We start from the raw sequence: 72,089 nt of genomic DNA, 5'->3' as shown, positions 1-72,089 counted from the left end.
GCCTTATAACTAGGTGAAATTATATAACTGCCAAACATATTATTAATATCTTTAGATTCTGTTATCTGGTCCAATAGTACGTACTACCCATACCACTAGCACCTGTCAATGAATTACAGACTCGTATTGGAAGTAGTGAGGCTTATTATACATTATTCTGCTCCCATGGTTCAATCTCAAGGTTCTTTCTTCCATGTTCTCTTTGGTGCTGCAGCCATGCTGTCATTTTGCACGTCAGGCATGCATGAAAGGGGATGTTTGCCCTTTTGATCACCAGCTCTCCAAATATCCATGTAACAATTATGTCTCGAATGGTTTTTGCAACAGAGGTGATAAGTGTCTGTTTTCACACAAGGCAAGTATTGACCTCTCTACAGCCCCTATTAATGTGGAGCTATTTATGTTTTGTAATTTTTTACTTCCTCTTTAGTCAGGCCTAATTGTAGATTGAGTGTGTTCAGTTGATTCAGTTGATTATTTTCATTTCAGATACCATTCCAGGAAGGTTTCCCAACTGCTTCAAATTTCTCCAAATCCGATGTGAAGTCATCCCCATTGGGTAATTCAAATTCTAAAAAGCAGCTGAATGCTAATGGTTCCTCATATCAGAATGTCAATGCTTACTCCAGTGGAATTTTCCCCCAGAAGAACGGGGAACAGAATGTGGCAGAAAGGGTCCTAAAATTGCCTGGGCAGACGCCTGAAGGAAAAAAATCTCTCACATTTGGGAAACCACCATCAGGTTATTCCTGTAAGATGAAAGAAGCTGGTGCATCTCCGAAGAGGGATGATGGTCTCACAGTTGGCAATCAGACAAACAAAAGTGCATCAGAAATATTTCTTGACTTGATTCCAAAGGGAGCTTCTCCTGCTGTGGCACCAAAGGGAATCAACTTTCTATCGTTTGGAAAAGCTTCACTGATGAATTCTTGTAAGATGCAACCGAGCAAGCCTCCACAAAAAGGCAAAGGTATTGAACCATCACCAGCAGATGATTCTAGTAAATGTAAAAAAGGTGACTTGTCTGTAAGGAGGGGAGATAGTGCCGAAGTTGGCTATCAGGCCAACCGAGGTGAGTTGGACTTGGTTCAGAGCTTGAAAGGTAGTACAAATAGAGCTACCAGTTTAGCAATACCGCCGGGAATAAGCTTTCCTTCATTTGGCAAAGCTCCATTGGATGATTCCAGTTGCAAGAAACAAGCTAGCTTGCCTTCCATAATGGATGGTAAAATTGGAACTTCCATTCAAAACACACTAAATGCATCTGATGAACCTCACATCCCAAGCGAAATGCCATTGAGGCTGGCAGCTTCTCCACTGATATCTGGAAACTCTTCAGGTCTGTCGGCAGATTGGCATAATAAAAGCAAATCAAGCTTATCTCAAAAGGCCCTCTTGACGACATTGGCATTTGCAGCAAAGTATGAATCTGAAGTTAAGATGGATCAGTCCATTCATGCCCCGGCTGTCAGTACTGAGGTCAACAAGGAATCTGGAGACAGTAGCATCAGTGGAAGTTCTCAAAATGGATCAATGAAGGCTTCAAAAATATTGGATTTCTTATATGGCATCAGAAGCAAAACCAAGAAGTAGCACCTCGGCGTCTTGCTGCATGTCTGCCAACTGCAAAACGATATATCAGTTCCATTATTTATTTCCAGCAGCAATGAGCCGGGTGGGTTTGCTCCTGTATCTTGTCCATCTATTTTATACACGTGGAAAGGAAATTCTAACAATTGTGTCTACTTTTTGTTTATTAAAATCTCTTTATCTATTGTATATGCAGGCCATCAAACATACATGATGCATGTGTAAGATGTTTTTATTTGATTTATCAACAAAAGTAATTAATTCTTTATTTTTAAAATTTAATCTATTTTTTAAATAATTTTATTAAATTCTTTTTCTACATTTGTGAGCACTACTTTAAGATGTTAAAAAGTAAAGACAAAAAAAGGAGTTATAAGCTATTACAAATTAATTGTTTGTTACATATAACTAGTTATTGATTTATAAGATACTTAGAATTTTTTTTATATTGTCATTAATTTTCTATTCTATTTCACTAATATTTTGTTAAGAGCATTTAGGAAAACAAAAAGAAGACACTGAAGTGGAAAATCTCTTCCAGATACACACATGATGCATTTGTTGTATATTTTTTCAATGAAATCAATTAATTTTATATTTCATTTTTTGTTTATTTTTATAATTAAATTATATATTCTTTGTGTCTATATCTATATTATTGTATGATGATGGACAAAATAGGCTAATTAATAATAATTTTTTTTTATTGAAATTTAAAATTTGTATGTGAAGAGAAATAAAAGAATTATAACATATTAGTTATGAGTTAGTTATAAACTTATAAATCATTTATTTGCAAGGTTGTCTTATTCATATGCCTCCAAAGTTGAATCCATTTTTCTCATAATTTTGAATTTCTAAATTATATAACTAATTTCTAATTAGTTGATTTTTTAACTCTTGAATTCCTATTAATCGTTTATTTACTTTAAGCGGAACAAGTACTTTCTTATAAATATGGTTTAAAATTGTTAAATGTTCCCATGATCACTGAACTATTAAGTAAAAAGATAGTCACTAATTTTTTTTTTGCGCTAAGGTTAATTACAAAATTGTTGCAAAATCCTTTTTTCTGTCTAATTTAAATGACTCTCGATCACGTATGTTAAGGTAGAAAACTTTTTTCCTAAATGGCAGTTTGTGTCCCACCTTGGCACACACTTTCCCTAAAAAAAAAAAAAAGTCAGGTGACTCCATTTTTGTAACTTCTCTTTCTCCTGTAACACCTTCTTGCGCTACTTTTAGGGTTTCTAATGGTGGAGAAGGAAGCCAAATTTGTTGATTTATAGTTCTATAATCATCGGTTATGTCCATTTTTAGCTCATATGCTAGCGTTCCTTCCTAACGTTGCAACTAAGGAGTACAAATGAGGACATCATGCATGGAAGCTAGTCTAAGGAGATTCTTTGATTGTCAAAAGTATGGCGTAAGATTACGTCTTACTTATAATGTCCTTGCAATTTTCTCATCGACTAAAGATTCAATTTTGATTACCTTTATTTTCTTTCTTAGAAGTTAAGCACATGTGAAATTTTCTAGTGGGAAGACCCCTCCTTTACGAGGTTGTTCTCAACGTGTGATTAATAGATTGCTTCAGAAACATAAAAGGCTGGAGAGGGGTTCGAGGCTAATGGGGTTTTGAATTGTCTGTTGTTATGGATATCTTGTATTGAATTAATTTTCATAGTTTGTGGGTGTTTTGTGCTCGGGTGATAGTTCCCTTAGTAAGATATTAGCAATTGCTAAATGTGTTTTTGTATTCTGTTCTTGTCTTCAATCTTATACTCATGCCTAGTTGAATGATTGAAATATCTTCAATCTTATGCCTTTGCCTGATTGAATTAATGAAATACCTCATGTTTAGTATATTTTGACAATGAATTTCATTTCAACTTGCTATGGTGATTGCACATGATTCAGAAAAAGAGTAGAGTGTTAAGAAATAAATTAAGAACACAAGTTATTACAAAATAAGTGAATCAAATAAAACTTTTCATTTGAACATGGTCATTTGACAATGTTCATATATATAGTCTCATTTTACCTTCATACTTCACTCACAGAATGTATTCTACAATTGGCTTTATATACTTCACTTGCACTTATATTTCACTTACAAACTCCATTTGTAATCAAACCAAAAATTAAGTGTCCCAAAAATAAAACAAAACCATTACGAATCTATGGCACAAATGACAACAATGTTTGTCAGACCACCAATTTCTTTATTAATTACACAGTTGTCCAATATAAAAAGTTTCCCTTAGTACAACTGTCAAATCACTTCATCGCTCCACGTTGCTTTCTTGTATATCTTGAGGATAGTGACTTACCTATGGTTTCATGCTACCTTCCTATGGAAGTGTTTTTCCTTAAGCTTCTGTGTTCCCTCTTTTCCTTGTGTTCCATTTGTTCTATGCCTTCTATGCTACTGCTTTCTTGCTTGATGCCAGCTAGACGAGTTCTAGAAGTCGTTGATATTACATATGTGGTGCCTTCAAATGTAATTGTTTGACTATTACCTTGTATTGTTAACATTGCAATGCAATTAGTCATGTTTAATCAGAAATTAAAAAGAAGAAAATAGAATAAATACTCATATCTAACATCTACTTAACAGTTGTTACAGTAGGTACCCCTTATTTTGTATGTTGTGATTGTCTTTTTGCCTATACACAATTAAAAAGAACATTTAAAACATGTACAAAGTAGTGGAGGTTTTTAGACGTAAAAAATGTACTTATAGGTAGCTTAGGTCTTTGCCTTTGTTCCCTGTTATCCCTCTGCTCCCTATTCTCCTCACGTGCCTTTTCTTTCCTCTATTGCCTTTTCTCTCTTTGTTGTTCCTGTGCAGGCTGCCCTCTTTATTGTTCTTTTGGACTTTGTGTGCTCTGCTGTTCTAATGTGGCTCTTTCACTTGCTTCTCCATGGTGGGATCTCTTGTTGTGCCATTCTTTCCACAAACAATGCATGTCATTTTTGTTAAAGCTTGATATACATTGTTGGCCCACAACCTAATTGTTAGGTTGTGGGCCAACAATGTATATCAATTTTTAACACTCCCCCACACGTGCAGCTTGACAACACGTGGAGAGATAATCGCGCAATAAATTTTTAAATACCACAAAGTAAATGTTGGCGATGAGACTATTTAACCTTTTAGGTAAAGTGGTAATCTAACATGGTATCAAAACTCGGTTATTAGGAGGTTCTGGGTTCTAGTCTTGTCGTCCGCCTTTATTCTGTGGTATTATTTATCATTTGTTTATCTCTCCACATGCTCTCGGGCTGCACGTGCGGGGGAGTGTTAAAGCTTGATATACATTGTTGGTCCACGATCTAATAGCTTAAGCTTTTAAGTAAAGTGGTAATCTAACAATTATTATCCCATGCTTGGTAATCTTTTTTGGATTTTCCAATTCTTCTAGATTTTTCTCTAAACTGCCTTCTGGTTTTTTGCAAGTTTGGGGATGTGGGGACTGCACTTGGGCCAAAGTTGTGGTTGGCCACAACCTTGGCCCACTAATTGTTTATCTCATGTCCATATATCCTCGTGAACATGTCTACCCTGTAGCAGTCATCAGCAAATGATTCAGGTTGCATGCTTAGATAATCCATGCAAGTGCTAGCATGAAGACAAGGGGTTCCCACTGAGGTCTTACCTCCTACAGCTGCATATGTTGCACTTCAAGTCAACAAAAAACTCTCATTAGAGAAGATGCCTAAAACTGATCTCCACTTGATCATTCTGGAATACAGCTCATAAATAATCTTTTAAGTAGGATTTGACCCATCTCCAACAAAGTTCCCCTGCATAAAAAATACACTTATTGAAGCATTTAGAAATGTTGTTAAGCAACATGTCATATTTAGGTCAACATGAGGAGCGTGACCTTAACTACTGGTTTGGTAGCCTTTTATAGAGCTAGTCATGTGACTTTGGAGAAACCTTCTTTGTCTCCTCGATCCAGTGTTCCTGCATATATCTACTCACCACATACCACAAAAAATCTTTCAATGTTTTTCCACTAGAAGAGTTCTTGAAATTTGTATACATATGTTGAATATGATGTCTATGTTCAATATTTGGAAACAAATTCTTGATGGTCTAAATAAGACCCTGCAATAAAGGCAACAAAATTTACAGTTACATGATTAGTTAGACACGAAAGGAAGTATAATATTAAAGCAACCAAGAAAAAGAGTATGATACCTTCTATCTATCAGACATGTCCAATGGTAGTTGTTCTTAATCTGAATGTTCTCCCTCAAAATGTTTAGAAACCATGTCCAACTACTTCTATTCTCTCTCCACCATAGCATGTGTAAATGGAAACATATGGTCATCTGCATCAATTCTTGAGGCAGCTAACAGCTCTCCACTGCATATTCCTTTTAGAAAACAAACATGTAGACCTATCATACGTTGGCAACCCAACATAAACCCTTTCTTCAAAGCATCCATGTAAACATACAATCTTTTAAAAATCCCACCATATAATTGAATCTGGATCGTACTCACTTATTTGTCTTTCTAGCTTTAGCTGCATACCTTAGGAGCATCCTCAAAGCTAATCCTCTCGCCTTTGATGACTAATACTTTGAAATATCAACATGAAAGTCAACTTTGACAATTTTTTAGAGCTCAGCGAATGACCACTTACGGTCTCCCATGAACCTCACAACATATTACCTGGCCAGCCAAGCTGAGAAGACATGCAAACTCTTGAAGGATTTACTACAACTATGTGTGAGCTTAGCAGATTTTGTCTGCATTGTCTCCTCCATCTTAATCACAAAGACTTACAGTCTCCATTGGCAACGCTTCTAGCAAAGACTTGGCAATCTTTTCCTTTTGGTGACTAGGAATCTCAGAGCAACCGTGTTACATATTGAATAATTTTTGCAAACCTTCCTGATCTGCTCCATGAACTTGAACATCCCCATTCTGAAATTTGGTTTCTTCATATCATGCTCATGAAACCCAGGGTAGTGCAACCTGCCCTTATCTGATTCAAATTCATTGTGCAACTCACTTGAGGGAGCACTATCTAAGTCTCTCCCTTTAGTTACACTTGCATTAATATTCTCCTAGACATACTCATTAATATATTTCTTAATGAATGCCTCTATTGGTACTTACTCTACCTCATCATCTCCAAAGTCATTCCTATCATTGACATGATTAGAATCAGAGTTATCATCATTCTCAACTCCAACCCTACTTTCTTCCAATGAGTACCACCAGCGACATTCTGAGCCCTTTCTTCCCTACTCTCAGCCCTCTCAACCCTATTGTCAACCCTTTCAACCCTCTTTGCCCCATTTTGTGCCCTGTAATTGGTGCCAACCTTTTTATCTCATCCCCACTCTCTACACCTTGAGTACCACCAACCCTCTCTGCCGCTTTTGATCTCTCAACCCCACTTTGTGCCCTATAATTGGTGTCAGCCCTCTCCCTTCCTCTTCTAGTAGTTCAATTACCACATTAGATTTGCAATTTGAACTAACATTGCACAAGGACTCTTTAAGCTACTTCAACATTGGTCCTCTGATGCACGTATATTGTTACGACTTTACTTGCTCAAATTTGTTGCACCATATCTAATACATCTTTATGAGACTCCACTTTTCTCAGTCCATCATTTAATCAATTGCATTCTTCAATCCAAATAGTAGGATATAAAGCCCACTACACCCGAAATTCTTTACCATGTCATTTATATCTAGAATACACTATCAACATTAAATCAATTGAAGTGGTCAACCTCCAACCTATAATATATCTTTTTACCCTCAAATTCAGTAATGCATCCCTCATGTGGTACTCAATGTAGAAGAATTCTTTTTTGTCCACCCTTGACATTTAGAAAAATACATATAATATAATTAAAATAACTTAAATAAAATAAAGTAACCAATCATACATACAAACTCATAAATAACTATGGTAATAAATAATAGTATTTGAGCAGTCATCACCCAAAAAAATGAAGTATCCAAACATTCAATTACAAAGTCGATGGACTCACTCATATATAAGAAAATAGTTAAAATTAGTTGCAGTCGTATGCTTATATCCAAAGCATGTATACTTAAATAAAAAATGGGGGCTAAAAACATTTTAAAAAATAAAATAAAATTGGTCACTACTTAACAAACTGACCAATAACTAAGCTTTATTCCATTCTTCATTTTGGAAAAACGACGGAACAAGCATGGGGGTAGATGCACCCCTTAGATATACACATTATAAAGAAACATCAACTGCACTGAAAACCTAAATTTAATTTTAGTAATCAAAAACTTGAAGTTTTTAAACTATAGTTATAGTGGATCATCGTCACCCTTCACTTTCTTATTCTTTAGTAGTGTTGCGGAATAAAAAGTAGAAGGATCTTCGATGAATCTTTCGATTTCGATCACCTGAAAAAGAAAGAAATGAGTGGCTTGGAGGATCTGGGGTGTATTCCGAGAGATCATTCCGATGCCTAAGTAAGGGACTGCTCTTGAGAGGTTGTAGGTAACAGTAAATTTGGGTTAAAATTAGATACCTTTACCTCTATGCAATGCCCCCTCTTATATTGGTGAGGTTTGACGAGGTTTGACCCTTAGGTGATTTGCCATTATGGCGCTTGGCATGGATCGCTCTTGTCACTACAATGCTGGCGTAGATCACTCCAAGTTGTTATAGCGCCAGTGTGGATCACTGTGATCATTATAGGACTGATGCCAATCACTCGATCCGAGCAATTGACTTGGGTAGTAACTGCACTCATCAATGCTGGGTTTCAGTCTCCTTTTGACTCTTGGTGATTGATATATTTAGGGTATCAAGTAGAAAATTCTAGCCCAGTGAGAGGGTATCCTTACGGAGGAGAGAGCCTTTTTTATTCATCTTTTTCTTCACTATCAGAAGAAACACAAAGCAAATTAATGGTGGTAGTTGTGGTGCATACGTATACGTGCTTATAATTGGAGGGAAATGAATAGAGGTGCGTTAGGGTGGAACCTAAGTTGTCACAGAGGCCAGAAACGACTTTCATCTCAGCGTATTTGAAGAAGAATTGTTTAAATTAAACAAAAAGAGAGTTTTTGCAATAATTTTGTAGTTGAATGACCTTAGTGCACCAAAAAAGAAAAAGAAAAAAAGTTAACTGACCATGATCTTTTAAGTCAATAGTTCAATGACTATGGGAGTGCATTTAACTCCTATAAATACATATATTGTCAAAAGCACAAATCACATATTATTCATAATTATTCTCTCGCTCAAATCTCTAAAGTCTCATATATGTACTCTCTTAGTCATCATTTCTTATCTTTTATGAAAGTGATTTCTCCTCCATGTTTTTTTTTTCATTGTTTTTCATTCTCTCCATGTAATTATCATAAATCATATGCCCCAAAGATGGGTTGTTGTGATTCCATCAAATGGGTTTTCTACTTTTTGAAATTAGTTTCTAGATTTTGATCATAAATACATAACATATATAATTTATCAATGATTCAATACTCAAAATAAGAGTTTTGAATATCAATTTTTGGGTTTTTATCCTACCCACAATGATTCAATACTCAAAATAAGAGTTTTGAATATCAATTTTTGGGTTTTTATCATACCCACAATGATCATGCCCATAATTCCCATTTTTTTTGTCATGGTTGATCAAAACAAGTTAAAATATTCTTTTTTTAATTGCTCTTATAATATTATTATTTATTGTTGTTAATTAACTAACGACTTTTATTTATAAATCATTGACTCACTCGAAAAATGAGCAGTTCGAAAGTTATCCCAAGTATAGGAATTCAGTCGTGTAATAATTAGCTCAAGGGTCAGATCGTCTCCTTAGAGAATGCAGTTTAATTCCAAATTTCGTGTGATTCCAATCGAAAATAAGAAACAAATGTTTACTGAATACAGTTTAGATTCAGGTTTTTTGCAATGTTTGAGATTTTTTGACAAATTAAAATAACGTGCAATTTAAATTATGAATCCTAACACGCACTAAATTTAACAGTGAGAAACGATCCTATGTTTAATCAACCAAGCAAGAATTAAATCTCACGTTAGACTTCGGACAAAAAACCTAAAGACGATTACTTTACTACGTAATTTAAGCATACAATTCTAACAACCTCAGTCAAACACAAATTCAAACAAAAACTAAATTTTAACGCAATCATGAACGCAAACCAAAATTAACTCTTTAACAACTTTAACAGTAAATTAAAACACAATAAAAATTCAGACTTTAATTAAACCGAACTTAAATTAAATAGAACCTAACAAAATTTAAATCCTAAAAAAGAATTTTTTAAAATTTTTGTATTTAAGAGATCAAATCAAACTTTAACAATGAAAAATAAATCAAGCAAAAATTAACTCTAATAATAATATTAATTAAGAAGAGAAAGAAAATAAATTAACTTTAATGATAATAACCCAACAAAGAATTAAAAGTTTAAAACTTTAAGTGAAATTCAACTGACAATTAACAATATTCAATCAAGTATTTAATTGCAAGAAAAAAAAAATTAAAGAAGAAGAGAAGAGAGAGAGAAGTATTGCTGGTCGTGGAGAATGAGAGAGCAGCAGCAACCTTTACACGGCAAGGGGAGAAGGGGTCTCGGGTTGGCCTTTGGCAGCAAGGCAGCACATGACACTGGACAGCAAGAAGTAGCCTCTCGGTTTTTCTTGGATGACAGCAGCATAGCAGGGTAGAAGGGAGTGGCCTCGGGTCCAGCAGGAGCAACGCAGCAAAACAGAGCAGCAGCCCCTCGGGTCCTCGGGTTGCAGTAGTAGACACACAGCAAAGAGGCACGACAGGAGGGATCCGAGAAGGAGAGTTAGAGAAAAGAGAAAAGAATGGCTGGGGAAGGGAAGAGAGGGAGGGAAGATAAGCAAAGAGAAAAAGAGAGAGATAGAGAGGAAAACTGAGAGGGAGAGATAGAGAAGAGGGAAAAGGGACAGTGAGAAGAGGCAGAGAAGGGAGAAGATGGGGCGAGAGTGAGGCGATGCTCCTGCGCTAAAAAAAAAAAAAAAAAAAAAGACTTTTAAATACCCCCCAAAGAACCCGAGTTTTTTCTCATTTTATTATTAAAAATAAATAAAATATTAAATAATACTCTGATTGGGAAAAATTTTTCCAAACTAATGCTTACGTAATCTCGCAGCTTGATGCTGCGAGATTTAAACTAATGGGCCGCTGAAAAATTGACACGTGGCACGGAATAGAGCAAATCTCGCAGCTCCAAGCTGTGAGATTTAAAGGAAGCAGGGATTGAAGCAAATCTCGCAGCTTGAAACTGCGAGATTTGCATGACAACTTGTCACTATGTATCGATTTTCTCTGTTTTCTTTATTCCTCTGTTTTGAAACTCAACTTTTTCTTCAGATCTGTCAAGGTAGATGGCAAAAAATAAATTTATTTCTCTCACACAAAATTCAACTGGGATAACACTTATCCATCCCTCTCTTCTCATCTCCCTTCTTTGCTCTGGCTTTCTTTTTCTTTAATTAACTTAAAAAATAAACATGAACCAGTGGTCCTCCTTTGTTTACTGTATAGCGTGTCTATTGATCCAGAAAAAAAATTGTCCAGTGTCTTCGATTAATGCAATAATTAAACAATGTAATGTAAAATTATTCAATTTGATTTGGGTATGGAGAAATTTGTTTCAAGTTGTTCATTTTTAATTTGTGAATGCAGTCCGTGCCACTGTACCTCTCTGAGATGGCTCCATACGGATATGGAGGAGCTCTCAACCATGGCTTCCAATTGTCTATCACTATAGCCATTGTGGTTGTAAACGTGTGGGTAGAGAGGGGGAGCTGGTTGCAATTGATTCTGCTACAATTTATTCATCTATGTCGACGTCCCAAGACTACCACCATCAAGGCATCTTCACTACTTTCTCAAATGGGTTCGACAGATCTGCCATGGCCGCACATCAAGAACAGCAGCAGTAGCGGCAACACCACGTTGCCCAGCAGATCCGGCAGGATAAACTAAGAGTGCAATCAAGGGGGTTCGAACCGCCGCCGCCGCCGCCGCTTATGGCTTTGGAAGAAGAGTAGACTGGGGGGCTTCCCGCTGTGTACGAGACCGGTGGAATGCTGTCTGAGATGTTCAATATTCCTCCTGGTGCATCCCCGGTACTGCCACCGGCGGCCAACGACTGGGACGGAAACCGGCAAGGGATGGTGGGTGGGTTCAGAGAGCCACTTCATCGACGCTTCACATGCTGCTTCCGATGCAAATATGCAACCACTTGTGCCTTCCGCTGCTGCTGCCGCTCCCTGCAAATCTCGCAGCTCCAAGCTGCGAGATTTACTCCAGCCCTGCCACGCGCCGCTTTCTTGTTGGCTACTTCCTTTAAATCTCGCAGCTTGGAGCTGCGAGATTTGCTCTACTCCGTGCCACACGTCAATTTTTCAATGGTCCATTAGTTTAAATCTCGTAGCACCAAGCTGCGAGATTACGTGAGCATTAGTTTGGGAAAATTTTTCCCAATCAGAGTATTATTTAATATTTTATTTATTTTTAATAATAAAACGGGAAAAAACTCCAAAGAACCCTACATGGGCATTAGCCCAGACACGCACGCACTGCCTGACTGCATTGTCAGGTCACGTCAACTCCGCTCGAAATATATATATATATATATATTTATTTACATATTTTTCTTCTTTTTTTTTTTTTTATTTCCTAGCGCACAAGCCCAATTTTGATCTTCCTACAGCTTGTAACTCTAAAAACTCCGAACACAAAGTTGTAGAGAATTTCCTCGGCTTTCCAGAGCATTTTGGATCATTTTGATCAGAGTTTGGATGAGAAAGTTACACTCATATTACGAATAATGTTGACTTTAATGTCCAATAGTTGCCTTGCAATAATAAAATACCTAAAATTTATAAATTATTCAATAAAACTCAAATATTATAAATAGAATGCAATGTTAAACTATTAAGCATAATTAAGTATTTAATTAAAAATATAATTCTTAATGCATGAATTTAAATACCTAATTACGCAATTTATGAGCGTAATCGCACCCCCTAACTAACGTTTTGCTAGTCTCTAGCAAATAACATGAACGAAATTCAGGGCAGTATCCACAAATACTAATTTCAACAAACATGAAATGAATACACATATAATACAACCATACCATTTCATCTACAAGAATATAATCTGAAAACAAAGGTGTAGTCCTAAAAGGGGGGGGGGGGAATTGGGTTTTAAAATTTTCTTTTAATTCCGTTAATGAAAACTTAACCTTTTGTTGATAATGCACAACAACTTAATTCTTTTTATTCAATCCACAACCACACAAACATACAATCAAACAAATTAACCAAACCAATCAATCATAAAACATTCAATTAAGATATACTTTGCAACTTAATGGAAATTCTTAGTTTTTTAAACTTGTGTGCAGCTCTGTTTATATAAATTTGAATCAAGCCCTGTATATATGAAATTTGTTTCTCAATTTGATATCCAATACAACATCCAATCACTCTTTCCAAATACTTAGACCTTAAATAAACTTTAAGTTAAAGAGTCTTGGGGTGTTGAATCAATCAACGTACTACTTTACAATTTCTGCAAAAGATTGATCAACTAACGCACTCCCTTTTGGTTTCTGAAATCCCAAAAATAAATTAAGGTTAAGTTTATTTAATATCTAATCTACGTATTGTATATGATTTGGATATTTAAAACATCCACGCAGTAATGTGCTGAAAATAAATAGAGTACGGGAAAGAGGGAGCGAGACCATGGCTTTTACAAGGTTTGGCTTATACCCAGCCTATGTCCTCGCCTTTGGCAAACCACCAAAGGATTCACTAAAACGAGTTCCTTTTTTGGGCGGAACAACACTATTTACACAACACTCCTTTGATTAGGCTAGAGCCCGCCTCTCCAAACGATATACCCTTGTTCGGTCACTCCTTTAATTAGGCTAGAACCCGTCTCTCTAAACGATATCCCCACGCTTAGCCAACGATCCAAATAACCTTGAACCATCAATATCTACAAGATACAAATCAAATAGATGTACAAAGAATGCTCTCAAATAGAGCTGATTAGTACAACATTTCAGTACTATAATATACTTCAAAGTAAATAACAATATGGAATTTAACTTTCTTAGAGACTGGTGAAAAAGTCTCTTTATAATCAATACCATTTTTCTGAGTAAAGACTTTAGCAACAAGTCTGGTCTTATAACGTTCAAGGTTACCACGAGAATCGCGTTGGGTTTTAAAAACCTATTTACATCCAACCCTCTTTCAACCTTCTGGCAATTCTACAAGATCCCAAACTTCATTTTGTTCCATAGACTTTATGTGATGACCCAAAAAAAAAAAAAAAATATATATATATATATATATATAATTAAAGTACAATAATAATAAAATAATAAAAATGGTCATTAAGTTAATATCAATACTGAAGTGTTTTTCTGTAGGATCCTTGATTCCATGTTTGATGCCTAAGAAAGACCTTGTCTAAGCGAGTACTCAGAGACCATTGCGGCTCAGTCGCTCCCTGGAGGTCGGCCTGATCAAAATGGAATTTCATAGGATAAACAGGATAGACACTGTTTGTACACGTAAATAAATATATATAAATAAAATGGTGTTTTGACAGACATAATTTGTAAAAATACATAATAAGATGATAATAATATAGGTATCATATGTGGGGCTCACAAGACTATGTGGGGTCCGCATGAGTCCCGGAGCCACAAGATACTGTTTATATACGTAAATAAGTACATAAAATAATGTTTTGACTAATATAATTTGTAGAAATATATGATAAAATAATAATAATATAGGTATCCTATGCGGGGCCCACAAGACTGTGTGGGGCCCACATGAGTCTCGAAGCCGTATGGAGGTTTACACGAGTCTCAAAGTTATGTAGGATGCATAAAATCGTATAAAAATTATTCGAGTTACATAGGATTCATTCGGGTCTCGAAGTTGTGTGGGGCCCACAAGACCATGTGGGGTCCACATGAGTTTTCAAAATTCAAATTTAATTCTTATTTAAAAACAAATAATAAAATAAATAAATACTAAAAATAGTTTAAAAGTAAAAACAATGATAATAATAATGATAATAATGATTAAGAAAAATAATAAAATAATAAAATAATTAATTAACTAATTGACTAATTGATTAGGTAAGTGATTAATTAAAAATTTATTTAATGGGAATGATGGCAAGCACTCCCACATGGCCTTTATCTCCATCTCATACTCAACCCATACCTTGCCCATCCCTGCTCATTCTTTAATTTTTAAAAAAATATAATTTCACCCATCTCCCCACACTTTTATAAATTCCATTTCTTCCCCAAAATTTTCCTATAAATAGGAAGCTCTCAACCTTCATTTTTCACAACAATTTTCCAAGGAAGAGAAGGATTAATGAGTGAAAGAATTTGTGGTGGAGAGAGAATTTTTGAATAAGTTCTCAATCACCCACTCTTTCCAATCTCATTTCTTAGAGATAGTCACAGTGTTCGTAAGGAAGAAGGTAAGTAAATTTTGATTATGTTAGTTTTTTTTTATTTAAAATTCATATCCGAGTTTATTTTATAAGTAAATTTCAATTATGTTAATTAGTTCCATAAAATTTTCATGAGTTTATTTTTACGTGTATTTGATTATACCAGTTCTATCTTTAATATACTTGCATCTATTTTTGGGTTAAGAAATGTTCTAATCCCCTCGGGTAAATTTTCAGCATTTCTTTCTATTCAAAAATAAAATTATATATATTTTTAACACAAAAATTATGTGGCATGAATTTATTTCTACGTTGCATTTTTATGAAAATATGAGTAAAGATGAGATTTTTACGATATTATTTTAAATTGTATAAATTATAATAAGATGATTTTAAAACCCCTTATGACAACGAAAGTTTAAAGTTACAGATGCTCGGTACCCCAGTTTAAAGTTTATACGGATCAGAGTGCACCCACACTGTTTACAGAGTGGTTATTTATGTTAGTGGATTTCTCCTGAGTGCACACCTAGTTCTGGATCAGGATTTAATAAGGAAAATCTCACTTAAAGTTTACGTACGTTGATTTAGTTTTGTTGGCCAGCCAGCTAAGTCCAGTCTTCGGACCGCACAACCCAATCATGGGGGTAAACATGACTTACGACAAACATGCTTAAGAGTAGTTTTTACAATATATATTTATGCATAGTTAATTACGTGTACAAAGTTATTGATGATTTTGAAGGAAAAGTGTAAGTTTACATGAAAATGATCATTCTATTGCTTAAATGACGATCTAAAGAAAAAGTATAAAGAAAAGTATATGTATATTTATCATTAAATATTTATACAGTTTTAAAGTTAAAAGTTTAATTTAACAGTTATAGTATAGGATTATAAAATTTTAATGTTATAGTTGATGGTAAAAGTTTTATGCAGAAATTTTTAAATTTATATTTATTCTAGAGACAATTTTGAAGTTATAATATTAAATATTGTTTTACGAAATTTTTAAAAAGCTCATTTTGGCCACACATTAATAATAATCTTATTTACTTACTGAGCGTCGTCTCACTCCAATCATATTTCTATTTCAGATAACTCTGAAGAGCATGTTGGAAATCAGGCTTAGCAAGCATGCAGGTGGGGGTAGAAAAATAAAGATTTTTTTTTAGAAATATTAGTATGATGTTAGATATTTATGCTTATGTAATTTTTTTTCTTTTGAAATAAATGATTGTAATATGGATAATTAGTGCTCTGGTTTAATAATAAAATTGAGTTTATTTGCTTCCGCTGTAAATCAATAGTAAAAAGTTAATATTCCAGACCCCTCGGGGTCAGGGTGTTACACTTTAACTCTTCTTTCATGACATCCATCCATTTATCAGAATTATCATAGCTAATGGCCTGTGAAAACGAAACTAGATGATCATCTTCAATTCCTATGTCAAAATTTGACTCTTGAAGATAAACCACATAATCATCCGAGATAGTAGATTTCTTTTCTCTTTGAGATCGTCTTAACGCAACCTCTTGTGATTTTTCTATAATTGATTTACTTTGAATAGCAGGAGTTGTAATTTTCTTAATTTCCACATTTAATGGAATCATACTCCCTCTAGTTCATCATTCTCAATGAACCTAGCATTTCCAGTCTCAACTATTCTTGTGACATGATTAGGACAATAAATTATATACCCTTTCGATTTTTCTGGATAACCAATGAAATTGCCACTGATTGTTCTTGCATCCAACTTCTTTTCTTGTGGATTATAAACTTTAATTTCTGCCTTACAATCCCAAAGTCGTAAACTTGGTTTCCTGCCAGTCCAAAGCTCAAATGGTGTCTTTGGAACTGTCTTACTAGGAACACGATTTAATACGTACATGGCAGTTTTTAAAGCATACACCCACCATGAATTCGATAAAGACTTTCTATTTATCATGCTCCTAACCATATCCATCAAAGTTCTATTACGCCTTTTTGATACACCATTCTGTTCTGGTGTACCTGGCATTGTGTATTAAGCACAAAGACCACGCTTTTCAAGGAATTTAGCAAATGGATCAGGTAGTTAACCAGTTTCTTTATACCTTCCATAATATTCACCTCCTCTATCGGATATAACAATTTTCACATTTCTGTCTAATTGCCTTTCAACTTCATTTACATAAATCTCCAAAGCATTTACCGCTTCAGATTTATCTTGTAGCAAGTAGACTTATCTGTAACGTGAAAAATCATCGATAAAGGTGATGAAATATCTATCATTACTGAATGTATTTACGTCAAAGGGTCCACATATATCAGTGTGCATAATTTCTAGAAGCTGAGTGCTCCTTGTGGCTCCTTTCTTTGTGTGTCTTGTCAGCTTTCCTTTAATACAATCGACACAAATGTCAAGGTCACTAAAATCCAAATCTGGAAGTATTTTACTCTTTAATAATCTTTCCAGTCTTTCTTTGGAAATATGACCTAACCGTTTATGCCACAAGTAAGCAAATCGTTCATTCACTAAACTTCGTTTAGTGCCAATACTATGATGCGAGGTTAAAAGTATTTCAACATAATAATTATCAAGTTTTAACTTATATAATCCATCACAAAGCATACCACAACCAACCATATAGGTATCCTTAAATAAACTGAAACATCCTTTATTAAAATTACAAGTGTATCCAGAAAAATCCAATTTAGATAATGAAACTAATTTCCTAGAAATACTAGGAACATAAAAAGTCTCATATAAATCTAAACAATAACCAGTGTCTAGGATTAAATGATAATTTCCGACAGCTTCAATTGACACTTTTATTCTATTCCCCATGAAGATAAACTTCTCATTTGGGTTTATGTTCTAGATTGTAAGAAATCCCTGCATCATGTTAGAAACATGAGTCGTACATCCAGAATCAATCCACCAAGTATTATAAGGAACTTCGGCTAAATTTGATTCGAAACATACATAAGCACTAGACTTACCCTTCCTTTCGAACCATGCTTCCGTTTCAAGCAGTACTTCTAATAATGTCCAGGTTTCCCACAGAAATGACACTTGTCCTTACTTGATACCTTCTTATGGATATGAGAAGAGGATTCATTATCCTTTAAAGATCCTTTCCCGTTTCGATGCTTCTTTACTTTCTTTTTAGCTCCTTAATCGTTCACATAATGAATAGAGTGAATTCCTTTACTGTTCAGTCGTGTTTCCTCTTAAACTAGCATACTGTGCAACTCATGCACAATCCATTTATCTTTCATGGTGTTATAATTCATTTGAAACGGTCCATAATCAGTCGATAACAAGTTTAAAATGAACTGAAGAAGGAAATTATCATTCACATTCATTTCCAAAATCTTAAGTTTTCCTGTAATACTTGTCATTTCAACAACATGTTCATGCATAGTACGTGAACCATCAAACTTCATGGTGGTTAACGTACCCATTAATGTCCCAGCAAGAGACTTATTTGCTGTTTGGGAACTCTCCCCTAGAAACCTTAAAAACTCTTTAGCACTTTCAGTTTTGGGAATAGTTGTCTTGATGTTATTTGCAACACTCATTTGCATAAACATCAAACTTAACCTGTTTGATCTTTCCAAATTATTATAATAAGTTATTTCTTCAGCACTGCTAGAATCAGTGATAGTAGCAGATTGATCACTTAAGAGTGCCAAATCAAGATTTAATACACGGAGGTGAAATTGAACTTGTTCACTCCAATTAGTAAAATTCAACCAATTAAACATTGGAACAAATAAAGCATACAAGTGTAACGATCCAGACACAGAATTAACTATACTTAATGCTTTGAATAAAACATTTATAAGATCACAAATATAAATATATTAATATTTTCCTTTAGGAAAACCACTAATGTAAATAGCTTTAAAATGATGCTAATAAAATTTTAAATTTTAACATTACTTTGGTAACATTATATCTACTCATTATAAGTATCTATTATCTTGGGATAAATAGATAAAATAATAATACATAATAGTACCAAAACATTATCCTTATATTATAAGAACAATTAATCAACTTTTGGGCGATTCTTGATGTCTTATAATAATTTTATATCATTCTAACATCAAACATATGACTACTTTACTTAATGATTTAGTCACTCTGGTGATTAAAATCAAAATCCTTTATAACATCACAATGTTAAAATATTTGGGAGTAACGTAAATATGTTGACAAAATACTTGTAGATTCATATTAGCATACATTATCATTATATATATATTTATTATCACATCAAACATTCTGCACCATCATTATTATTACATAGATTTTAAAAAGTATCACGATAGAACATAATTAAACACAGTGTACATAAAATAAGTTTGGAGACGTATTGTATTGTCAACTTTTATTAACCAAGATGTACCATACTTACACCATTATGCCTTAAAAAAAAAATAAAAAATAGAAGGTTATTGTGCCTTGATTCATAAACTAACATTTAACGAAAAATGAATCTTTAATCATAATCGAAAATCATTAGTTTCTACAACTTGACTCTGATACCACATGTAAGTTTAAACATGATAAATATTATTCATACATCATAATTTTAAGACATTCAAAACTCATAATTTTACAATAATTAACGTTAAAATAAAACATACCTTGATCCATAGCCTCCATATATATATATATATTTCAGACTGTGTTTCTATCTTACAACTCTTACTCTTTTTTATGTTTCAACTTAATTTGATAGATATATTTAGCATAAGTATCATAGGTTGAGATAAGACCAGCTCCTAACCTCTCTTTTATAATCACTTCCATCAAGTGATTATAGACTTATCATATTCCGAGAAGTCATTATAGTTTTACAAAATTCTGAAATCATTAATCAGAAAACATAATTACAATTATGATAACAATATTTTATTTAAAGACCTTTCATATTACCTCAACAAATATAATTATAATTTCATTTAAGGCAATTAATGTCTTAAATACCTCACCGGATTTGGACCCAAAATCGTTACAAAAATGCAGTTGATTGAAGGAAATAAAATAGGGATTCTTTCAAGCATTTGAAATAAACTACAGAAAGTCACAACAATACCTTTTCTAGCATGGTAGATACAATTGCTTGGAGCAAATAAAATAGGACTCATTCATGCATTTAACACAAACATTGTTATATGTGAATTAATCAAACACAGTCAAAGCAAATAAAATAGGGATTCATTTAGGCATTTTAAACGAACGTGTTATAGACAAATTAATCAAGCTGTTTGCAGGCATCAAGAACTGCCTGTTCAACAAACTAAAATCAAGAAAAAAAAAGTATTATGTAAAACAAATTAAAATTTGAGATAACAAATTGAGATTCAGAAAAATAAACTAAAATCAAAACTAGAAAGCATCATAATTGCCTAACTAAAAGAACGAGAGACATTGGGTTATCTGAGGATAAAGGTAAGGCTAGGGAGATTTTACTTTAGAGTTTCTTTGATAAATTTGAAAAGTGAATTATTAGGATTTGGAGAGCCTGTGGGTGGACTTGATATATAGAGGCGAGCACCATCTTAATCTAAAAACTTGAGTTTATTAGATTTTGGACCCAACCATCTTAGTCAGCACCCATCTTCCACTATATATATATAAATATATATATATATATATATATATATATATATATATATATATATATATATTTAAACGTGTGACAAACTCACAAGTGAAATATAAACAATCTCCCCTACACTTGTAAGTTCCAACCACTCCCCATTGAACGAAAGTTATTAGTTGTCATGTAACTAATTAGGAATCATTACTCAATCATAAGAAAGAGCACAAAACCATGGGAGTCCACTTATCATCGCTTCTCTTCTACGTGTTTTCATCCACAAGAATACATGCATGAACACTCAAGCCCAATTCAAACCCCCCTGCCCTTAAGTGAAAATTGTCTCTCTTGTGGGAGCAACTCCAATTCTTTAACAGTTGCTCAAAGGCCCCTCCAATCTAACGTGCTTGGGATTGCTTTCTAGGTGTTTCCAAGCTAATCCTATCTCTCACATTTTGATCCTATATTATCCATCTACTAGGCCTAGATGATCCTTATCGATCTCGATTACACACCGGGTCCTCCAACTGATAGTTTATGAAGATAATTAATTTCACTCCTTGATTTTTACGATGTCATTTGAACAGATTACGAACTGTCAACTCTGATACCACTTATTAAAATTTGAAGAATTCATGAGTGAACTTGATACAAATAAGTGAGCACTAGTTTGATCTAAAAACTTAAGCCTATTGAGTTTTGGTCCTTATCATACATATATAAACATCCATCTTCCACTATATATTTTTTAGTGTGAGACGAACTCAAAAGTGAAATTCTTAAGATGAATGATAGGTTGATTCTTGATTGTGAGAGATATTTGGTGAGAGAGATTTGCATGAGAGATAATGAGATACATACAAATGATTCTTGGTTGAGAGAGAAATTTGGCAAGATAAGACATCTATCTGTAAGAGAAGAGAGAGAGAGAGAGAGAGAGAGAGAGGAGATCCATGTTATTTTGGAGCAAGGGGTTGGAATGAGAATTGTGAGTAATTTTTTAGAGGGACAAATATGTGTCTTTTACTTAATTTTTAAAATTAATTTTATTAATAAATTACCAATAAAATTCATAAATATAGAATTATAATCAATTAAAATTCATATTAAAATTTTGTGAGAGATTTATTGTCGAGAGCTGTAATAAACCTTGTGAGAGAGATTTTTGAGAGGGAGGGATAGGGGAAAAGTAAGAGAAGCGTTGGATTTATTTTTTTTAATGCCAAATTTAAAATATAATTTAATAATAATAGGATAATAAAACTGTAGAATTTAAAATTTTAATTAATTAATAATTAATAATTAATCCATCTACTAGGCCCGAATGATCTTTATTGATCTAGAGTACACACTTGGTCCTCCAACTGATAGTATATGAAGATAATTAACTTCACACCTCGATTTTTACGATGTCATTTGAATAGATTATGAACTGTCAACTCTGATACCACTTATTAAAATTTGGAGAATTCATGAGTGAACTTGATACACATAAGTGAGCACATACTTTGATCCGTAGCATCCATATATATATATATATATATATTTCAGACCGTGTTTCTATCTTACAACTCTTACTCTTCTTTATGTTTCAACTTAATTTGATGGATATATTTAGCATAAGCATCATAGGTTGAGATAGGACCAGCCCCTAACCTCTCTTTTATAATCACTTCCATCACATGATTAATAATGTATCATAATTATATAATAATTATAGACTTCTCATATTCCAAGATGTCATTATAATTATAATAACAATATTTTATTTAAAAACCTTTCATATTACCTCAACAAATATGATTATAATTTCATTTGAGATAATTAATGTCTTACATACCTCACCAGATTTGGACCCAAAATCGTTACAAAAATGCAGTTGATTGAAGGAAATAAAATAGGGATTCTTTCAAGCATTTGAAATAAACTACAGAAAGTCAGAACAATACCTTTTTCTAGCATGGTAGATACAATTGCTTGGAGCAAATAAAATAGGACTCATTCATGCAATTAACGTAAACATTGTTATATGCGAATTAATCAAACACAGCCAAAGCAAATAAAATAGGGATTCATTTAGGCATTTTAAACGAACATGTTATGGACAAATTAATCAAGCTGTTTGCAAGCATCAAGAACTGCCTATTCAACAAACTAAAATCAAGAACAAAAAATATTATGTAAAACAAATTAAAATTTGAGATAACAAATTGAGATTCAGAAAAATAAACTAAAATCAAAGCTAGAAAGCATCATAATTGCCTAACTAAAAGCACGAGATACATTGGTAGGGCCGGCTCTTCACAATATAGGGCCCTAGGCAAATGATTTGAGATGACACTAATTCTTCTATTTTTTTTTTCTTCATTTTTCATATCCGGATTCATATTCTCTCATTGACATAATTAAATTTCAAAATTAACACTAACTATAAATTGACAAATTATGTAAACAAATAATAATAAATTTAATAAATATATAAAAATAATAGATTGAAATAATATAACTTGATTATTATTATTATTGCAAATCATTCGGCGAGCGAGACTTTAAAGATATCGAATTCTTACCGGATACAACACTCTAACCTCAAAACTTTCAAAATCTAAGAAAAAATAGAAAAAAAAAAAAATTTAGAGTGAAAATAATAGAAAAATAATACACAAACATTGAAATCAAAATTAGAGTTATGAAAATTATAGAGAATCGGAGGCCCGAAGATGATGAACACAAGAGTCGGAGCAAAAATCATAGAGAGACCAAGAGATGAGAGTGAGAGAGTGTGAGAGATGAAAAAATTTTTTTAGAGAGACTAAGAAAAAGAGATGAGAGTAATAGATAATTAGAAATATAATAAAGTTATTAGTTGGGAAGTCAATAAGACTTGAAAAAAAAAAAATTGTATTTATTTTATATTTTAAAATATAATTTCATTTATTTGTTAGTTGGAAAGTCAATTATGAGAATAGAGTATAATAAATAATATTAACATTATTTAATTAAAAAAAATTTTGTGGTCCAAAAATTATATTATTATATTAAAAAAAAATTTAGGGTCCCCAAAATTTTTGGGGCCCTAGGTGGGCGCCTCAACTGCCTAAAGGCAGAGCCGGCCCTAGACATTGGGTTATGTGAGGATAAAGGTAAGGCTAGGGAGATTTTACTTTAGAGTTTCTTTGATAAATTTGAAAAGTGAATTATTAGGATTTGGAGAGTCTATAGGTTGACTTGATATATAGAGGTGCTCACCATCTTAATCCAAAAACTTAAATTTATTAAATTTTGGGCCCAACCATCTAAGTAAGCACCCATATTCCACTATATATATATATATTGTTACGGTCCGACTATTTTCACACCCTTGTGAAGGGCCGTGTGGCGTTAGCTAAAATACTCTTGTTTAACTAGTTAGCCTATCGTTTACCAACATTCATCCACGAAATACTTTCATTAGCATTCAATCAAATGGCAGTAGAAACAGTAAGCATTCATGAAAGTCGTGGCAAGAAAGCAGTAAACATTGAATCTACAAAATTTATTAACAACACTTCCGTTAACATTGTATGTTTAGCGAGGGAGGCAAGTAGGCTAAATATGTTAACAATAGTTAGTGAGTTTTACAATGACTGATGAACACTCACTAGCTATTGTTAACATATTTAGCCTACTTGCCTCCCTCGCTAAACATACAATGTCAACGGAGGTGTTGTTAATGAATTTCGTAGATTCAAGTTTACTGCTTGCTTGTCACGACTTTCATGAAATCTTACTGTTTCTACTGCCATTTGATTGAATGCTAATAAAAGTGTTTCGTGGGTGAATGTTGGTAAACAATAGGTTAACTAGTTGAACAAGAGTGCTTTAACTAGCGCCACACGACCCTTCACAAGGGTGTGGAAATAGTCGGATCATGACACTATATATATATATATATATATATATATATATATATATATATATATAAACGTGTGACAAACTCACAAGTGAAATATAAACAATCTCCCTACACTTGTAAGTTCCAACCACTCCCCCTTGAACGAAAGTTATTAGTTGTCATGCAACTAATTAGGAATCATTACTTAATCATAAGAAAGAGCACATAACCATGAGAGTCCACTTATCATCACTTCTCTTCCACATGTTTTCGTTCACAAGAATACATGCATGAACACTCAACCCAAATTCAAACCCCCCTCCCCTTAAGTGAAAATTGTCCCTCTTGTGGGAGCAACTCCAATTCTTTAACAGTTGCTCAAGGGCCCCTCCAATCTAACATGCTTGGGATTGCTTTCTAGGTGTTTCCAAGCTAATCCTACCTCTCACATTTTGATCCTATATAATCCATCTACTAGGCCTAGATGATCCTTATCGATCTCGATTACACACTTGGTCCTCCAATTGATAGTATATGAAGATAATTAACTTCACTCCTTGATTTTTATGATGTCATTTGAACAGATTACGAACTGTCAACTCTGATACCACTTATTAAAATTTGGAGAATTTATGAGTGAACTTGATATACATAAGTGAGTACTATCTTGATCTAAAAACTTAAGCTTATTGGGTTTTGGTCATAATCATATATATATATATAAACATCTATCTTCCACTATATATTTTTCAGTGTGAGACGAACTAAAAAGTAAAATTCTTAATATAAATGATAGGTTGATTCTTGATTGTGAGAGATATTTGGTGAGAGAGATTTGCATGAGAGATAATGAGTTACATACAAATGATTCTTGGTTGAGAGAGAAATTTGGCAAGGTAAGACATCTATCTGTAAGAGAGAGAGAGAGAGAGAGAGAGAGGAGATCCATGTTGTTTTGGAGCAAGGGGTTGGAATGAGAATTGTGAGTAATTTTTGAGAGGGACAAATATGTGCTTTTTACTTAATTTTTAGAATTAATTTTATTAATAAATTACCAATAAAATTCATGAATATAGAATTATAATCAATTAAAATTCATATTAAAATTTTGCAAGAGATTTATTGTCGAGAGCTATAATAAACCTTGTGAGAGAGATTTTTGAGAGGGAGGGATAGGAGAAAAGTAAGAGAAGCGTAGGATTTTTTTTTTTAATGCCAATTTTTAAAAATATAATTTAATAATAATAGGCTAATAAAATTGTAGAATTTAAAATTTTAATTAATAAATAATTAATATTAAATTTTTTTTAAAAAAATTAAAAATAAAAAGTAACATTTTAAAAATGTAAAAGGGAAGACCAAACTTGGTTAAAGCATAACTTACTTCAAAAACCCATTTCACCCTCAATGAAAATTTAGAAACCGTTTGGTATCACTGTCAAAAATTAGAGAAACGAAAACAAAAAATTAGAAATAGAAATTAAAAATTAGAAACCAACAATCTGTTTGGTTAATATTTAAAACTAATATAAATTAACATTTTAATTAAAAAATTGAAAAAAAAATAATGAAAGTATTTTAGAATTGGCTTTATTATTATTTTTTAAAAATTTATGTATACATTTATTTAAATTATATTTAAATTAATATAATAATTTAATTTTGATTTTAATTTAAAAGTATATAAAATAAATAATTTAATTCAAAAAAACTATTTCTAGACAATTGGTTGTTAAAATAACTAAAAATTATAAAATTTAATTTTTAAATTTTTTATAAACTAGCAATAGAAATAAAAAATTGAAAATATAAATAAACGTATTTTTATAATTTCTTTAATAAAACAACAACCACACCAAAAATTCCCTTAATAAAACCCTTAACTGGGTTAACGAGTTTTTTTGACGCTATCGCCTGCTATTTCATCGTCCCTGCAATTCGGGGCAGTTCCAATTCTTCGAGAGTCAGTAGACGCGAATCATTGTCGGAGCTAAGGTCTATATGGCGGTGTCGGTTGCGTCGGCGACTTTCCATTCCCTCAATGCAGAACGTTCCACTGGTTTAGCTGCTGCTGCTGCTGCTCCTGCTCCATCGTCTTCTTCGTCATCTTCGATGCTGTCTTCTTTAACTTCTCTGCAATTTCCTCAGCAGCTTCGGCGAATTCGCATTGGGAACAAGGGAATTTCCTATCCATCGCGGCCTCGAATACTTTCTCCGGTGACAATTTCTCTTTCTCTTCCCTGAAATTTGTTATTTCAGCAATTCCAACGTCTGCTATTGAATCCCTGATTGCTATCACTCCTAGCATTCGAACTTTTACATCAAACATGACTCCGGAGTCCTAACAGTATCTTAGGTTCAATACATAGGCATGGCATTATAGCAAGGAAGGCGTAGTTACAGTTCGCACCAATAGCAACATAGGCATGGTTGCCAGGATTCGCACGAGCACATAACCGAATTGCTGTCTTTTTCTTCCTCTTCTTTTTCTTCTTCTACTTATTATCCGAGTTTTCACCAAATGGCCACTGTCATCAAGAAATCCATTGCAGCTCACCATCTCCATCTTTGGCTGCCTCTGACCAATCAAAATCCACTCATGGAGGCCCATAGCCATTTATCCATGGCTGCCATGGCCGACCTATCTCATCCTTATTCAAAACCTATCTCCAAATTATCCACAATTTCGCCCTAATTTTATGACAAATGATTTGAATATAATAGGAGGGTAACAGAATGTAATCGTGCAAGATGATGCTAACAACAGGTGGCTTATGTGTAAAACCCTAAACCACAAGAGGTTAAAATGAAATCAGTTCAAACCACAGGTACACAAAGTACATCTAACCCCTAATATCTACAACGTCAATACTACAATGTTCACACAAGAATCTTTCCTTCGTTTCCAAACATGGTAAATAACAGCAGCCCAGACCAGTTTGCAGATATAAGTAGACAAATTGTTTGGAAGTTTTGACAGATCGAGTTGAATTCAGAAGACCACTCACTGACCTTCTTTGGCTCAAAATAGTAAGCATACACTCTTCCGAAAATCTGCGACTGGAAATGGAAAAGAAACGAAAAGAAACAGAAAAAAAAAAAAGCGACTCCAGAATCGGGAAGATTTTCAGCACATCATACATATAGCAGAATCCCTCACTACCTATATTTTCCTAAGTCTTTCCAGTTTTCAAAGTAGGAAGTCCATCCTGAACCACAAGAAGCAATGAATGCATGCCCAGGGATATTTGTCTTGAATCATGAAATGTATTAGCCCAACAAACGACTTCTGTCTTAGCTCGAAGGAACCACCAAGCCCATTTAAGTGAAAAAAATAAGCAGCGGGGTAAGTTTCCCAGTAAGTCTTATCAGGAATTAGAGATGTTTGGAGTAAATTCAGCAAAAGAACATCTGTGTAAATCCTGAAGAGAACTGTCTGATGAGTTTGAAACCTCAAGTATTTAGCATGTATATTAGAAGCAACCTTAGCAACAGTAGGTAGAGAATATGCTTTAATGATACTGGAACTAAACATTTGGATAATAGATCTTGCAGGGTGCCAATTATCATAAAGTAGGAAAGTCAAATGGCCATTACCAACCAGATGTTGGATACGTGGATATTCTTCATTTCAGACCTGTATAACTTTTATCCATATCGATATGCAGTTTTGAGGAACCTTAATAAATCAAAAGCTAGCTCCCCTTAATTTGTAGAAATGAATCCAATAAACCCATTAAAATTCTTGAAGAGATCAATTTCATAGCATTCTATAAACTGATGCTTTATTCCAATCCTCTAACCTTTTAAGGCCTAAACCCCTAAACCCGTTACTAAAGGACCTACAAAAATATTCCCATTTAACTCTTCATCCAGCTGAATTCCCATCATTCACGGCCCATAGAAAAGAAAAATCTTTGTTCCAACCCCTTAATGGCATATTGTGGTAGAATGGGAGCATAACACCAATACGATTGAATACAAAAAATAATGGTTCTTACCAACCAAATTCTAGTGAAGGAGACTTTTTTGTGAACCCACAAACCAATATTGCCTGATATTTTATCCAAAATAATTTCACAATCATTGGTAGAGATTCTTTTTGTGGTTAAAGGATGAGCAAGATACCTAGCAGGCGGGTTATCTTTTGAAACTCCAAGGCAATAAATTATAGCATCTTTAATCATTGGGTCAATACCTGAAATTCTGAGCAAAACTGTTAATGACTTGGACTGGCTTGACCAGTAAGACTGTAGGATATGTCCAAAACACAATCTATCCGTTTAGTTTATCCAATATCCTCATTAGATAACACAATGAGATCATCAGCAAAACTATTATGAGTAAGCTAAACACTTACACTGAAAGGACCTTCAATTGAAGAGGCATGAAGATCATGGAAGTGTGAACATAGGCAAGAAGATCAATGAGAAAATTCCTATCAACAGAATCAAATGCCTTGTTGGCCTAACAAGACTTAATCTCGTTTTGATGATAACACTAGAGGTTACTTAACATGGTTGTTTGAGTTAAGTTTCAGGGCTTAAGTGTTGTTATAAAATCTAGTGGATATGCTTGAAGAGCTTGAATGAAAATCACACTTAAAGCTATGAGCCATGATGAACGTGAAGTTTCAAGTCATGAGAGATATAAAGATTATTGAAGATTCACTTAAAGCTCAAAAGAATGTCAGAAGCTTCATCACATGAGGAATTATTAGGAACTCAGACAGTTTATCTTGTGAAAATCTCATGTAAGTACTTCAAATTTCAATATTGTTGATTGAAGCTCCTAGGATATATCATGGACTTAGATACCTGGTTTTTACATGGAAAATATTTTCTCAAAGTCCAAATTAAGTTTTCCAAGGTATGAATTTAAGTTTGGAATCAAAACATTGAAAAACGAGTATTGCTGAAAGGTCAGGCGATTGATGATATTTCATCAGGTGATTATATTGCTACTAATTTCGAAAATATGTAAACAGAATAGGCATAGGCAACTGACCTATCTGGACCAGTTGACTAACCCCATTTTGACTTTCACAATGCGCTATTTTTAAAAGAGCACAGGTGACTGACCCTTCGAGTCCAGTTGACTGATGCGTATGTTTAAACAATTAACAGCGCTGATCTTGTTTCCAAAACTTGCATGATTGGTTTCCAAATTGGGGGAAAATTTGAGGGAAACTTTTTGAAACCCTAGTGCCCTATTTAAACATAATATTCTTGCACATTAGGGCATAAGAAGAGAGAACGGCATGACACACATTCTTTCAAAACTTTTTGGTTATACTGCTGAAATATTTTTCTAGAGTGGCTGTTGTGTTCTTGCTGCAAACTCACGAAATTCTGATTTAATCTTTCGAAACTCACATTCTTTAAATCAGATTTCTGGTGACATACTTTCAGGCTTCAACTTCTATATTGATTTTTTTGAAGTATTGTGATTCTAGCGTGTACTAATCTTCTCTTTTGAGGAGTATTTTCTTGTACAACAATCTTGCTTTGGTTGTATTGTTTTTGACGATTCATGTATTTTGAATCGTGCCTAGTGAGAGGATTGTTCTCATTAGAGAGGCGAGCTCCACCTTAAACGGAGAGAGGTTTGCTTCACCTAGTAAAGAAGTGGGTAAAGGAAATCCTCATAGTGGGTTGCTTGAGGTAAGGACGTAGACTGTGGCCGAACCTTGTAAAAAATAGGGTGTTTAGCTTCCCTTACTCTTTTAAATTTCTGCAAGATATAAACTGCGTGCATAATTTTTTTTATTAAGAACTTGCTGAATATTGAATCTTGTTGAATATTGAAACTTGCTGAACATTGAAAATTAGCTGAATATTGATTTTGATTGTGATTGAATCTAAATTGATTTTGGATTGAAACAAGAACACTCATTGTTTGCTGTTTGTATGTTGGATGAAAAATTCAGAATAGCAAAAGTCTTTGAATCTTTGAGTTAATGAGTTGAATTAAGAGGGTTGGTATTTAATCATACTCAAGTATATTTGCTGAGATAAACCAACTTTCACTACTGAAATGGTTTTTGAAAATATCATTGATTCGAGCTGAAAATCAGATTCTGAAAAATTGGTTAACTGAATTTATTAAAGCTTGATTTTGTATTGTAAATTCAGATTTGGTATTTATTTTCATATTCATATCTAGGACTCTTGATTAGTATAGTACGGTCGCTGCATAGATATATTGTTTGTGAAAATTGTTTAAGTGTAAAATAATCAAGGGTTAAAGTAAGTTGGAATTCCGCGAATAAATTTTAAATAACCCAATTCACCCCCCTCTTGGGAATACATCCTAATTTTATGCCTCTCTTGTATCATCTTTATAAGAAAATGTAGGAGAGCACTGTTTCTGTTATAAAAATGAAATAATTCCTGGGCAAACAATATGTTGCCTTGAATCTTCCTTCATTTGATGAAAGCAGCTTGACTTTTATCAATGAAAGAAGGCAAGCAAAAGTGATGTCTATTTTCCAGAATTTTTTTTCAGGCGTTTATATGCTACAGGAATTAGGCCTAAAAAGTGATTAGAGTTCTGTGTTTTAGTGACGAGAGATATGAGTGGCATTTACTTGCTTCATGAGTATAGATTCCAGCATTTTTAAAGAACTTGGCATTGTAGCCATCAGGACCAGTTCTTTATTATCAGATAAAAAGAAAACATCCTTGTCTTCTCTTCATCAGCTTTCTTACTCAGAGTTAGTTTCTCAAATTCTCCATCCAAAATTCAACTGAGTGTGCAAACAACTCAGATTACATGGTCTGACATCTATATTAACTGCAGTGGTGCACCAAGCGCTTCATAGTGATGTAAAACTTCATCCTTAATTCCCTCAAAAGAGTCCAACTTATTACCATTATTATGAAAATAATTTTTGTAGAGTTTCTAAATTTCCTGGAAGAAACCATCTGAGAGATAAAATTAGTATTCTGATCAAGGTCTTAAATTTCTATTTTGACTCAAATTTCAAAGCTCCAAAAGTGCGGAAATTTTGGCAGAAATTTCAATTTTGATGTCAATTTTGATTTCAATTTGAAAAAAAAAAAAACATAAATTTGTAGTAAAGCATGGAATTCTTTGTGAAACTTTAGAATTGGTTAACAAACATAATAGTATAAGTTTTAGGACTAATATATAACATATTAAATACATCTATGTTTTGTATGAGGTGGAAAAGTTGTAAAATAGTATGCGTATCAAACATATTTGTAAGATAATGTACATTAAACATATTTAGCTAATACAAATGAAATTCATAAATTATTTAAATATTATTTATTATACAAATAATGATAATTTAGACATGAATGGTTAAATAAAATGTTACTGTAAGTTTATTTTTTCATATAATTTCAAAAGCACTTGTAATAATATTTTGTTTTGATAAAATAAATAAAATAAATTAAGATAGAAATTTCACTTCACTCCTAAATTTCTCATTTGAATTTTGACAAAATTTCATTGTATAGTTAAAATTTCGACAAGTTTCACTAAAATTTCGAGATTTCGTTAAATTTCGGATGATTCGTTGAGATTTCAATGGAAATTAAGCAAGACGGAAATAAACTGCCATTTCGATTTTGGGGGTGACATAAATTGAAAGTTTCGACAGAAATTTCGACATTTTCGTGGAAATTTAAGACCATGATTCTAATCACCTAGCTTAAGCTATAATATTTGAGATTTTTGCGTCAGAATGGATTCCTCAGCCTTACAAAGTTGAAAAATATGAAAAATAAAAATAAAAAAAATTGTGAAGTTGCCAATGAAGAATCATCAATTCCATGTTGCAGCAAAACAAAATGAGCCAGCTCCATATTCAGCTTTGCTTGACTTGGTCTATGCTGAACGTTTGCAAAATGAATTTTGTGAAATATTTTCAATTCCATTTTAAGCAGCTTAAGCTTACTACACAAAATAAACATAGGAGTATCAAGTACTGTAGATTAAACGAAGAATTTCTTCTAGCTGATAAGTTATTTAAAACATAAACCACAGAAATCCAGGAGCACATACGTTCGCAATGACTTCAATGTTCATAGTAACGAAGTGGGGATAAGAAAGACATCTATAACCTTCCAAACTTCAGGATCAAGACCAACCCAAATCCTTCCTAGTAGTGCACTATGGCTGTAATTATTCAAGGATATCCAATCTTTGTTTAGATTCTTAGAAATCCTAAAGCAAGGACCTGTAGCTCTGGCTTCAAATGATTCAAGAAGACGGACACCGGTTTTTTGTCATGAGACTAATAACTCCACTCTGTTTTATGAAGTAATTCCTCCTAATATTCCAATAGCAGAGATTTATCATAGTACAGGCAATCTGTTTATCTTTCTTTGAGGAGAGGATGCCCTTGAAATACGTTTACGTTCTTTTATTTATTTTTCTTTTCTTTTCTTAACAGCACCATGTTTATTGATTTCATCAACAGAAATCTCAGATAAAGCACATAGAGGAGAGGAAGAATGCCAACGGAATGTGGAATAGCAGCAATCGCTGGTCCTTCAGGCAAAGGATGACTTTGCACTGTGTATCAAGGATCTAACAGGACCTCACGAGTCTCCACAAAAGTTTTAGCTGTTGAATCTGCCTCCTTACCATGAACAATGGCAGATTTGTTCTCAGGATTAGCACAAAAAATGTCTTTATGACTAGAATCAGCTACATCAGCTTCTAGGATCAGCTTTTCAAAAGAATTTGATATTTCCACAGCAGAAACAACCTATCCTCCTTAGAACTCTTAGAACTTTTAAATCCAACCTGATTTGAAAAAATCTTTGAATCATTTTTTGAGATTTTAAGAGAGAGTGAGCATTTTGTCTTCCATTTTCACCCAGGTTAGAGCAGTTTTTAATAGAATGACCAATACTTTGCAATTTAGGCAGCAAATAGGCTTCCAGTCATCTAGTCATCTGCATCACTAATGGAAATAATCTTATCATTTATTCAAGTCAATTTTCAAAGGCAAAATAGCCTCTGCATGAATCTCAAAGCAGATTCTGGCATAGGAAATATTTCTCATAGGATTTTTTTTTTTTCTTTTTTCTCAATAAATCCAAGAACAAAAGGAATGCCTACAGAACTTGCAACATGACTTAACCCAATGGCTCTCCAAAACAGAGAAGGGATATTGAAAAAAGTAGAAAAATGTAGCCCAATTTGGTATTTTCTTCAGAGACATCTGTTGCAACTCAGTGCAGCGACTCCATAGCTGTAAAGACATGGCTTTTTACCAATATACAATGGACCATTATCTAGCACCCAATAAAAAGCTTTCAAATCAGAAATCTAAAAAATATATGAACCATTACTGAGATTGGAGATTTCAGGAAAAACTGTTATACTCCAAATTTTCCCAGTAATGTGTTTGACCTGAGTAAAAGAAAGTTATCCAAAAACCACCTTAATACAGATCCTTCAGACCTTGATTCCCAAGTGAAATATTTCTCCAAGAGGATGAAGAAAAATTCTACCCTCATTCTTAATAGATTTCATTCATAACCATATTCTGAGGTTCATCTGAAGCAGCACCTTGAGTTTTCCACGAATCTGCAACTGAGAAGTATTATCCACAGGCTCTTGTGATCCTTAAAATCAGTGGCTCTCTGTGAAGATTGAATATGAAAAACTTCCAGAGAATCAAATCCCATGTACTAAACATCAGGATTGGTAATCATATTTATTGCCAAACAGTTAACTCTTTTATCAGATTCAACTAGAATTAATAGCATAAAATGGTATCAGACAATCATTTAGAAGCAAAATATACAATACTTGCTGAATTACAAAATCAGAACCTACATCAAGAATTCAACAAAACTGATTATCTTTTATCTAGTAATAACGAAGATGTATTTCTACAACAACAACAACAGCAAGCCTTAAGTCGCACTAGGTGGGGTCGGCTACATGAATCCTTTTTTGCCAATTCACTTGATCCTGAGCATTTTCCTCTATTATATTAAGGGTTATTAAATCCTTCTTCACTACCTCATTCCAAGTAATTTTAGGCCTACCCCTTTTCATACCAGATACCACAAGTAACTCACTCCTCCTCACAGCCCAAACCATCTAAGTCACCCCTCCCTTATCTTGTTTTCAACCGGTGCTATGCCTAAATTTTTGCGTATATATTCATTTCTTACTTTATCTATTAATGTTAATCCACTCATCCACCTTAGCATACGCGCCTCAACAACTTTTATTCTTTGTATATGTTGTTTCTTAATTGCCCAGCATTTTGAACCATAAAGCCTAGTTGGCGTTATAGCCGTCTTATAAAACTTTTCTTTTAATTTTAAGGGTATTCTACGATCACGTAACACACCCGACGCACTCCTCCATTTTACCCTACCTGTCTTAATTCTATGTACCACATCTTCTTCAATTTTCCCTTCATCTTGCATGATAAATCCAAGATATTTAAATCTGTCAGTGCTATTAATCTCTTGATTATCCAGTTTAATATTCTCTCTATTGCTACTCCTTACATTATTGAAATTACATTTCATATATTCAGTCTTATTCCTACTTATGCTAAATTCTTTAGACTCTAATGTGGCTCTCCAAAGTTCTAGCTTAGATTTCACTCTGCTCCTACTATCATCAATCAACACGATATCATCTACAAACAACATACACCAAGGGATCTCATATTGGATATTCCAAGTAATTTCATCAATTACTAAAGTTAAAAGATAAGGACTCAAAGTAGAACCATGATGAACACCTATTGAGATTGGGAACTCTCTAGACTCTCCTCCAACGGTCTAATACCCATCAAAGCACTTTCCTAGGTACTGTATCATAAGCTTTCTCAAGATCAATCAAAACCATATGCAAGTCCTCCTCCTTTTTTGTAAACATTTTCGTTAAACTTCTTAAAAGATAAATAACTTCTATTGTTGATCTCCCAGGCATAAAACCAAATTGATTTTATGAAATTTTCGTTTCTAATCTTATTCTATGTTCTATTACCCTTTCCCATAATTTCATCGTATGACTCATAATATTAATTCCACGATAGTTATTACAGTTTTGAATGTCACCTTTGTTTTTATACAGAGGTACTAACATACTTTTCCTCCATTCTTCTAGCATTTTCTTGGTTTTTATAATATTATTGAATAGATTAGTTAACCAAATAATTCCTTTATCCCTAAACATTTCCAAACTTCAATTGGGATTTTATTAGAATTCCCACTTTTCATCTTTTTTAATGTTAGCTTAACGTCAAGGACTCTAATTTTACAAATAAATCTCCTATTTTTAATCTTCTCTTCATTTGTCACTTCCAAATTCACAAGTTCAATCTTTCATTTTGGTTTTCATTGGACAACTTATCAAAGTATCAACTAATAAAGATTACTTATTTTTATCGAGTAATAATGTGAATTTTTTATCGTTAGAGTTGAATATTCCTGATGATTATCTTTTATGGAGTTTCAAACTTAGGCCAAGTTTACTTGTGGAAAGCAGTTTTATTTTTTCATTTCCAGTTTTCCAAATAATTAGAAAAATGACACTTTGTTTTCCCTTTTTCCAAATTTGCATATGAAAGTTTGAAATATTTTTTTATCATTTTCTATACAAATCTTGGAGAACTAACAAAAAAACAAGGTGGCTTTTTTGTACTTATTTGGAACTCAGGAAATGGAAAATGAAAAATTTTTCCCTCAAGTAAACCTTGCCGTTAGATTGAATGTGTTGTGTGGGCTGCTATTTTCTTGAGAAATCCAATGGTGGATGAGATGATTTCTATATGTTTCTATGATTTTTTTTCCCCTCTCTCTGTCTCTCTCTCTTCTAACATTCTCTTGTATGTTCATTCTTAAGCATGAAATTTTTTATTTATTTTTTTTTATTCACTTAAGGATGTAGTTTACAATTGTGATAGCTCCGATTGACTGTTTGTTTAAGGTTTAAGAGCTATAGGGGGTCGGAGAAAGTTATGGAGAAAAGTAACTAGCCGTTGCTTTTAAAATTTGATTTTCCACCCCATGAATTAGGCAGCATACCATTTTAAATGAATGATTGAACTTGAGGCTTTCATTCCAGATTGAATTAATGGAATAATCAGTAATGTGATTGATATTTCATTATGATTTATGATGGCAGTAGTGAAAGACAATATCTGTTGAAGACAAGTAGTATGGTTGTCCAAGAGCCATACGGCTTGGTGATTTAGTGGCAATATTCTTGTACCAAACAAGCCCATGTGGTAATAGACCAAAAATAATAATAAAAAACAAAAAACAAGAAAACAAAGGATATTGATTCTTAGCTTATGTTGATGGAGATAAATTGGACTATTGCAATATGATCAACCGATTCAACCCTCTTCCTCATGAAGCACCTTCTATTTTCAGTATCTGTTGAATCCATCTAATTGGACTTGCCTAGGCCTACAACAACAAGAAGAACAAACCAAGCCTTAAATCCAACTAGGTGGGGTCAGAGGATCTGCCTAGACCTCTTCCGAGCAGTCCCTTTATATTACAGATATTTTGTGGAATGCAAAGTTATCTGGACATTCCAGGCAGGTTGGCCTACAAATATAAAGCAGTGAGGAGTTGTCGGAAAAGAATGTTAAACTGATTGGTGTTGAAAAAGAAGAAGAAATTAAATGGTGTGGAGGTACTAATAAAAAATGGAGGCAAGTATAGAAGGTCCATATATACAGGCATTCAATTAAATACTTTATCACGTATAATGGTGTTTAACCGCTGTCTGTCTTGTTGTCATGGTTAGTAATATGCTCATAAAATAAGTTGCAATTACCAGTTTTGTTGAAGATGATGAATTTTGGGTCTGTCACTTGTATAACTTTATTGAAGATGATGACCTTTTAGGTCTACCTCTGCAAACCAATTATTGACTTGTATTTTTGACCAATTAAATTATGTAGGTTCAAGCAAAGAAGCATACATTTTCTTCATTTGATGATTTGCTGGCAAATTCTGACAAACCAGTGCTGGTTGATTTCTACGCAACATGGTAAGAATATGTTATTTTCCTTATATTTATTTCTTATTAAATTTTTATTTTATTCCACCATTGAATTGATGTCTTAAAACTGAAGAATCATGAATGGATAAGAACTTTAATGGTCTCATCCCATGGGCTTAAAATCATACTAGATCTAGTTGATAATACCTTCAAAAAGTAACCTCAACCTATATTTTGTAGGTGCGGACCATGTCAATTTATGGTTCCAATTCTTAATGAAGTCAGTGCCTCATTGAAAGATGAGATCCAGGTGGTGAAAATAGACACTGAGAAGTATCCTAGCATTGCTGATAAATACAGTATACAAGCATTGCCTACTTTTATCATATTCAAGGATGGACAGCCCTATGATCGCTTTGTAAGTTGATTTTGTATATTGTTTTCTCTCACTTGAAAATATTGCTATTAAATTTCCATTTTTAGGACTAATTAGGTGCCAATATATTATAAAGCAGTTAAATGGCAAGTAGCCTACAATACATGACAAAGACAATACAAGACATAATTTCAATATACTTCTTCAACATCTACATGGCTCTCACAAAAGCTTCAAGTCTTTTAACCCCAGCGCTCCTTATTTTAATATCTGAAACAATCTGCTTTGCCATCAGTGTAGTGTTGTAGTGTTAACCGGGTTCCCTTTAAAGATCAATTGATTTCTTGCCTTCCAGCAGTAATATATAGAAGCTGTCCAGTATAGTTTATTTTATGTCATCAAGATTAATGTTTCCTAATGGACATAATCTCTGCAAATTGCTATCCCTATTAGAAGAAGTCCCTTGTATATGGAACTCTTCATTTACTTCCAAATAAATCTTCATACAGCTTGGACTGTCGAAAAATAGATGCTCTCTTGTCTCTACACTGGAATAGCAGAGTCTGCAAGTAGAGTCAGTAATCTTGCCCCATTTGGCTACTCTATCAAATGTGCTAAGTGTTGGTGTTTCGTCCGATCAGAACACACGCAGCGGAAACACACTATCAATCATGAATGAACCAACAACTACTAATGCAATCACCCAATGATGAAATATGCTCAAGAAGCAATCAAAGAATAATAAGAAGAAGCAAAAACACAACTAGTACACACAAGATTTATGTGGTTCGGCAATAGCCCGTGTCCACGGGAGCAACACTTGGGTTTTCACTATGATCAATGAAGCTTACAAGCTTTTGGGTTACAATATTGTTTATATAACAATCTAATGCCTATAGAAGAGTTCTAGTAAAACTAAACTACATCTATAGTGATCCCCCGGAAGTAAAACCCCCAGATAAGACCAATCTACAAGCCCCCGAATTCAAAATACGTGTTCTGCGTTGACTAAAATAGTCGACTGTATGGTGCTGAGAAAATACTCTTGCGTACTGCTTGAAACCATCGACGATTTGGCCCAATCAGTCAACAATTTGCCCCAGTGCTGTATACTCCTCGCATGCAAATGTCCCTCGCTTCACGTAGCTTTCTCCGGTACATGTGATCCACTCTAAATATGAGCCATATCCCTAACAATCTCCACTTTGGCAAATATGCACCTCCTTGGAAATCTGAAAGCATAACCGCTACTCCACCCGTGCCTGTAGATTGGGACCCGCCTCCCCTCTAATACCTGGAGACGTAAACCAAGTCCAAACAATGCTTGAACTTAACTGTGGTAACAGGAACTCCACCTAGCTCCTTGAACAATCCTCCGAATCACAATGCTACCTTGGCAGCCACAGTCTCTGCCAATGACACTGATCCAGTTGTAACAAGCGCACCCTGATACTGTACCAGTGACTTCCAACAATTAGACATTCCCACAACGTACCCCGTTGCAAGCCTCCTATCATCTAAGTCCCCTGTGTAGTCTCCAATTGCGAACCTCACAACTGACGGAACCCTCTGTTGCCCGCCGATGTACCCAACTGTACTTACTTAGGAAACCTTTGACATGACCAGAACATCACTGTTCGTCTTCGAGTACTGAGCAGTAGACTGTTTTCTTAGATTCGCCAATGGTGTATTGCTGATAGGTTTAACATCAACTATGCTAAACCTCACTAACACCTGATCCCCAAAACCACCTTGAGATCAAGGTCTTAAATTTCGACTTCGATTCAAATTTCGAAGCTCCAAAAGTACGGAAATTTCGATGTCAATTTCGATTTCGATTTGAAAAAATAAGAAAAATTTGTAGTAAAACATGGAATTCTTTGTGAAACTTTAGAATTAGTTAACAAACATTATAATATTAGTTTTAGGACTAACATATTAAAAATTAAATACATCTATGTTTTGTATGAGGTGAAAAAGTTGTAAAATAGTATGTGTATCAAACATGTTTGTAAGATCATGTACATTAAACATATTCAGTTAATACAAGTGAAATTCATAAATCATTTCAATATTATTTATTATACAAATAATGATAATTTAGACATGAATGGTTAAATAAAATGTTATTGTAAGTTTATTTTTTTTTATATAATTTCAAAAGCACTTGTAATAATATTTCGTTTCGATAAAATAAATAAAATAGATTAAAAGAGAAATTTTAGTTCACTCCTAAATCTCTCATTTAAATTCCGATGAAATTTCATTGTATAGATAAAATTTTGACAAGTTTCGTTAAAATTTCAAGATTTCGATAAATTTCGAATGATTCACTTAGATTTCGACAAAAATTATGCAAGACGGAAATCGACTGCCATTTCGATTTCGAGGGTGACGGAAATCGGAAATTTTGATGGAAATTAGAAATTTAGACAATTTTGATAGAAATTTCGACAATTTCATGGCAATTTAAGACCATGCCCAAAATAACCACAATCTCCATGTAGTTTTATCCATACAACTGCCCTGAGATAACACCAATCTCCCCGTAGCTACAAAGTCACTCTGATATAATCTCAATCTCCCTGTAACCTTGCGAATCTCCAACCCAAGAATACTCTTGGTAGCACTTAACACCCATGGTCTTAAATTTCCACAAAATTGTTGAAATTTCTGTTGAAATTTTCGATTTCCGTCGAAAATTCTGATTTCCGTCACCCTCAAAATCGAAATGGCTGTCGATTTCCATCTTGCATAATTTTTGTTGAAATCTCAACGAATCATTCGAAATTTATTGAAATCTTGAAATTTTAGCGAAACTTGTCGAAATTTTAACTATTCGATGAAATTTTGTCAGAAAACTAGGGATGGAGTAGAGGCTAAGTTAGAATTATGGAGAGAAGTTTTGGAATCTAGAGGCTTTAAGATAAGTAGAAATAAAACAGAATATATGAAATGTAATTTTAGTAATGATAGGAGGAATATTGGAGACAAAGTTAAACTTGATGAAGAAATAAATAGCACTTGTAGATTTCAATACCTTGGATCTATTATGCAAGCTGAAGGAGAAATTGAAGATGATGTAATGCATAGAGTTAAAGCAGATTGGGTAAAATGGAGAAGTGCTTCAAGTGTTCTATGTGATCGTAGAATACCGTTAAAATTGAAAGGGAAGTTTTATAGGACAGCTATAAGACCAGCTATGCTATATGGATCAGAATGTTGGGCGACGAAGAAACATAATATCCAAAAAGTAAAAGTTGCCGAGATGAGGATGCTTAGATGGATGAGTGGTATAACATTGAAAGATAAATTAAGGAATGAACATATTCGTGGTAAGTTAGTTGTAGCTTCTACAGAAGATAAGATAAGGGAGGGACGACTCAGATGGTATGGACACTTGCAACGTAGGCCTTATAGTGCACCTTGAGGAGGAATGACTTAGTTACTGTGGGGGGCAGTAGAAGGGGTAGGGGTAGACCTAAAATAACTTGGGAGGAGATAGTGAGTAAGGATTTAATATCTTTGAATCTATCAAAAGAAATGGTCCATGATCGCATAAATTGGCGGAAAATGATTCATATAGCTGACCCCACTTAGTGGGACTAAGGCTTGGTTTTGTTGTTGTTGTTGTTGATGAAATTTCGTCAGAATTCAAATGATAAATTTAGGAGTGAAGTGAAATTTCTATCTTAATTTATTTTATTGAAACAAAAGATTATTACAAGTGCTTTTGAAATTATATGAAAAACTAAACTTACAGTAACATTTTATTTAACCATTCATGTCTATATTATCATTATTTGTATAATAAATAATATTTAAATGATTTATGAATTTTATTTGTATTAATTGAATATATTTAATGCACATTATCTTATAAATATGTTTGATACACATACTATTTTACAACTTTTCCACCTCATACAAAACATAGATGTATTTAATTTTTAATATATTAGTCCTAAAACTTATATTATTATGTTTGTTAACCATTTCTAAAGTTTCACAAAGAATTCCATGTTTTATTACAAATTTCTATTATTTTTTCAAATCGAAATCGAAATTGAAATTTCCGTCGAAATTTCTGAACTTTTGGAGCTTCGAAATTTGATTCGAAATCAAAATTTAAGACCTTGTCAACACCTTCATGTCAACTTCCATTCTCAGCAGAGTCCCCAACTGATTTACCTCAGTCGGAACCTCCAGCCATATGCATGTCACTCACATAAAACAATAGAATACTTGCCCACCTACAGCCTATCTACCTCTCCTTCTCTAGGAGCATCACCAACCCCCTCATTCGATTCTTATACAATACCTCCATCTCCTCTACCATGGCACTTGTCCACCTACCCTTCTCCTACCCGTGCACTGCCTCTTGAAAGGTAGTAGGATCCTTCCTGGTAGTAATGGTTGCATAAGACATCATATCACACCTGGGTGGTGGCCTGATAGCAACTCTAAGTCTATTTTGATCCTGCTGGTCTCCCGAGTTTGAACTCCCTGCATAATGACTAGCGTCATCACTGCCTTGAGTATGAAACTCCAACTCCACTTGCATCACAATCTCCTTTTTGCTCCAATTTATCCTGTGATACTGCAAGTCTCTTGAATTAGAACTCCCTGCACTCCAACTCTAAGTCTCTAACTCCACCTGCACAATATGCTCATTGCTGCTACTGTAGCTTTTTGGCACCCGTTTCTCTTCATCTACCTGAGTACGCTATCCCATGGCTTTAACACCTAAAACCATGTTTTCACCAATCGCCACCTTGTTTGTCGTTGGATCACCCAGCTTGAACTCATCTTTCTTATATACCAGAAAGATGCACCGTCTAGACATAACACCAAGTTTAGATCCCACCTCACTAGAAATGTGCATAGCTGGACCTCCAAAGTCTACCGCATAACTAGTTCAATCCTCTCGTGTAACTCTCCCATCTAGTGATTCCTTTGGCGATCGATTAACCGAGAAACACACCATACTCACTGTCTTCACCAAGAAGTCCTTTGCAAGCCCTACATACACCATGTCCTACTCACAAAACTCCTTAAACACCAGCGTACTCAGAATCAATATCTGACCTGAGGAACTCTCTCCCGGTTTGGTACTCCACCTCAGCCACAAGTTACACCCTGCTAACGACTCCAACTTGTGCCGAATGAGATACCCCTAGACCTTTCGTGATAATCTCACGAAGTACTCATGTCCAACCCTGATGCTGCCCTCACTGATCCCCAAACATCCACACCAATTTACTTAAGAATACCTACTATTTTGTGTGTGGTGGCATTACACAAAACAGTATTTCCTAATTCAGAACTCTCAGCTGTAGTTTCACCTACAACTGTGTTACCTTACAATGCATATAGATTCCCTGCTATCCCTTGTCCCTTCATCACCATCAATACGCCATCACACACCATCTTCATCCCACCTTTGGACTTGTAACTATACCTGTTACAATCCAAAGCGCCCAATGATATTACGTTCTTCCGTAGATCATGTACGTGCCTTACCCCACACAACGTCCTTACCACACTATCGTACATCTTGATCCTGATATCCCCCATTCCAACAACTTTGCAAACCGCACTGTTTCCCATCAAAACGAAACCAGGACTCACCAATCTGTAAGTGGTGAACCAGACTTTGTTGGGTGTCATGTGAAATGAACATCTCGAGTTTAGGATCCAAGAATCCGTGAGACGTTCTGAACCTGATGAAACAGTAAGAATATCACCATCACTGCTCCCCGAGTCCCCTTCTTCAACTACATTCACAAATTTTGACGAACCCCCTTGAGCTTTTGCCTTTCCCTTCTCCCACTCCGAACATTCTGATTTTATGTGTTCTAGTTTCCCACACTTAAAACAATGAACATACTTCTTCCTCTTAGACTGAGTTTTATTACCACTTGGTCCACTCCAGGACTTGCCTCTCCCACGATCCTGATTACCCTTCCCCACGAGCCCTTCACCATGTGAACCTTCATCGTTGACCTTCTTCCTTTGATGGAACCCTAGTAATGCACTCGTGATGTCCTCCAACTCTAAGGTTTTTTTTCCCCAAGTTAGCGTTGTAACCAGATTCTCGTACGTAGGCGACGTAGGTAGGGAATTCAGTAACATCAACGCCTTATCTTCCTCCTCGAACTTCACATCGACGCGCTTCAGATTGCTAATGATCTGATTGAAAGTGTTGATGTGCTGAGAAAGATCCGAACCCTCCGCCATCTTAAGCCTATAAAGCTTTTGTTTAAGATACAACTTATTTGTAAGTGACTTGGACATGTACCGGCTTTCAAGCTTCAATCATATTGCAGCCGGCGATTCCTCATCCATGACGTGATACAACATGTCATCGGCCAGACATAACTTGATCATGGAAACTGCCTTTGCTTCATGCTCCTTCCAACTTGCGTTGTTCATGTCGTCCGGCTTCCTTCTGTACAAAGCCTTCACCATTCCTTGTTGCACTAGAAGATCTTTTACTCTTCGTTGCCAAAGCCCGAAATTACCGTTCCATTGAACTTGTTCACATTGAACTTCATTGAAGAGACCCTAGCCATTGCAGAACCTGAAGCTCTAATACCACTTGTTGGTGTTTCGTCCGATCAGAACACGCGCAGCGGAAGCACGCTATCAATCATGAACGAACCAACAACCACTAATGCAATCACTCAATGATGAAATATGCTCTAGAAGCAATCAAAGAATAATAAGAAGAAGCAAAAACATAACTAGAACACACAAGATTTACATGGTTTAACAATAGCCTACGTCCACGGGAGCAGCACTTGGGTTTTCACTATGATCAATGAAGCTTACAAGCTTTTGGGTTACAATATTGTTTATATAACAATCTAATGCCTATAGAAGAGTTCTAGTAAAACTAAACTACATCTATAGTGATCCCCAGGAAGTAAAACCCCTAGATAAGCCCAATCTACAAGCCTCCGAATTCAAAATACGTGATTTGCGTCGACTGAAATTGTCGACTGTTTAGGGCAAACAGTCTGTTTGGTGCTGAGAAAATACTCCTGCGTACTGTCTGAAACTGTCAACGATTTGGCCCAATCAGTCGACGGTGCGCCCCAGTGCTGCATACTCCTCTTATGAAAGTGTCCCTCGCTTCAAGTAGCTTTCTACGGTACATGTGATCCGCTCTGAATATGAGCCACATCCCCAACACTAAGTCTATTTATTGCCTGAGAAGCTATTAAGGAGAATTTTGGAATGTCATGCTTAAATCATATGACATTTGCCCAGCTAACATAATTTTCCCTACTTCAGATTGCTTCCCAGGCAGAAACAAATGTAAACCTCTAATTTGTTGTCAGCTCCCATCATTTGGAGTTGAACTTATTGAATTTTTAAATCTAATCACATCAGCTGACATTCTCCTTGCCCATTTCCAGTTTTCACCTTGTGTTGTTGAACTTTAGAATCAATCACAACCCCAAGTAATGTTGATAAGTGTTCCCAATTGTTAGCAATAATAAGACTATATTTTGATATATGGAAAAGCATTTGATCCTATTTTCAGAATTTGCTTCCATGTTCATTAACTCCCTGTCATAGCTTTGGTTTTCCAAATACTTCTCCCTTTTAGCTTATAAGTGTGAACTCATATCACCCCAAAAAAGCCCTTGAAACTACAAAAAGGCCATAGAAGCTTAATACCTGAAATCATTTTCCATTCAGACAGTGATTTGATACCCCAACCCACCTTCTTCTAGAGGTTTACAGATTTTGCCCCATTTTACCTTGGATCCATTTGAATCATGATCATTTCCCCTCCAGAGAAAACATTTAGACTTCCTTCTAGTTCTACCGGTACAGATTGTCGCAAAAAATGTGTAGAAGTCCAATATCCATAGATACTCGTAAAATAGATTTTATAAGCTGTAGCCTTCCTGCATATGAAAGATATTTCTGTGTCCGTCTATGAATTCTTATTGAAATCTTTTCCTCAAGTGTTTCTTTTCATGGATAGTCTTCAAACTTCTCTTTAACAGCTTAAGCTTCATAGTTAAAATGAACATGGGAGTACTATTAACTATGATGTTCCATGAATCATGGACTATTTTTAGAAATTCATCATCCTGGTCCAACAGTTAGAAACCTGAATGGATATTGCACATTCACTTGTTTCATAGGCTGAGTGAGGAAGCAATTTAGCTGGGCAATGGTCATATATTCCTGGAGCAAGGAAATCTACTGTCAAATTTGGAAATTAACTATTGCAAGACGTAGAAGTCAAAACTCTATCTAATTTCCTTGCAATTAGGGGTGTACAAAATTTACCGAAAAACCGAGAACCGGACCGAAACCGAACCGTTTGAAGCTTCGGTTCGGTTTTTCGGTTTCGGTAATCGGTTTCGGTTTTGTATATATAAAAAATAGATTTTCGGTTTCGGTTTCGGTTTCACTCAAAAACCGAACCGTAAAAACCGAAAACCAATTATAATTTTAAAATAATTATCTATGGGAACTTTGATTACAAGTACATGAAAAAAAAAATTATACCTACATTAATTTTTTAATTTAAATTATTGACTAATACTTTCCGAAGGAGTGGGGAAGGATTTTATAAAGGAGAATGAGAACCAAAACTTCCCGTTTTGGCCATGTGGGATGAGTGCTTGGGAACTTGGAAGAACCGAACCACCAGCTTGCTACAGTGCTATAGTGCTACTACCACAGCGTGACAGCAGGCGCCAGGCATCATCTTCTCCATCTCCTGCCTCCTGTTAACCTGCACACTGCACAGTGCCGACAGCCGAGTGCCGACGGCCATGCCCTCCAAGTCTCCGACACTTACGCCCACACCAGCGACGCTCACGCCCACCACCCACGCCAGTCGCCAACGCCCACATCTCCACGATGCTCACGCCCACCGCACACTGCACAGTGCCGACTACCATGCTCTCCGAGTCTCCGACGCTCACGCCCACCGCCCACGCCAGTCGCCAACGCCCACCCCACATCTCCACGCCGACACAGTCACACACAGCAACGCCCAGTCGCCCACGCTTACGCTCACACAGACACACACAGCAACGCCCACACTCACGCTCACACAGACACACACAGGCACACTGGACACAGCAACTCCCACATCTCCACACAGCAACGCCCACGCTCACACACAGGCACACAGCAATGCCCACGCTCATGCCCGTCGCCCAAGCCAGTCGCTCACGGTCACGCCCACATTATCTTGGTGCTCTGGCCGTCCCACATCGATTGGAAATGGGAAGAAAAAATTTTCCTCACCCTATTTATTGAAGTTGGATCTACTTATTCACTTCCGTGCTGGGCTTTTCACTCAAAGTCGTGGCCCAGTTGGCCGTGGCCCAGTTGGCCGTGGCCTGACTTGGCTTTATTTAATTACGTTTTTATTTTGTTTGTTTAAAATTTGATAAAACCGAATTAACCGAACCGAACCGTAAAATAAACGGTTTGGTTTGGTTTTAAACCGACGGTATACGGTTCGGTTGCGGTTCAGTAGTTTTAAAAACCGATAGGTTCGGTTCAGTTGACGGTTTTGGTAATAACCGAACCGAACTGAACCGTGTACACCCCTACTTGCAATGAAATATTCCCTACTTTTATTAGTCCATGAAAACAAAGGACCTAATGTTGTGGTAATCATCTGAATCGGCATCATATAATAATATCTTGAAGTCTTTAATCCCAGCTATTCCATCAGTATTGTTCTCTGCCATGTCTATTCCACCAGTAGTTATATCATTACTGCGCTTTGCCGTTTTTTAATGACATTAAAGTCCCCCATCACTATCCATGGAAACTCTGAGACTACTTTTGCATGAGAAATCTAATCAGCCTGCAACAGTATTCTTTCTTGGATTTTATTTGAAGCATGAATGAATGAATGAATGAAAGCCAGGTAACCTTGCCCATTTGAGTCTTAATAGAAATTGATTGACTGCTCAATCTTAATTTCCATAACATTGAACAAATTGGGGCACCCAGATTCTGCTTTCAGGTTTATTTATAGTTGTGTCTAATATTCAATTCCTGCAAATGTTTTTTTTCGGAACCTTTCTAAAACTATAGTCTTTATTTTTGGTTTCATAAAAACCAACCAGATCAACTTTATTTCAAGAATAGAACTCTGTATTTCTTTCTGTTTTAAGGGGGTCATTAATGCCCCTCACGTTCCAGCTAACCAAAATAGACATTTGGTCAGCATGAAGTCATCTCAGGATTAACCTATTTCTTAAGAGGTCTTCCCTTCTTCCTTCACTTGGTTTCCTCCAATTTTTCTTCAGTTTCAATACTAGTTCCACTTCCACTCTTGTGCTGGGTAGAATTGTTTTGCTTTTTCTCATTACTTTGCACCCTTTGCTCTGCACTTTTAGGAATTTCAAGAATACACTTACCTATATTAATCACTGGAGTTTTGGCTTTTCCATCTTGCACAGTTTTCTCATGATTGCTTGTTGAAGTGACTTTTACTTCAATTTTAGTCTGTTCCCTATTCCCCATTTCAGCATGCTCTTCGGAAAGGTTGCTGAGTACTTCAAAAAATTTCTCACATCAGAGGGAAAATTATCAGAACATGTCTCTCCATTTGATTTATTAGAGGAAGAGACATTCACTACCTTTAAATCATCCACAGATACCCTTCCTTGAGCTTTCAGCTGTTTTCACAATTCATTTCTTTTGAGTTTTACAGGACTTAGCTGAATGACCAAAAACTTTACAATTAGTGCATTTGGTAGGCTTCCAAGCATACTTTTTCAACTGTTAAAATTTCTTCGTTCGGAACTTTTAAATCCACAAAATAAGAAAACTCATCATACTGATTTCAACACTAACTCTTAAATAGGTTAAGTTTCTCATCCGCTTTGTAGACAAATCCGAATACAAAGGCTTTGCACAGCACTTGCAATGTAACTCAATCCAGCTGCTGTCCAGTGAACAGAAGGTATATTGTAAAACTTAACCCAAACAGGCACCTTCTCCATCCTTAAAACTGTTAAGTTCTACAAATGAATTCCAGTGAGATAGAAATAATGGATTGTTCCAATAAGCCATGGTCCAGATCTAGTATCCATTGTTTATCCTCTTTAGTAGCTATTTTGAAAATGAAGGCACCATTAGCCATTGTAAAAATATGAATGATTCCTCATTGTTTTTCAAATCTTCTGAATAACACTTCTAACATTTGAGAATGGAGGTGATTTTCCAAGAAACTGGCCGAAAACTGTTTCACTCCATTTTTTTGATCCAAGAGAAAAAATAGACACAGGAGGATCAACCAGCACCTTGCCTCCTTCTTCTTCTTCTTCTTCTTCTTCTTTTTTTCTTTTTTTTGAGGTTTTTAATAGTGTAAATCTTCATCGACAACCTCATCAGTCTTGAAAATCTCTTTCCATTTCAGATTTGAAATTTTACCTTCCTCATCAATCTTTCCATGCTTTCTTTTCGGTATAGTCATAATTTTTTCTGAACCAAATCAGTAAATGCCTTAATTTCTTTATCCAAACAATCAGTATCCAATTCTTTGAATCAATATTCAAAGAGAGCTGAAATCATATTCAGAACAAACAGAATCGAGAACAGCATATGATAGCTCAAAGCTGCTATCATGTGGCGAGAGAACTAAAATTCCCCACCCAAGTTGTTTTTGCTATTAAATTTCTAGGTAGGAGTTCTTTTTTGTTTTTTTTTTTCGGGATAGCCAAAGAGGAAGTTCATTGATAGATTAAGAATATGTAAGGAGGAGAATAAGATATCTCCTCAACAAAATCTGCGACAAACCCGATAAAAGTACAAGAGACAAAAAAAAAAGAAATTGAAAATGAATGCAAAATCCAGCACACACTATCAATCTGACAAGTATCACCAATCATGGTGAATATCCAAAAAGCTCACTCCCTTAAAGTTCTCAACCAAAATTTCAAAAGAGTTTGCCATGTAATAAATCTTCTCCCAAACCAGCAGAAAAGACAACCTCTTCCCTGAGAAAATATGCGCATTACATTCCAAACACAACCCCCAAGTCGCTGCAAAGAAAGCACATTTGCTTAACACTACCTGTCCTTTCTTCTACCAAAACCAACTGATGGAACTGCCAGAAAGTCCTCTACTGTCTCCAGACAAACCCAACACTCCAAACAAACCAAAACAACTTATTCCAAACCCTCGAGGAAAAATCACATTGCATAAAAAGATTGGATGCAGAGCCTGAATAGTAACAGAGCACACAAATATCTGGAGTGACAGACTTCATCAGTCTCGTGATCTGCGAGAAGTTGGTGGTATTGATTCTATTAAGCACAACCAACCAGATAAGAGCCTCTTAATAGGAAGTTTTATGTCTGTGAATATGCATGGATTAAAGTCCCTTTTGCAAAATATGACAAAGACTAGCAATTCTATCTCATGCATGGCTAGATGTCAAGAGCCAATATTGTGGCCTTATGCTTGCTTATGCCGCTATTCTTTGTACACATTTGGCGGGTAAACATCATGTAAATAGTAATGTAGGATTTATTTTTATGTTGAAGTTGGATTGTCTTATGAAAAAAAGAGAATGACTCCTTGGTCATAGTAATTTTTCCTTGTGCCAAATTGATTTGGCATAGAACTTTACGGGAGTGAGTGCTATCAATCACTGTACAGCACTACAAAGTAGTTAGTTTAATCGTGTTTACTCTAGTTGCCTCTTTCGCCAAATGCACTTTCCCTAATAAATGAGTTACATTGCCTTGTGTCACGGGCTGAATATTTCACACCTTTGTGAAAGGACCGTGTATACATGATGGAAACTCATCCCAAACGCACGAGACAAGTGGTCACAGGCTAGCATAATGCACTGAACAAGCTCGACTAGCTCCCCCACTTATACAGTCGATGTCCTTATAGACTTTGACGTTAGGTACGCTCCAACTTTGTCCACAAACGGTTGCATATCTTCTGCATAAACCCAGCTAATTTCTTCGTCTCCAAGGCCTTTCCACTTCACTAAGAACTCCTGAGCCTGCTTCTTCTTTGAGGATGGAAACTCTCTTTCTGTAAGGTTGTCTTAAAATACTCGTCTATCGGGTTGCACTATCTTCAATTCTGCTCTGGTTGACTAACTTCTGCTTAGATCTTCGATGTTGGCATTGAACGACTTGAGGTAGTTGACGTGAAACATGGGATGCACTTTCATCCAAGTTGGAGGTCAATTGTGTGAGAGGCCTTCTCAACTTTGGCCAAAATGGGGACTGGTCCTTCATATTTACGAAGTATTCTCCTATCTTGTCCTTGTAGTGACCTAATCTATTCAAGGTTAAGCTTAACAAGCACCAAGTCAACTACGTTGAAGTGTTGTGGTCTTCTCCCTTGATCTGCCCACTTCTTATTCCGCTTAGAAGCTTTCTCCAGGTAGGCTCGGGCAATCTTTGCATTCTGTCTTCATTCTTTGGTGAAGTTGTATGCTTTGGTACTCTTTCTTTTGTACGGTTGGTCCACTGTGTGAGGTAACAACGGCTGCTAGCTTGTAACAAGCTTGAAAAGACTTTTGTTGGTTGTTGAGCTCTTTTGGGCGTTGAAACAGAACTAAGCCACATCAAGTAGTTGCACCCAATTCTTCTGGTTGGCGTTGACAAAATAGCATAAGTACTCTTCTAGTAGCCCGTTGAATCTCTCCGTCTGTCCGTGTGTCTATGGATGATTGCTCGAAGAGATGTCAAGATGTGAATCGAGAATTCTAAAAATTTCTGTTTAGAAATTGCCGATGAATCTTGAGTCTCGGTCACTGATGATATCTTGGGGAACACCCCAATACTTCACAATATTCTTAAAAAATAGTTGTGTTGTCTCCACTACCAAACAATACTTTGGTGTGGGTATAAACATATCGTACATCAAAAACCTGTCTATATTCAGAAGTATAGACCTTGGATCCTCCACTTTGGGCAGGTTGGTGATGAAGTCCAGTAAAACACTCTCACAACCTAAATGGTACTGATAGGGGCTCCAACAACCCTACAATTTTCTTCCGCTCCACCTTGTCTCCTTGGCAAGTGAGACAAGTCCAAGTATAATCAATCACATCATCACACATATGCGGCCAATAGTACCTCTGCTTTAGTAATGGCAAAGTGTGCTGTCATCTTAGAAGTTTGACCCACATGGTATCTTGGTACTCTCTCAACTGTGTCTTCCTCAGATCTCTAACTCGTGGCACAAAGAGTCGGCTACCATAGGTCATTAGCAAGCTGTCTTCCATCCAAAACTGATGTGGTTTCCCCTCTTCTATCAGCTTCATGAGGCTTTGCCCAATTGGATCTTTGGCTAAATTCTCCTTGCTGCGCTTTGCATCGTCGTGGTAATAGTACTCAGCGTCAAGTGTGTTACCATCTGTAAGACCGCCAGCTCGGCCTTCCGGCTCAATGCATCAGCAACTTGGTTCAAGTGTCACGCCTTGCCACCAGCCTAGCTCGGGTATCAACTTCAACTGTGTGAAGAAGTGGCTAAGACCCGAGTTATCTGTTTTCACCACAAACCTTGACCCAAGTAATGTCGCCACATGCGGAGACAAGTGTCACTACTAGCATCTCTTTCTCCTGAGTTGTGTACTTCCATTCCGTTTCACTAAGCTTACGACTCTCATACACAACAGGATGTCCCTCCTATAACATGACTCCTAGCCCTTCTTCAGCAGTTCTGTCAAAGGAGCAGTTCTCAAGTATCCCTCTACAAACTTCCTGTAATAGTTGGCAAGACCAAGAAAGGAACCCAGCTCCTTCACGGTCGTTGGGATCTTCCATTCTTGAATAGCTTTCACATTTTCCATATCCATCCTGATATGACCTTGCTCAATCACATGACCAAATAATTTGATGCTCTACTAAGTGAAAAAGCGCATCTCTTTCTTCATATACAGACTATTTTTCTTCAGTCTATCAAACACTTTCTGTAGATGCTTTTTATGTTCCTCCAGAGTGGAACTGTAAACAACAATATCATCAAGGTACACGACAAACTTGTCGAGTTACTCACGAAATGCCCAATTCATCAAGGTACAGAATGTCGCAAACACATTCACTAACCCGAATAGCATCACCAAGAACTTATATGCCGCATAACATTACACAAGTTGTCTTCGGCTCATTCCCATCAACAATTCTCACATTATAGCAGTCCGACCCCGAGTTGAGTTTAGTGAGGTACTTGGCATAACTCAACTGATCAAACAAATCGGCAATCAACGAAATAGGATACTTGTTGCTCACTGTTATCTTATTGAGCCCACGGTAGTATACACACATCCGCATGCTTCCATCATGTTTCCTCTAAAATGACACCGATGCTCCAAATGGTACTTTGTAAGGACGAATATATCCCGCTTCCAACAAATCATCAAGTTGCTTTCTCAACTCTTCTAGCTTTGGAGGTGCCATTCGATATGGCTCCTTAGCAAGTGGTTTCACTCTTGAGAACAATTGCCCCACACCTCGTCGTAGAGGCAAGTTAGGAGGCAATTTATCTAGCATCGCTTCCTTGTACTCATCCAATATAGCTTGGATGGTCGTAGGCACCAACTTTTGACCTACTTCCTTTATCACCACTGTGGTGAGACACATCTGTTCATACCTTCTCAATCCCTTCTTGAGTTGCATGGATGAAAGGAAATTCTCATCGCCTCCTTTCTTTGCAACGACTTGCACCATACAAAGGTGATCTCCCATCAGACATAGGGAACCATCAAAAGGCATTTGCATTGCCTTAGTCTCCTTTAGGAGTTTCAATTCCAAAATGACTTGATAGTTATCTAACGACACCACTATGAAATTCGCATGACCTGCCCATTACCCAAGCTTCACAATCACTTGCTTGGCTACTTCCAGAGTAGGCTGCGCTACAAAGCTCACTGCCTTCATGCGTCCTGAATCCATCTCTAAGGATAAGGTAAGTCTCCCTGCTTTTGCTTGTGAAACAAAATAATGGGTAGCTGTGGTATCCATCATAGCATGGGTACTCTTCCCATTGATCTTAAAGTCCACAAACATTAACCCTTTCGCTTGTGTAACTTTCGGTGCTTTCGCCCGCTTCTCCAATGCGTTCACTAGCCGCACTGCACCCATCCTCACAGTATCTTCCTCTTCCTCATCACTCTCCAATGCCCCCTCCGCAATGGAAGCTTGTAAGGCATTAAGGGATGACTTATGAGGGCATTCAACAATTCTGTGAGGGTCTCAACATAAGTAGCATGAAATTTTACCCTTTCCATTGGGTGTGTTGAACCTTCGAGATGATGAAACTTCTTTTGAAGTTAACGCCTTACTGTTGGCTCCCCCACTTTGGGTTTGCCCTTCTTTATAGACTTTCCATTGTTTGCATCTACACCACTCTCTTTGGACAAAGCGATATTGTCATCAACGTAGTCAGTCAAGCATTCCGCGATAGCTTGTGCAGTAGACAAGTCTTGAACTTTTTGCCTATGAAGTTCTGACCTTGCCCATGGTTTCAACCCCTCAAGAAAATAGAATAACTTGCCTTTTTCGACATGTCCTTGATATCCAACATCAAAGCAGAAATTTTTTTCATGTATTCCCTAATTGACCTAGTATGCTTGAGTTCTTTCGGTTTTCTTCTAGCATTATATTCAACATTTTTAGGAAAGAATTGGGCCTTGAGCTCTTTTTTCAAGTGTGCCCAACAATCAACTACACAGCGTCCAGTCTTAGTTTCATTGTACTTGGTACGCTACCACAGTTTGGTGTCACAAAGTATATTGTTGTAGTATCCATTTTTTGTTTTTTTGAGTCCGTCTTCAAAGCGTGAAAGTACTGCTTAAAGAAGTTCTCCAACTCCTTGGCATCATAGTCACCACCATACTTCGTGGGTTCTAGTACCTTGGTCTTGCTAAGCCCCAGAATGTAGTTTTCCATTGCAAGAACCATCACATTGATCTTTGCTGTCAAATTAGCTATTTAAGCTTGCAAGGTCTCCACGGTGTGGTGAAAGTCCTGACATTTCCACCATCAAATGTTGATGCCTTTGTGATCCCTCCAATTCATCAACAAGTTCCGTTAGTCGGGCCATCTCTACAACCACATTGAGAAAGGACTGTGGTACCAAACTCTGATACCAGGTGTCACCGGCCAAATATTTCAGTCCTTTGTGAAAGGACTGTGTAACACTAGTTAAAGCATTCTTATTTAACTAGTCAGTCTAATGTTTATCACAATTCACTAATAAAACACTTTCATTGTCATTCAAGCAAATATAAACGGAAGCAATAAACAACTTATGTAAGTAATGACACGTAAGCAATAAACATTGAAGTAACTTAATTTATTATCAACACCTTCGTTAACATGTGTCTAATGAGGGAGACAAGTAGGCTAAACACGTTTACAATAGATATTGAGTTTTACAAGCCGATGAACACTCACCCTCCCCTAAAGAGCTTTCTATGTTATTTTCGCTCTAACACTAGAAAATATCAATATAATCGAGGAGTCGTACTCCCTTTTTTAGCTTAGGAAAAAACTATTTCTGAAAATTAATCCTACACTCGTATTTACATGATGGAAATTCATCTCAAACGCATGAGACAAACAGTCAAAGACAAGCATAATGCCCTGAACAAGCTCAACTCGTGGCTATTAACTTCGACAAGTTAAACTTGTGTGCTAGTGATGCACAGCCTTCACATTGTGTTCCGCCTGTGACACTATAGGTGGGATTATCCCTCCTCCCTCGTCTTAGAAAAGAGTAATGAATTGTCAAAGTGAAAATTTTACTCTGTTCGGCCTCAAAAGATAAGTAGGCACCTGCCCACCCCCAGAGGGTTCAGCTTATTTTTATAGCTTTCTCATTCTTATACCATGTTAGATCTACCGGGTAATTGCCACTTGACCTTTTTATTTGGGGAAAAAAAAAAAAAAAAAAATAGCCACCGGTAGGTTTTCTTTAATTAATTTTATTCCTCTTTCGAGTTTAGTTGTCACATGGTTTACCTCATTAACAACAAATCAAATCCATATTTTTCACTTTAGCTTGAATTACTTAGTTTGATCTTTTTCTTTCCAGGAAGGGGCTTTGACAGCCCAGCAGCTTATTCAACGCATTGAAAACTCACTTAAAGTTGGGCAGTAGTTGATGTGAGGCTTCTTTTTCCCTCCTTCCACGTTGCCCTTCCATAATTACCATGCGTACATGCTCCATAAGATCCTTGAGAAATCTTTCCTGTTTTTATTTTCTTTGTAAATCAGAAGGTCAAGCTAGAGTGGGAATTGGGATTGATGTAACCAAGCAATTCATTGTGATGCTTATATTGACTCAAGAGGAATGCGTATGAAGACTGCCCCGAGCTGCAGCCTGCAAGCAAATCCTCCGAAGTGCGCTTTTGAGTAATTAATATTGTATTTCCAAAAGCATGACAAAATTGGTTTATGTTGGTCTCTAGAGGTTTTGCGTATCATGCCATGACAACCAAAATTTGCTTAGGAATTTTTTAAATTCGGCTATTTACATGTACAATGTATTTCCTATGAAAATTTGAAGTGAAAATTTGTTCACAATTGCAGGACATTATCTCAATTAGATTTAGCATCTTTTAGGAATACCTAGGGTTCAGGTATGTTCGGTTTGTGTTTGTGCGTGTGTGTGTGTGTGTGTTTTTCAATAGAAAGGAGGTACCAGGCAGAGGGAAAGTGAAGCAGAATGAAAGAAAAGGCTTTAAAAGGAGAGAGAGAGAGAGAGAGAGAGAGAGAGAGAGAGAGATGGTAAAAATATTGGAAAAAACGAAGTCTTACCGGCAAGATTGAATTGAGGTATGGAAGCATTATTATTTGACTGAATACTCAGTATAGTTATCCGAAATGTGGATTCATATTTAATATTTTTTTTTTCATAGTATTTTAGCATATTTAATCCTGTAGCTATGGATGATACTGATAGAGTTGAAATTTTCAATGTGTCGCATTGAGGTAACATGTGCTGTGCAAAATTATAGAAGAGATGTGTCTAGCTGCTTTGATAGATACCCATAAGTATGATATTAATCTAATTTTTTTTGTGTATGTGATGATGATATCAGTATTTTAGGATTGAAAATAGGGAATATGCCATTAACACCATGCTTTTAAAAATCGGACTGACCCGCCACCAATTTGGTTCAAGTGAAATTAGAGAACCAGAAATGCAGCAACCCAGTCTAGAGCCGGCTGACCTGGTCTGAAATGGTCAGAACTAAGGTTGTACACGGTTTGGTGCAGTTCGGTTTTGGCCAAAACCAAAAATTGAACCGAATTTTTCGGTTTTGTGATTTCCGAACCAAAACCGAAACCGAACTGAAATTATGCTTTAATTGAAAACTGAAAATGTGGCGGTTCGATTGCGGTTTTTTGGTTTTAAATCGATTTTTTTTATAAAAAAAATGACATTTATTTTTCATAAAGTTGTTGAAAATTTATTGAGCATTTTAATTTTTTATAGGGACCCATAATTTTAACAAAATAAAATATATTGGGCACTTTTAATGATAAAATATGTTGGTCACTTCTAAAATTAGAATTACAGGTTAATTTCACAATGTCCCAATCCTTAGGCACTTTTAATAATTAATTCTCTCTATCCCTAATTTTACAAAACAAGCAATGAAGCAAGCAAACATTCACAATAAACAAGAATATATATATATATATATATATATATATATATATATATATATATATATAAATATCCCAAATTACAAATACAAAATAGACATTCTAATTGTTCATCAATGGTTTAAAATTTTAATGATTGAAGTAATCCACATTTTTCCATCTTCAAGATTGTAGCTTCAACTCTCCAATATATCGGTCAGCATCATTCCTAATAAAATGAAACAATGTGAAAGTTACAACTTGATGAAATTAAATTGACGATCGATGTTCAATTGTTCATAATACATAATCTTACCAATAGATCATCCATGCTTCTTTGATCACACATTCTTCCGTCTTCAAAATTATTATTTCAATTCTCCAATCTCGATGTAAACATCATTCCTAATAAAATGAAATAATATGAAAGTTATAACAAGATAAAATTAAATTGACTATCAATAATCTTACCAATAAGTTATTCATGTCAATTTGATTAAATTCCTGAATGAATGAAAAAGAAAAAGTTAATGAATTAGAGAAAATAAATACAAAACAATAATTAGAATAAAATAACTAGAAAATGTGAAAAAGATGTCTTAAGAAATTATGTTTTACCTTTCTCAAGTTTATCAAGTTCTTAAAGGCTTTCTTCATAATTCACTAGTAATGGTGAATTCCGCAACCAATCTTGAGAACATATAAGAGCTTCCACAATCTTAGGAGTCAATGATGATTGAAAGAATCAAGAACATGACCTCCCGTACTAAATGCAGACTCAGAAGCAACAGTAGCTATGGGGATAGCCAAAACATCACATGCCAACTGTGAAAGGATAAGAAACTTTGGATTATTTATCTTCCACCATCCTAAAATATCAAATTCTTGACTATCCTCTTCAGGTACCTCAGAAAGATACCTCTCAAGATCACTATTGCCTTCCCCACCTTCTTTTTCTGACCTATGCCTCTTGAATTTATCTAGCATAACCATCATCATCTTCATTGTTGGTTCGTCATCATCTACTACATAGTTCATACCACTGATACGACTAGAAGAATTAGAGCTAACTTCGGCAGTTTTACTGTAAAGACCCGAAAAATTAAAATGATTGAAATAATAAAGATAAAAATAGATAAAATAACAAATAAATAAATAAAAGGAATGACGTAGGAAAAAAGAAGAAAAAAAATAAAATTAAAATTTAAGAAATTAAATTAAATTAAGATAAATTAAATAATTAAATAATTAGTAATTAAATTAAAATTTTATTACATTGGATTTAAAAAAAAACTAATTGAAATAAGATATATATATATATACATCTGTAAGTTAAAGTAAAAGAAGACAAAAGAAGAAAGAAGAAGAAGAAGTCAGAGAAGTACACGCCCCCCCCCTCCTCTGCAAGTTCCTGCTGCGGCCGCGCTCCACCTCCGTCTCCGTCTCTCTCTCTCTCAATTTCTTGGCGAATTTGCAGTGGATCGGGAAACGGAAGGTGTCGTTGGTTCCTAGTTACTGCTGACATTTCTACTAGAGCAGATTGGTCATGGGAAAGGTAATTTTTTCCCATTTTCTCAATTTTGCTTTAAATATGGTGTTAAATCGGCGATCGAGTACCATCACGTGGTCCTAGTCATCGTCGTCGTCATTTTGACGTAGGTAATTTTTTAATTGGAATTTTCTAGGCCCTACTCCAAAGCAAAAGTGGGATTTGAGAATTTTGGCAAATTAGTTAAATTTGTGGGTATAACGATTAATTGAAAATTATGACCCTAGAAAATATTTAAATAGTATTTTATTTAGAAATAATTTAAATGAAATTAGGGTTTTTTATTTAGGGCTCGGGTGAGCGTCGCTAGTGTAATTTTGGGCCCCACAAACATAATTTAGAAAATTAAGTGGGAGTGTTAAATATTAGTTTAAAAGTTAATTTGAGGTGTGTGGAGCCTAGGGAAGGCTAGATGGGTAATATTTTGAGAAAATGAATTAATTAATTTGAGAAATTTGGTAATTTGGTTATATTTAAGGGTATATTTATTTATTTAGGCTTTATGGACCTAGAAAATATTAAAATAGTATTTTATTGAGGATTAATTACATGGAACTAGAATTTTTTATTCAGGATCCGGATGAACGCCGCAGGTATTTTTATGGAGTCCCTGTCGGTATAGTTCGAGAATTCAGGTAAGGGGAAAATTTATATATTAAATCAGATTTTTCATGAATTAAAAATGACTATGTGTTATTTATGTATATATGTTTTTATGTGGGTTTAAAATGTCAGCCATGAAATTTATGTTTTCTGAGTCTAGGATTGTCAATATAGTTGTGTATATGTGAAAGTGAACGAATTGAAGTGAAAAGAATTTTCTAATGAATTAAATAAGAAATGAAATGTATTTTAAGCATATAAATGTTAAATGTGGGTTGGTTTATTTTATGAGAAATATGTATGAATTTTACTGTTAAATTATGTGACATGAGATTTTGTGCAAATATATGTTAAATGTATGAGATACATGCTAAGTAAGTAAAACAATGAGAATAAAATATGATATGGATAATGTTGTTTGTGTATGTTAAATGCAACTATGTAAAGATACAACAGTTGAAAGCCGAGTTAGCAGATTTTAGCGCATTTCTATGTGGACTAATTGTAGTAGATTTTAACGCATTTCTATGTGGACTAACAAATGACGGCTAAAGAGCGGCTGTAGTACAAAGGAATGAAATGAAAATGTTATGAAATGAAATGACAAAGAATGGCAATGCAATGAAATGAAATGTGAAATGTGAATTATACAAATGGGAAAGAGTCACTTAAAGTGAAATACAAGGAAATGTTAAGTTATGAACATAAAAAAATGTGAATGATTGAATAATGATGGAAAGAATGATGTATTATGATATTAGAAGTATTTATGTATGTAGAACATGTTACGTTTGGGCAGGGCGCACTCTTTGCCTGAGGGCTTGCTGAGTAAGGCGAATGCACTAGTAACTTCAGATGTGGCAGTAGCTGCATAACGCACTAGGGTAGAGGGAACCTACTTGTATAGGCGGGTAGGATTCTGTATCCTTAGGGCCTTTACCTGTAAACTATTGTTGAACTGTGTGAGTACAAGATTAATCTACTACTTGATGACTTACTGAGTAAGGTGAGTACTCTGACATGCTTTAATTGTGACCTTAGAGTTACCTAAGTATCAGAGCAGAGGGATGCTTCTTGTATGGTCGGGTAATCACCCCTATCCTTGGGTAATCTCGTGGGTTAAATATTTGTATGTGATTGTTTAGGTTCAAAAAACGATTTCAATGTTATATGATGATTTGCAAATGAAATAAAAATGATATATATTTATCTCATGTTGGCCACACGCTCTTTTAATATGTGTGTTTCTTTCCTTACTAAGATGTGTCTCACCCGAATATGATTATTTCTTTTCAAGACATCCTCGAGGTCGAGCTTAGAGAGCTCGAGGGTTGTTAGCCTTCTGAGGATTGTATAAAGAGAAAGAATATATTTTTATATACTTTGGGGGAATGTAAATATTTATGTTTTAAGTTTTTATGTTTTAAGCCTGTTGAGAACGAAATGGTTGTGAAAATACTGAAATACTTTTGGAGATGTATGTATATATGGAAATGCAGGTGTTTGATGGATACTTTGAATTATAGATAGAAATTAGTAAACTCTGGTATTGTGTTATATGGAGATTTTGTTTATGTTTTCCGTTGCGTATGTTATGGATCATGATTTATCAGGGATTTTATCAGGTATAACGCGCCGGACTCAGATTTAAAGGTTTGGGGCGTCACATTTACCACTAGGTCCACTGCATTGGAATTGTCTACCCCCATTTTTATACTCATCATACATTGAAAAAATAACAGCCTTCACTTTTTTACTCAAAATTAAAGATGTCGGAGGAGGAAACAGTTCAGAAAGGCCCTAATCCACATACTCTAATTTGTATCGAGGATCAAGAATGGTGGCAACAAACATCATCATATTCAGTTTTTCTGGATTCCCCCAATAATCATCATATTTATGTTTCATTTTGAATGCCATTTCACTTAATTCAAAATCATCACTCTTGCACCAATTTTCCAAAAAGCATTAACCATGCAAATTTCATGGAAAAAAGTATTAGAAGTCACATAATTAGAACTAGAAGCACGCAAAGTGAAGTGATAGAAACATCCTAAGAACTGCACCATCTTCCTCACATTATCCCAATCATCTTCCATTGGCTTTCCTTTTCCACCATCTTTTGAAAGATCAAGTGTAAAATTTCGGTCTCTTTCATCATATCTATCAAAAACTTTTTGAAATTTTTAAGCAGTGTCCAACATCATATATGTGGAATTCCATCTAGTAGGCACATCCAAACACAAATGTTTTTTACAATTAACCTTTTCCTCATCTGCACACTCTTAAAATTTAGCAATTCTACCAGGTGATTACCTAATATATTTTACTGCTTGCCTAATTCAAAGTACAGAATCTCCCACAAGTTTCAATCCATCTTGCACAATTAAATTAATGATATGTGCAACACACCTCATGTGCATGAACTCACCATTGAGCACACTACCCTTCCAATTGTTCACCCTCCTCTTTAAGTAACTGATGGTTGTACCATTAGAACTTGCATTATCTACAGTAATAGTAAAAACTTTATCTATTCCCCAATCCAACAAAGCTTTCTCAATAGCAAAACCTTACACTTCCCCTCAATGACTAGGAACTAGACCAAAACTTAAAATTCTTTTGTGTAACCTCCATTCAATGTCAACAAAATGCACAGTTAGACACATAACTAACATTCTTTAAAGATGTCCAAGTGTCTATTGTAAGGCAAACTCGTTGACAATTATGTTTCAAATTTTTTTTCAATTTCTTCTTCTCTTCTCTTTATAAAAGAAGACAATCCCTTGCCCCTATCACTCATGATGGAACCTTAAATCTAGGTTCCATAAGGCTACAAAAATATTTAAAACCTTGTCCCTCCATAAATCTAAATGGTAGTTCATCCACTATCACCATATATGCTAAAGCTTTTCTAAGAATATTAGGATCATACTTTTGGCATGTTAACTGTTTTTCTTCCATTTTTCTCTATGATTTGAAGTTGATTTGGGATTGATTACGATCATGAGGTCTCTTATAAGGATACTTAGCACATAAATTCAAATGATTCCACAAAACTCGTGTTCCATTCCTTCTTGAATCAGCACAAAACACTTTAGGACAATATTTACACTGAGCTTTAACCTCTGTAGTGTTATCAACACATAATCTAGTAAAATGATCTCATACCTCTGATCTTGATTTAAATTTCCTCTTCTCACCCAATTCTGTTCTTGCAGCAACATTATTTATTGATTATGTATTCATGCTTGGACTTGGACTTGGACTTGGACTCGGGCATGAGCTCGGACAAGGAGTTGTATTAAGACTTGCGTTGTCCCCAAATTTAGACATCTATAAAAATCATGCATAAGTGCAAATTTATTAGATGAGACATGTTTAAAATGATAAAATAAAAAATTAATTAATTATATGCTTATTTTTGTCTATAAATCAAATAACAATTAATACATATGAATAAAATAATAAAATTTAAAATATTATTATAATAAATAAATATTATTATAATTAATTTACTTAATTACTATAGTTTAAAAATAGGAGCAATTTTATCATACATGACAACAAAAAAAATATTTAAAACATTTTCTATATATTACTTATTCTCTCTTGAAAAATTTAGATAATTTATGAATATTTTTTGTTTATTATATTTTAAATTCACATAGCTATTTTACTTTAATTTTGATTTTAATTTACATATAACAATAAATAATTTGATCCACAAAATTACTTTCAGAAACCAAAAAACTAGGCAACAACTCTGGTTTTCAATTTTTTTAAAAACACTTATTGTTTGAAAAAATAAACTAAGTAGTAAATTAGTAATATAAACAAGTGCATTTAGCCATTCATTCACTGCATTGTATTCTTCTCCACATAGAAGTAAAAGCAGAAAAATATAAAACAGAGAAAACATATAAAACTAAACTTACAGGCTTACAGGCTACAACAGCAGCAGCAGGACGCAGGTGGTGCTCTGATATGAAGAACTGAAGACACGGGAGCCAGGAGAGAGGCAGAGCCGCAGGCGCACGATGGACGCACAATGCAACAGAGACGAGACTCAAGAGAGTGAGTCTGTGAGACTGTGAGAGTGATGAGTGAGAGTTTGAGAGATGACTTAGACGAGGCCGGACGAGTGATGATGGACGCACGACACAACGAAGTCACAAACTCACAGCGAGAGGTGAGAGCCGAGAAGAGAAGAAGAAAAATGAGGAAGGAGGCGAAGGCGGGAGGCACGCACGGCGGATGGCACACAACCGGCTGACAGAGTTACAGATTCACAGGCTCACAACGAGAGCCAAGAAGATTAGAAGAGAAGAAGAAAAATGAGGAAGGAAGAGGAGAGGGGATTGAGGAAGAAGAAGAGGAGGAGGCGGGAGGGGGGAGGCGACGTGAAATTGAATCAATTGATTGAAAACTGAAAAAAAGTGAAAACTGAAAATATATAATTAAAAACTAAAACCCTAAGCACGTGTGTGTGTTACCGTGTCCATGTATATATATAATTATATATATGTAAATCGGTTTTTCGTTTTTGTCGGTTTGGTTTAAACTTAAAACTGAAATCGAAATCGAAACCGTATATTTTTTTTTTTGTAAACCGCAACCGACACCAAAAATAAAAAAACCGAACCGTTTATGGTTTTGGTGCAATTTCAGTGCGGTTTTTGGTTTTTCAATACTTTTTGTACACCCCTACAGCCAACTGCCTGCGTGAGGTTGAAGTAAAGTCGTCGGACCTGCAGCTTTGCTGTGGATGCCTACAGATGTGTTTGCAGAAAATGTTGTTTTTAACTTTGTTTGAGTTGATCACCCAGGCTTAGTCGAGTCTTCGGGCCGCACAACCCGTGCCATGAGAAAGTAAATAGCGTGTTTGTCACAAGGAGTGTCTTATATGCATATCTGTTAATTTATGTAAATACGGTTAATTAATAAGATAATTTCGAGGGCTTACTAAGAAAGGTGAGTGCCCTGGTAGCAGTAATGGTACTAGAACAGAGGGAAGCTACTTGTATAGGCGGGTAATCCTCCCTATCCTCAGCTAATTGTGTATGTGAGTGTAAAATAAGAATGTTTTCATAAATGTGTTTATCTATTTAGTGAACTGGTTATTTTCTATATACTAAATGCATGTTGGCCACACACTGACATTAACTTAGTCTTTCCCTTACTGAGTTGTGTCTCACCCCTACTTTACAAACTGTCTTTTCGAGGAATCCTAGAGATCGGGTCTAGTGGGCTAGAGGAGCTAGGCTAGTGGTGTAAATTTTATATAGGTAGTGTGTAGATAGAGATTTTATTTTTGTTTAGTTTTATGAGATGTAGTTATGTGAAAATGGATATATTCGTGTATAAAGATAGTTAGAATTCTGGTAATGTAATTTGAGGATTTTATATTTTATTTCCACTGCGTATGTGTGTTTTATATTTGATGAATAAGGTATCAGGTACACTGACGTCACTAAAGTAGCACTCTGAGCCCACGTGGCGGGTCGGGGTTGTTACAGGTGGTATCAGAGTTTAGGTTTGCTAGGTTCTGCAGACTTTTGAGGATTGATAATTACCAGAGTATAGATTGAGATAAGACAGAGATAGGTGCGGGTAGGTTGAGATGAGTTTTAGTCTGGAAGCTTGGAGGCAGAGATTTATTGACGGACTTTTGTGATTTTCTGAATCAGTTGCGAGTTTCAGAAAACCATGGTAAATCCATCAATGGTTTCATTTCTAGGTTGAGGGACTTGAACTCAGGAAATTTAGGTTGGAATGTTAGGATGAGTGGGTATGTGTGTGAAGTTAATGTTGGGATGGGGATTTTACCTTAATGGTTTAGTGATAGAATTGGAATATGAATTATTAAATTAGAATTCGTACATTATATCAATTCCATTATTCCATATTTGCATTAATTGTGTTAAATGTGAAATTACTAAATCAGGTTATATCCTATTTACAGGATGGATTCCAGGGGAAAAGATTTTGTGATTTGAGGATATACCTCTAGCAAGGATGATGTTGATGCTTCAGCAGTGCTGCGAAATATAGCGCAGTAAGCTAGAAAGGAAAACAGGAGGGACTCTAGAGAGCAGGATCAGCCAGTGGCTGATAGGGGTTGCACATTTCAGCAGTTCACCTAGGCAAACCCACCAACATTTGCAGGTGGACCGAACCCGATCGCAGATGAAGATTGGATTCATGAAATAAAGGAGCTGCTAGGGGTGTTGGAGTGTACTAAGGAGCAAAAGGTGAAGTATGCCACTTACAAACTAGTGGGAGAAGCAAATAGATGGTGGCGATCGGCGAAACTGGTGGAGGAGCATCGCCTAGAGCCGGTGGCTATCACTTGGAGCCAGTTCAGGGAGGTTTTCTTCGACAGGTATTTCCCCATTGTCATCCGCGCAGCTAAGGTAAAGGAATTTTTGCAGCTAACTTAGGGGCCCATGACTGTGCAACAGTATGCGGCCAAGTTTGTGGAGTTGTCCCGTTTTGCTTCATACATGGTTCCGAACGAGACACTGAAGGGGCGGATGTTTGAGAGGGGACTGAGACAGACCATACATGCGCAGGTGGTGGTGTTGTTGACTCAAAGCTTTTCTGAGTTAGTGGATTAGGCCATGGCATTTGAGGCCAGCATTCAAGAGGGGAAGAGTGTGGTGAACTAGAAGAAGAGGCCCTTGCCTCAAGGGTTTCAGACCAACACTAGCCAAGGCTCTTACAAGCGGCTTGGTAATTTCTCGGGCCAGTGACAGGAGATGGGGTACCAAGGCCATCAAGGGGGTTCCCAGCGCCCTGTATGTTCTAGATGCCATCAGAGGCATTGGGGCGAGTGTAGGGGAGGACCAGTTGTCTGCTACCGATGTGGAGAGGCAGGACAACGGATGCGAGATTATCGTATGGTTTGAACTACGCACCTCCACAACCACAGTATCGAGGACGTCCACAGGCACCTCAGGGTGGTCACCAACAAGGTGTGGCTCAGGCATGAGTATACTCACTTACATCGAGTGATGCGAAGAACTCCGGCGATGTGGTGACAGGTACTATTTTCATATTGTCAGATAGTGCCATTGTATTATTTGATTCAGGTGCAACCCACTCGTTTGTATCTTGGGGATTTGTTAAACTATGTGGGTTAGAGGCTCAATTGTTAGAGACTTGAGTTAGGAGTGGGCACACTGATAGGGTCAGTGTTAATATGTAGTAAGGAGATTAGGAATTATCCAGTAGAGATTCAAGGGAGAGTGCTGCCTGCTAGTTTGATAGCCCTTGATATGCATGGTTTTGACATCATTCTGAGCATGGACTGGCTAGCATCCAGCTACGTGAGCATTGACTGTCACAGGAAGGAGGTGGTTTTCAAACCCCCTGGGGAGCACGAGTTTGTGTTTGTCGGGTCATGTGTGCATTCGACACCACGGATCCTTTCGGTTATCTAGGCAAAGAGGTTACTTTTGGGGGGATGCTGGGGTTACCTAGCAATGGTGAAGGAAACGCCGAAGGAGGAACTCAAATTGGAAGATATCCCAGTGATAAGAGAGTTCTCTGATGTTTTTTCAGAGGATTTACCGGGGTTGCCTCCTGATCAGGAGGTGGAATTTGCAATTGATCTGATCCCAGGGATATCACCAATCTCCAAAGCCCCATACAGCATGGCTGCAGCTGAATTAAAGGAGTTAAAGGAGCAACTACAAGAGCTTCTAGATAGGGGGTTTATCAAACCAAGTGTATTGCCCTAGGGTGCACCGGTGTTGTTTGTGAAGAAGAAAGAAGGGTCGATGAGGATGTGCATCGACTACCGAGAGATTAATAAGGTAACGGTGAAGAACAAGTATCCATTACCCTGAATTGACGACCTGTTTGATCAGCTTCAGGGTACACAGATTTTTTCTAAAATCGATCTGTGATCTGGATATCATCAGGTGAAGGTTAGATCAGATGATGTATCGAAGACTGCTTTTCAGACTCAGAACGGCCATTACAAGTTCTTGGTTATGCCGTTCGGGTTGATGAATGCTTCAGCGGTATTTATGGATCTGATGAACAGGGTATTCCATGAGTACTTAGACCAGTTTGTTATTATGTTCATAGATGATATTTTGGTATATTCGAGGAGCCCTGAGGAGCATGAAGCTCATCTGAGACTAGTACTTCAGGTACTCAGGGAAAAGAAGTTATTTGCTAAACTTAAGAAATGTGAATTTTGGCTAGAGTAGGTTGCATTTAGGGGTCATGTGGTATCCAAGGAAGGGATTTCAGTGGATCCGAGCAAAGTAGAGGTTGTAGTTGATTGGGTAAGGCTGAAGAACGTGCAGGAAGTCAGAAGTTTTCTAGGTCCTGCCGAATACTACCGCCGATTTGTCGAGGGGTTTTCCAGATTATTAGGGTCTTTAACACGGCTCACGAGGAAGAATGTGAAGTTTGACTGGACCAATGAATGCGAGCAGAGCTTCCAGGAATTGAAGTAGCGTCTAGTTACTGCCCTAGTGTTGACCCTTCCATCAAGTGAGGGTGGATTTGAAATTTACAATGACGCATCACAGAAGGGACTTGGTTATGTTCTAATGTAGCAAGGGAAAGTCATTGCATATGCGTCTCGCCAGTTGAAAGAGTACGAAAAGAACTATCCCACGCACGACTTGGGGCTGGCAGCAGTTGTGTTTGCATTGAAGATCTGGCGACACTATCTTTATGGTGTAAAGTGCGAGTTCTTTACTAACCATAAGAGTCTCAAGTACTTCTTCACTCAGAAGGAGTTGAATGGCTCGAGTTGATAAAGGATTATGACTGTACCATTAGCTATCACCCAATAAAGGCTAATGTGGTAGCCGATGCATTGAGCCGGAAATCTAGGGGTACATCAACCTCGGCAGTTATGGCTTCGCACCAGATCATGATGGACCTAAAGAGGTCAAGTGTAGAATTGGTAGAAGGGAATCATCAGGCGTTCATTTATAGTCTGGTGGTTCAACCGACTTTACGGGAGAGAATCAGAACAGCTCAGTTGAAAGATGTAGAGTTGATGGAGATAGTAAAGAAGATACAAGATGAGCAACACACAGACTTTAATATTGATGAGGATGGAGTTCTCAGATTTCACACTCGATTGTGTGTACTAGATGACACAGAGATAAAGAAAACGATTCTAGGGGAAGCTCATCGTTCACTCTATACTGTTCACCCAGGTAGCACGAAGATGTATAGAGACTTGCGAGAATCGTTCTGGTGGAGTAACATGAAGAGGGAAATTGCTAAATTTGTCGGTCAGTGCTTAAAGGCAGAACACCAGAGGCCAGCGGGACTAGTTCAACCACTAGACATCCCTACGTGGAAGTGGGAGCATATCTCGATGGATTTTGTATCAGGATTGCCTTCAGCGTTACATGGGTAGAATGTCATATGGATAGTGGTTGATAGATTGACGAAGACTGCCCATTTCATTTCGGTTAGAAACAGTTATTCCATGGATAAGCTGGCAGAACTCTATGTTCCGGAGATAGTCAGAATACATGGCATGCCCGCGTCCATCGTTTTAGATCGAGATCCGCAGTTCACTTCCCGTTTCTGGAAGAGTTTGCATGGAGCGTTGGGTTCTCAACTTGCTTTCAGTACTGCATTTCATCCTCAGACAGATGGATAGTCCAAGCGAACCATTCATATTCTTGAAGATACGTTACGGGCACATGCATGTTAGATTTTGGGGGCAGTTGGATCCGATATCTGCCGTTGGTTAAGTTTGCATACAATAACAGTCACCAGGCAAGCATTGGAATGGCACCATATGAGGCTTTGTATGGTCGCCAGTGCCTATCTCCGTTGTACTGGGATGAAGGAGGTGAGCGGCAAATTTTAGGGCCAGAACTTGTTCAGCAGACCTCTGCCAAGGTCAAACTTATCAGGGAAAGGATCAAGGCAGCCCAGAGTCGGCAGAAGATTTATGTGGATACTCGTCGATGGAAGCTAGAATTCAAAGTAGGTGATATGATATTGTTGAGGATTGCTCCGATGAAGGGGGTGATGAGGTATGGAAAGAAGGGCAAACTGAGCCCTAGATACATTGGGCCATTCGAGATTTTGGAAAGGATTGGTTCAACAGCGTACATGATAGCACTACTCCCAGCGCTGTCCAGGATACACGACGTGTTCCACGTGTCCATGTTGAGGAGGTATGTTCTAGACCTCTCACATGTAATCAGTTATGAGTCATTGGAGATCGGGGATATTCTGGCATACGAGGAGGTACCAGTTCAGATTTTGGATCGAAAAATACAGGAACTACGTACTAAGGATATGTTAGTGAAGGTGCTGTGGCGAAATCATACAGTTGAGGAGGCTTCTTGGAAGTTAGAAATGGAAATGTGCCAGAAATACCCACAACTGTTCAGCGAGGGCTAGTGCCAGACGAGTAAGAGTATGGTTGCATATAGAGGGATTAGAGTAGGTTGTGTGGATTAGTTATGTATAATTTTAATTATGGATAGTCTTTGGGAAAATTGTTTATAATTATTGTAATTTCCCAAAGGCAGTATTGCAACCACAGTATTCCTCCGCCTTAAGTGAGGGTAGTTAATAAACTTGGGACGAGGCCGCTATGTGGGTGGCTACCAACTCTTCTGTAGACAGGAGTAGTGAGTTAAGAATGTGATTAGTAATAGTTAAAAATTTCGAGGACGAAATTTTTGTGAGGGGAGAATGTAGTGATCCTAAAAAAAAAAATTAAAAAAATTAGTTAAATTAAATTAAATTAAAAAAATAATATTATTAAAAAATTTTAATTTTTTATTTAAAAAATAATAAATTAATTAATTAAATAATAATTATTGATAATAAAAATATAATATACTAATAATATAATATAATATTATATATATATATATATAGGTTAAAGTTATAATGAAGGATTGATCCTTCCGGATAATTAAATAATAATAATTATTAATAATAACATAATATAATATTATATATATAGGTTAAAGTTATCTTGAAGGATAACTGAGACGTTTTTTTTTTACCTTTCTTCTTCTTCTTCTTTCTCATTTTGCACAGAGGCACACCTCGTCTCCTCTCTCCCACTCTCCTCCATCTCGTCTCCGTTATTCAGCCAATCAAAAATCTGAAAATAACCGTTGGGTTCTGCTCGCCGCCACCGACATTTCTACTATAGCAGATCTGTTGTGGGAGCGGCGTAAGCATATCTCCTGGAGTAAGGTCAAATCTCAAACTTACCTCAATTTCTCTTAAACTATAAGCCTCATTAACGAACGGAAATTGTCAGGAGACTCGTGGGGAGATTCTCTACAATCTAGCCGGAGTGGGTTTTCGAATTGGAGCTTCGGGGTACCAATCCTAAATCGGGGGTAAGTTTGATAACTTAGACTTTTATTAGACTATTTAGGGTATTCAAAATTTAGGAAAATTTTAGGAAAAGTTACTCTAAGAATTTTGGCGAATAATATGGTGAAATTTGAATTTTAGGGTTCAGGGGTTTTTGAACACCTAGGATGTAGGCCGGGGTGTTAGCAGGCTTTTTCAAGAATCAGGTAAGGGGATTAAGTTAAATCAGTAATTTTATGAAATTTAAATCAATTTAATTGTTATGTTTATACAAATATATTTATTTATTTATTTATTCATTTGGGAATTTAAAGACTATTTTGAAAACCAACCGTTCGAAATGGATTTTACAAACCTAGGATATATGGTATGGTATTTTTGAATAAAATGAACGGTGAAAAGTTTGTTTATTTATATGGATATGTTAAAATGTGGAAAATTGTGTGGCAGATGACTTAATTTGTATGGATTATTGTATATTTGGATTTGAGATTTTGAAATACTGAATTGTTTGAGAAATATTGGAATTGTTGAGAAATACTGGAAATGCTTATGAAAATACTGGAATTGTTTATGAAATGCAGGTGTTTGAATTAACGACCAGTGGTCGAGTATTATTTGATTGGCCAAGGGCCAGGATTATTATTTGACAGTCGAGGGCCGAGTTTGAATTGATGGCTATATGCTGGATTGTATTTTGTGGCCGGGGACCAGGTTTTGGAATAACAAGGAATATATGTGAATTAATGTTTTAAATGGTTTTTCTATTATCTAAATTGCATGATATGCTTTAGGAACCCTGGGGACCAATGTATTGTGAGCACGGTACCGTTGCTAGTTAGACTATGTGCACCCACACTATCTGGATAGAAGTGTAGGGGGTCCAACTAACTGCCTGCGTGAGGTTGAAGTAAGGGCGTCGGACCTACAGCTTTGCTGTGGATGCCTGCAGATGTGTTTGCAGAGGATGTTGTTTTTAACTTTGTTTGGGCTAATCACCCAGGCTTAGTCTAGCCTTCAG

General features: G+C 35.7%; 2 protein-coding genes across 5 annotated transcripts in view; both read left to right on the top strand.

The window, feature by feature from the left end:
* The window catches only part of LOC131161721 (uncharacterized), an 11,295-nt gene extending 9,428 nt beyond the window's left edge, over window positions 1–1,867 (top strand). The window contains exons 6-7 of the mRNA XM_058117682.1: window positions 215–355; window positions 490–1,867. Of these exons, the coding sequence (XP_057973665.1) occupies window positions 215–355; window positions 490–1,593 (1,245 nt within the window). The 3' untranslated portion in view covers window positions 1,594–1,867. The remainder of the gene's footprint in view (window positions 1–214; window positions 356–489) is intronic.
* A 24,573-nt stretch (window positions 1,868–26,440) lies between these two features.
* Window positions 26,441–56,508, top strand: LOC131161885 (thioredoxin Y1, chloroplastic-like). Of its 4 annotated transcripts, none has more exons than XR_009138639.1 (5): window positions 26,441–26,820; window positions 37,532–37,620; window positions 37,813–37,990; window positions 56,022–56,088; window positions 56,200–56,508. XR_009138639.1 is itself a non-coding variant. In XM_058117899.1 (5 exons), exons 1-4 carry the CDS (start codon window positions 26,605–26,607, stop codon window positions 56,081–56,083), a joined length of 549 nt encoding a protein of 182 aa, XP_057973882.1. In that variant the 5' UTR covers window positions 26,441–26,604; the 3' UTR covers window positions 56,084–56,088; window positions 56,200–56,508. The 4 variants fall into 4 exon arrangements, 3 of the variants coding, with proteins under 3 accessions (XP_057973882.1, XP_057973883.1, XP_057973884.1); XM_058117899.1 differs by having other exon boundaries at window positions 56,018–56,088; XM_058117900.1 differs by having other exon boundaries at window positions 26,472–26,820; window positions 56,018–56,508.
* Window positions 56,509–72,089: the final 15,581 nt, after the last annotated feature.

The sequence above is a fragment of the Malania oleifera genome, chromosome 8 (genome assembly GCF_029873635.1).
Source record: "Malania oleifera isolate guangnan ecotype guangnan chromosome 8, ASM2987363v1, whole genome shotgun sequence".
Lineage (NCBI taxonomy): Eukaryota > Viridiplantae > Streptophyta > Magnoliopsida > Santalales > Ximeniaceae > Malania > Malania oleifera.
Note: the sequence above shows the minus strand (reverse complement) of the source record. Positions and strands in the feature narration are given on the sequence as shown.

Coding starts and splice junctions, on each gene's coding strand:
- LOC131161885 (XM_058117899.1), top strand. CDS start 26,605: ATGGCGGTGTCGGTTGCGTCGGCGACTTTCCATTCCCTCAATGCAGAA. Junction 26,821..37,531: donor GGCCTCGAATACTTTCTCCG/GTGACAATTTCT, acceptor TAAATTATGTAG/GTTCAAGCAAAGAAGCATAC. Junction 37,621..37,812: donor GTTGATTTCTACGCAACATG/GTAAGAATATGT, acceptor TATATTTTGTAG/GTGCGGACCATGTCAATTTA.